Genomic DNA, 72,089 nt, shown 5'->3' with positions numbered 1-72,089 from the left:
GTGGTTTTAGCCAATTTGCAATTTATCTTGGTTTTAACCCAAGCAGGCTTGAAACCAAGACAAACATTCTTTGATGTAATCTAATTGTGACTAAGACCGTTTGCATAAAGGTTTCGGAGCTAGGATAGGAAGAGGAAAAAGACCTTGAAAGCATTCCAGTGGAAAAGTCATGTGGAGTAGGTTTTCATTGAACCAATGGCATCCAACAGCCCATTGTTTTAGTTGCAGTTTAAATTAATACCTGACAGCAGAGGAATTAAAGCCCTGCTGAAGCCATGTATTCACTTATTCTTGTTTTTTTTACAATTATGTTTGTACAGTGATAGCCTCAGGTAAAGAGCTAATAGGAAAAAACGCTCTTTTCCTGCTTCCATTCCTACTCTATTCCAAAAATATATTAATTAACTCAAAAACTAGTCTTAAATTCATTAGCCAACCTAGGCTATCCTCAGAAACTAATGAAACTGTTTATTGTTGGAGAGGTTGGAGAAAAAGTCTGGGGAGCTCCACAAGGGGTCCTGAAGTAGTGCAGTGCAGTTACAATCAGTTCCTGTTGTTTTCCCATACACATGTCTGAGGGTTTCACACTTCTGAGGCTCAACTTGCAGCAGAGTTGTGTTAAAAATAGTGGAGGTGTCTTCTCACCACTTTCCCTTGGTCCTGATGTGTGGAGAGGCCAAGCACAAGCATCAGTAAGGTGGAAGGAGGAAAAAGCAAATCTAAGAGAATCTGACTTGGACAATGCTGAAGATACAGCAAAGGTGTCTGTGTACTGATGTGATTCATGGCCTACTTCTGCATACATCACATTTTGATTCTGATTTTCCTTTTCCATGCAACCCACCATCTCTGAATTACAGGAGCATAATTCTAACAAAAATCCTACCAAACAATTTTGTGTTTGCATGTGTGTGTGTGACTGTTTGTCACAGGATCAAGAACATAGTACTGTATTTTGTTCTTCCATTCTACTTGTTACTACAACACATTTGCTACTAATAAGCCATTATGGTTTGTTTAGCAGTCTTTCAATCACAGGTTTTTTCAGATTCCCACTGAGGACCATGGATAGTATGGTACAATAAGCAATTTCTATAATAAGTACTCTAACGTGGCTTTCAAATTGGCCTGAAAATTGACCAGCCCAGGCATAAAGTCTGCTCATTTGATGTTTATGCTTAATGATAATGAAAATATCCAGTGATATTTTTCCATCCTGCCAAAATACCCTCCCCTCCTGGCCTGTATTTGAGTCATAATTTGCAAAAGAATGATTGCACGTTCTCTAGAAAAGCAGTCATATGTATCTATTACTGCATTATGCTTGCAAAACTAAAGGCTTGAAAAAATCAAAATATTAAGAGTTTAAATGCATCCACACTGTTTTGATGTAGACCATACAAGGTATTCTGTCTACAGAACAGAAATGTTTCTTAATTAGACTACTACAGCTTATTTTTTCATGTACTGCAGGAGATTTGAGTATTTGATGATGCTTAAATTACTCCTTCTCTTTTCTGATTTGTTCCATATCCTAAATAATTATCTTCTTCCTTTCTTCCTTTCTTTCCCTTTCTCTCTTTCTCTCTTTCTTTCTTTTTTCTTACCTTCTTTCTCTCTTTCTTTCTTTCTTTCTTTCTTTCTTTCTTTCTTTCTTTCTTTCTTTCTTTCTTTCTTTCTTTCTTTCTTTCTTTCTTTCTCTTTCTTTCTTTCTTTTCTTTCCTTCTTTTCTTTCTTTTCTTTTTTCTTCTTTCTTTCATTTCCTTTCTTTCTTTCTTTCTTTCTTTCTTTCTTTTTTCCTTCTTTCCTTTCTTCTTTTTTTTTTCCTTATTTTTCTTTCTTTTTTCTTTAAATTTCAGTCAAAAATTCATTCTTGCCTTCTTCACGAAGACCTACATACAGATCAATCACTTTCCATGGTAGTGGCTGCTTAACCAGATGGCAGCATGAGGAGGGTGTGTGAAAGGATATTGAGATCTCTACATTCTTAAGTCTTTGTGAAATAAGCCCATAACTGGCTCAGTGATTAGTTCAGGAGGATTTCTCTGCAGATCAGTAGATGGCTAATGTATGCACTGCATCCTTTAGGTCAACTGGAGTGACAACTGAGAGATAATATGTTAACAACACAGAAAGTTACAACCCCAGAGAAATACAACACTAGTTAAATCCAATGGATTTTCTAGGTGTTACTTTATTGTAACATTCTCAGCAACCTCTGAAAAGCTGCTAGTTTTCAGAATAATGCCTTTATAGATTAATGCTGCTGATAAATAAGAGTTGTTATTTATGGTGAAAATCACACGACTGCTGGGTCTAAAGGCTTCTTTGGGGCTGAAAGCTTTCTGTACAGAAAGTTGTTGTTGGGAAACAAGGGACTGGTGTGTTACTGTAAAGGATAGGTTGTAAAAGGGATGCTTAAATGGGGCCCAATATGGTTTGGATCGCAGCCAAGGTCTTGCATAACAGGATGCCTCATAAAAGAAAGGCTTAAAGGGGTATGGTTAAAAGACAGACGTTTCTTTTGAGCAAAGATGTGCCAATGGGAGGATCACTGACAAATCTTTGTTCACTATTATGTGTGCGTATAATTAAAAAATGTTGGTGTTTGCAGCCATTCCCAGATGATGCTGACTTGTCTAGGGAATCACAGTTTGAATAAAATAGACTAAGACACATGAAATGCAATTCACACAGGAATATTCTTCTGTGCTCAGATTTTAACATCCTTCAAGACGTAAAAGTAGGAATGTTCCCCAGTCCTTGAGATCAGAACCACAGCCTTCAAAACCAGACATGACTGCTAATCTCAGGGAACTGCCTTGCAAAGTCATAGGGAAGCATGACATCCAGCCTAGGGTAGTTTGATGGGAGTTCAAGGACAGCCATTTGCATTTAACAGGTAAGCCATGAATCTGCTGTTAGTTGAAGAGACTTCAGCTAAAGCTAGAGAAAATTATCATCCTACCCACAGTAGAGGGGGACTTTTAATTCCAGCCATACTGGCTTGCAGGTATTTGCATTTGCTTGCTTTAGATTTAAAATCCAGTAACTGTATGTTAAAGGTGTGTAAAAATAGCATTTCTGGCTCCTTTCCATTTCTAAAGGCAAAAATTGATGCTGGTCTCCAGAAACCACCTAACACAAGTGTGAGGAGTTTATTTTCCCTATTGCTAAAATACTGTGTACAAAAATACAGTCAACCACTGCCCTCTGCCAAGGTTCATTTCCCTGGGTTTTATAATGTACTGGGATTTTACTCACATCACAAATAAAACCACTGGAGATACCACTACTAAAATGATATGGCCTTTGATGAAGAAATACGATATGATATATGACACAGCTGACACAAGGATGTGCCCAAAGGAAAACCTAGGGGTTGCATTAAAGAGGTCACAGAAGAGTACCAAGTGTGCTCAACCTCTTTCTTTACCTAGGAGTCTAGCCACAAGCTCTGTGGTTAAGCTTTTCAGTGTTCAGGAATAAATATAGACACGAATATATATATCCTAGGCAGGCCTTCATGATGCTATCACAGAAACAGTGTTTTTAAACCTGGCAAAGATGTAGGGAGTTAAAATGGTCTCACATCCTGCCTTAAGCCTCTGTCTAGGATGCCTTCTAACTTCCATCTTTCAAGCTAGAGGAGGCTAATGAGCAATATAGGCAAAATACTGTTTTCCATCCCATTTCCTGCTTAATACAGATGCTGGGACAAATAACTGAGTAGCAACGGCTGCAGGCTGTGTCTTTCCTCATTCGCAGGCCAGATCTGGGCACAGGGGAAGTCTCATTAGAGCAGATGGGGAAGGACAGATGTTCATGAGCAGAGCAACTGCAGCAACAGATGTACCTATGGTTGGCTTCTAGGCAGTGCCTCCCACAGCTGCTTGCCTCCACAGCTGTGGGAAACATCCACCCCACTAACTCCATCTCTCACTCTACTGACCATGTTCTGATGTTTCTTCTGGAGAACAGAAAGTTAATAACTCAGCAGCAATTCTGTTCACTCCATCTCCCTGTGGAGAAATTAGCTGTGTGTCTAAGAAGAAAAGACTGTCATAGATATTCAGAGTTCATACTCATTACGGTTCTGTGTGTGAGTGTAGCACCAAGACAGTACAAGTTCCTCTCGGGGACAGTTTCTTCCTCACTTACAATACAGTACATCTAAAAGTAGAGTTGATCTTCATTCAGCACCCCTCTCCACATTTACAGTGTCAAGAATTAATGATATTGCCATGACCAGATTCTTCCTCAGTTCCTGATGTCTTGTCACTAAATAAAAATCTAATTACTGCTTTGTAATAGTTCACTATTTGCATATTTGTGTCACAGGGGTGTAGCAAAGGAGAAGAAAGCAAGTGTTGCATCTTTAGACTGAAGAAAGGAGTTTGCTGAGGTGTTGCAAAGAAGTAGGAAGAAATCGGGTGGGTTATTGCCCTCTGGTGCTCATTTGTTGCTGTGGTTCTGGTTCTAGAAGCAGAAAATGTTCCTCTGAGCATTGAGGTCCTTTGGTAAGTAAGCTACAGCAATATTTTACATGTAACAAAATCCTCTTCATACACTGGGCATCCAAGAATAACATGAGCCTGATATACAAAAAGCTCACCTATTTAATACAAACTTCTTGTTTAGCTTTGGAAATGCTTGTGTCTAAGCAGTTTCACCACAGAATGCAAGACACAATTTCTTTGCAGAACAGCCTTCCAAAAAACTATAGGAGATAAAGTGTTCGATGAAATAGCAACATGCAATGGACAGAAAGGATTTACCAGGTCTCTGCTGCAGGAAGGAAAAAGCACACAAACTGAGCAGTCAGATCTGGCAGAAAGACTGGGAGCCAGATAGATAGTCTTCAATAAGTATCTGCAGACCTAGCTATGAATCCTCCTTTGTTAGACATCTGAACTCAGATCTCAGCCAGGCCTGGATCCACACACTGTAATTACCCATCACTGCATGCTGCCATTACCCCACCTTTAATATATTGGACTCTGAAGCAAATTTTACAGATGACTCATTTCATTGGCTGCAATGGATTCAAATTCCAGATTAAAAAAAAAAAAAAAAAAAAAAAAAGAGGAACTCATAACAAGAGGGGAAGAGATTCATGCTGCTGTTTACGTTGGTGTAATCAGAGATTAAAATGTTATCACTCAATATATCTGCCAGTGTTTTGATGTAGGCATGCTATTGTGTACTGCTAGTTTCATTCCACCAGTGTAATTAAAATAAATAAAAAAAAATCAAGGCTTGCCTCAACACTAAATATTGCACAAATTCTGGCATTCCAGAATTCTTACTTCTTGCTTTGTATGTATATATTTGTGTATAGTTTGGAAAGTAACCATACTATATTCTAGCAGGAGTCAGACAGGTCAATCTCTGTGAATTCAAGATAAAGTCGTATGCCTTGAAAAAAACATTCAGTCTAAAGACCAGGCTTGAGATAAACAGCCATCTGAAAGATAATAGATTTGCCTGACATTCTTGTGTCCAGTAAATCATAACAAAACTTCAGAATACTGGAGAAAGGCCAGGAATTGGTGACTTACATTATTGTTTTATTATCACATTTTGGAAAGGTAAAACTAAGAGTACTGTTTACTTTAATTCATATTAACCAATTTTTAACTCATGGCTGCCCAAAATCCTCATGCTTCAAATCACAATGTCCTTACTTTTCATCTATTTTTCAAGTTAAAAATCTGCCAGTCTCACCAGGGGGAGGGGGGGGGAAGGGGAAGGGGAAACATCATTTGTAAGGGCATCCTACATCAGGAGTGAAATACAATCTCAGGTGATGCAGAAAACAGAGCCATGAACCAAACCAATGTCCATTAAAAAGGTCTCTGTCTGGTTTCTACCAATGTCCATTAAAAAGGTCTCTCTCTGGTTTCTCTCACTGCCAAACCTCTCTGTCAATTCAATCACCTTTGAGAAAGAGCACTATAAAAAGGGAACCAAGGCATCAGGCTGAGGTTTTGGACAACCCACCACAGCCAGGCACCTACCCCAAAGGAACTAGGCTGCCCATGCAGTGCAGCCTAGGGATCAGAGAACTGGGGTCTCTTTGGTGGGACCTCCGCATCCCTGAACAGGCTGCCCTCCAGAGCTAAATACACCTTTCTTCCAGCAATATCAGAGAAGAAAACTCTTCTCTTGAATCTGTTGCATAACGGGAAAGGGAAGTGACTAATTCTTGAATGCTGATATTGGTATGTCAGGGTTTGTATCTCAGCTGCTAATGTACACTGTAAATATTTGTTTAGAGCTTCTTGATCTGCAAAGCTAGACAAAACTCTTCGCAAACCACTTTGTTTTAACTACACTTTTATTCTAATGTCTTGTTTTAAAACATTTTCATCAAAGAGATACTAGAAAGGTTTGAAGGATGCTACTGTGTTATTCCACTGGGTCAAATTCAGAAGTGAGCTGTGAGTTAACCCCTAAATGCTCAGATCTCAACAGAACTAACAGCTGCTCTCTCTGCAGAAGGTGGTAACTACTACAGCATCTCTGTGAATAGGAAGAGCTGTATCCTATCTGTCATCCTCACTAATGGTTTGTGAACCAGCACGGACCCAGATCCTATTAGAGCAGGGTTCTGAGAAGACTTTTCTGCTTCTGTCCATCAAATTGACATAAAACCTTTTAGAAGTTTCCTATTTTACTTCTGTTTTGTTGGAATTCTTCTCACTTGAAGTAGTCTGTATTTCCTCTTTTGGCTTGAAGAAAGGGTACCAAAATTAAAGAAAGGAAAAAAAAAAAAAAGTTAAAAGAGAAAAGATTATTCTCACAAAATCTCAAACCGAGTGGCAGTGTTTTAGAAATGTTATAGGGAACCTTTTAAATGAGATTCCTGCCCTGAACAATTGGAAAAGATTGAGTGTAATCTATGCCAACTAAATGAATTAAGAGTGTTTGTGTCAGCTTAACTCAGATGGAAAAGAAAAAAAGCCCAACCAGAAGATGTGTTTCTTCTGATAAAGACTCAGACTGATGTTACCTGGCTTTACAGTGAGCATCGACTCAGTGTTTGTCTCCTTACTTCTTTGGAAACTTGGTCCCTTTCAAGGCAGTTCTTTCTCCTGGAGCACTTCACTACCAACCTGCTGGTTGTATGAACAGACATGATAGAGCAAGCAGAGTAGGAGAGCGGGATGTCTACCACCTGACCTCTAGCTAGATCATAAGAGTGACCATGCCACATGAGGACAGAGATATACTCTCCCATCCTCTGGTGATCTGTACCTTAGAGATTTCCAGCTGTAGAGATACACTGTGTTTTGCATTCAGGCTTCTGGTTGTGAATATATCCCCACAGGATCAAGGAGAGGACTTTCAGAAATATCTGATGGAGTCAGGAGAAACTGGGAGAGACCTGTGTTTCTAAACTATCAGACCATACTAAAAACCCAGATGCCTCTCCAGCACTAACTGAGAGCTAGAAGGTCCACACCAACTGTGTCTTTCTTTTTCTGGTGTGCAAGGGCCCACTGGGAGAGATATGTTTACAGATGACTCGGCTCCAAATGCACTGCTAGTTTTTATTAAGTTATTGAGACAGTTTTTGGTGTGAGAGTCATTACTGGAGACAGAGTTCTTTCATGTCAGGCATGCTTGTTTGTGTCAGGGCAATGCTAGACTTGAGAATCAATTAGTCACTGATCTGTCCTGAATTACAGTTATATTAAGTGACTAATCCTGTGTGCTGTGGTTATCCTTCCTTTCCGTCGAACATGCTCCCACTAATTAAGGATACCAAGAAGGTATCTTTCATCCTATTATGTGTATGCAGTTGGGAAGGGAGGTGCTTGTGGAGAAGTGAAGGGAGAGAGAGTTAAGGGAGTTTGTAGTACATCTAATTTTTACCATTTACCGTGTTTAATATGTTACCAAAGGTCATTTGTCAAACCATGGCTGCTGTTCCAAACCCTCCTCCTCTTGTTCACAGTCATGAACAGCCTGGGAAAAACCTTATCCCCTTTCCAAAGGATTGGCAAAGAGGAAGAGTTGATGATAATGGTCCTGGGAAGTGAGGCAGTTGTACATGGATCACTTCCCAGGACACAAAGGCTGTATGCACACATTGCACCCAGGAAATGAGGTTAATCAACACCTGCTCACAAGGACAGTGAAAAATGCCTCCTCACAATGATGGGGAGACTGAGGTTTCTGCTGCTTTTTTTTTTTTTTTTTTTCCTCAGACAAGTGAGTAGGCACAATATCCAAGCAATGTGTTGGGTGTCTGTCTCCATGAGACTTTCAGGTTAGTGGGAGATGCTCCTCTGAGGCATGAGGACTTGGGCTTTGCTTTGCTCAGTGCCAGACTAGCTTGTCAGTTGACCAAGATGCAGAGGTGAGGCAGATAAAGTGGCAACACTGCATAAAAGTTGCGGAGAACATTTTCATGGTAGAAAACTCAAGTCATGAAGAAAGCATTGCATGGGAGCAAGCACATGCTGTGCTCTGTCAGTGATGATAAGTGGTTTGTGGAACCTGCTGAGAAAATGAATGAACTTTTCTGCTAGAATTTTGATGGTAAAGTAAATGGTGTTATATGAGATACTTGAGGCTAAACAGACTGGCAACTTAGAGGTAACTTTGGAAAATGTTAGAAAATAGCCTAGTATATTCTGCTTGATTATCTCACTTGGGATCTAGTTTTGTCAGTCCAAGCAGGTCCATCGCTGCCTGCAGGTGAATGATGGAAGTGTCATATTAAATCTCAATAGTCAAACTGCTTATTAGAAGATCTTTCATATTCATATTCATATTAGCAGAAATTGTCACATTGTTCTTTGTATGTGACAAACAAGTGCATGTGATTAAGATTGTTTTGCAGTGACAGGCAAACAATCACGTCAGGAAAAGAAAACCGTACACATCAGCAATGTGTCACCACTAAAAAGAAATAGTCTTCAAAGAAGAAGTTGTGTCAATCTGTTAGTCAAAGGTTCAGATCTCTCATGTGGTCCCACAGGCTCCTGTAATGTTCAGTTCAATAATTAGTATCTTAAGTAACTAAGTATTATTTATTCAGTGGCTGCAATGTGCCTGGCTTCAGGATGACAAAGTGTTCTCGCAATAGCTTGCTTTTTTGTGTATATGAAATGTGGTGTATTTTTCTTAAGAAAATACAGGAGAATTGGTGATCAAAAACATAAAAGGAGACTTTATGCACACTTTACTCCAAAACTCTAGAACGGTAAATGGGACCAAGGTCACTGTACATTCTGTAGCATCAAATAATTTTGATTTCCAAGAAAGAGACATGACTAAGCCATGCTGTGTCATGCTGCTCACTGTGTCTTCTTGCCAAGGTCTTGGAGTCTCTGTTGCCATGAAACAAAAGAGGCAGGAGAAAGATGTCATTTGCACATCATCCTACCACAGAAACCATCCCAAGACCTCACTCTTTAGTGAAGGGAACTGGCAGCCCTTTTATTCCTTTTCAAGAGTTAGTTAAACTTCATCCTAAATGCACTTTGGGAATGTATTTGTTTTTCATCTATTGGAAAGGCCCTTCCTTCTCTCATTGTTTGGATCATTTGCAACCTACCTCTACTTCTCCTAATCCCCTTCATGCCCAGTTAGTATTTGTTTGTTCATGTGCCAAGATTACATTCTAGTTTAAATAACTTTTTCCCCCTCCCTTAGGTTTATGGCTTTTTGATGTGTTTACAGTCAGCACTCAACATCCCCTCTCAGTCATTTTTTTCCAAAACAAACAAATAAATAAATAAATATGAAAAAAATCCTTCTGCTTTCTTGTAAAACAAATTTTTATAAGGACATAAAATTACAGAATAACAGTCTTAGATAATTACTGGCTCTTGCAGTCAGCACTAACCACAGAGTCTTCCTGTGCTAAAAAAGGATGTACAACATGCTTCAGCTCACAACCATGGCTAGAACATTCAAACACAAAGGTCTAAGTCTTTATCTCTGATTAGAATTGTATGGAAACTGTGTCCTATACTAATGTGATGAGCACTCCAACTGTCCATCAATTTCAAAGTCTAAACACATTCCCATTGACTAAGGGCTTGAAATGATAAGCATTAACGCCAACATAGGACAATGCTGCCCTAACTGTGAGCGTTTTCATTATATCCACAGTATATGTCCAGAAGCAACCACACCTCACTGAACAGCTATAGCTCCTTACACTTCAATGTAGTAGAAAATTTCCTTTCCCTGTCCATACTTACTAACCCGAATGAAAGAGGAGATATCAGTTATCCAAGGTCAGAGGAAGTTGAAGGTAGGCATAGTAAATAACCACTTGAGGAATCAGACCCCCATCCTCTGCTGGTTATCTTGATCTATCTCATTTGAAATCAGAAAGGGAAGATTATAGGAAGTTGCTAATTAAGAGGTTTGGTGATGAGATTATGTTTAAGACTGCTTTTTTTCTTTCCTTTTGTTTCTCAGCTTTGTTCCAGATAAAACTAGTGAGCATTTTAGATATGCCTCGGAGGGTACAGTTTATATTTTCTTTGATTTTGTAAATCTGTAGACTAATGGTACAGGAAAAGTGCATCTTTCTTGTGCCATCAATCATTTTGGTTTTCAACATTTTCAGTAGTTGGCACTGGATTAGCAGTCCTCCTGGAAATAAATAACCATTGTTTAATTTTGTCTGCAAATGGCCTGCTGCAGTCCCTGTTTATGATTCATAGGTCTTCCCCTCTCTAAATAATACAAGGGTGCAATGTCCTAGCTCATCATTCTTGGCTTCTTAACTTCCTTCCTGTCAGTATCTTTCCATAATTATTTCTTCTTTTTCTTTTTCCAAATTTTAATGAGTAAGACTAGAACAGTTCTGCCCATTTCTTGTTGAAATATTCTGGTTCCAGTTACTTCAATCTACTTTTATATTTTGAATTAATCTATCACATTAATCTATCATAATTGTGAACTCTTTGAAATAGCCCATACTTATTTACTGATTTAGCTTTACTATGAATGCCCTGCATTGACTGCTACGAGCATATAGTCCATCAGTCCTAGCTTGCCCTGTTAAACAGTTCTTTATCTACTGCAGCTTTTAGCTGCTTTAGTTTCTGGCTTCTCCAGTTTCAGTGAATGCAACAAAAATCAGGCATTTCTACAGAAAGTCTGAAGTGATGGCCAGTCATTGAAACTGGATTAAAAATTTGGTAAGAATTTATTCCATGCAATTCCACAGCTTTGCAAAGATCTGGTTCTTTATTTATGTTGGCTGCTACATTTTGAGATTTAAAATGCCATAAGAGGAGAGACTGAAGGAACTGGGGCTGTTTAGTCTGGGAAAGAGGAGGCCGAGGGGAGCCTTATTGCTCTCTTCCAATATCTGAAGGGCGCTTACAGCGAGAGCGGGGTTGGTTTTTTCTCACTGGTGACAGGTGACAGGACAAGGGGAAATGGCCTTAAGTTGCACCAGGAGAAGTTTAGATGGATATCATAGAATTACTCAGGTTGGAATTGACCTCAAAGATCATCAAGTCCAACCACAGCCTAACTATAGTACCCTAACAGCCTTCTGCTAAATCATATCCCTGAGCACCACATCCAAACGGCTCTTAAACACATCCAGGGATGGTGACTCAACCACCTCCCTGGGGAGCCTATTCCAGTGTTTAACTACTCTTTCTGTAAAGAAGTTCTGTAAAGAAGAAGTTTATGCCTGATTGGGCCAGGTAACAAAAAGACTGTGTGAGGGACAAGGGATTTTCAGTTTCCAGTACTGGGATACTCGAGGTGGAAAGATAAAAGCTTTCTCTGTGGACTTCTCTAAATCAAATACCATTCAATTAATACTAACTAGAAACAAGAGAACTTTCTAATTTTTTTGCATCTGTGTCTATGTCTACATCTGTGTCTATGTCTATGTCTTCATCTTTATAACTATTTCACCTATATCATCTATATATCAGATAACAACGCAAACTGTAAACTTGGCAATTGTACCCCAACCAGATTCTATTCCTGTGGCTAAGTTTTGCCCACTTGCTGTGAGAGATTCAAGTTTAATTTTAAGAGAAGCAAGGCTCTTCAGGAAAGAGGTGTTGAAAGCCTATGTGACAGTCTTCTACATATTTGTGTATTTACAAACTTTCACAATGTTTGTTCTGCTCTAATTTTATAAATGAATCTATCACTTTAGAAATAATTATGTACAGATGAAATTAAGCCTCATTTGCTTGACAAAATAGAAATGGAAATACTGTTTTCCCAAAGAAAATATTAAGGCGCAGTAATAAGCCCTGAGGTGAGGTAGGAGAGTATCAACAAAAAGTCCCAAGGCAGAGCAGGTTTGGGAGGACTCTGTCAAAGAGCTGTTCATTTTGAGGCCAGAAACTTCACAAATTCCAGTTGTGTTGGTGTTTCATATAAACACTGTATTAGGAAACCTAAAATGAATGTTCACCCATACATTTTAATCTACTTATTTCAGATGATATCTTTACAATTAATGGAGCAATTGGAAGAACAAAAGGGAGGCTAATACATACGAAATTCGTTTCAAGAGAGCAAACAAGTGGCCCAAACATGTCTGTATTGCCTCAGTGTAGCAGGCAATTTCAGGCAATTTAGTTAGAAATATGCCTACTGTTAATTTAAAATTTAACATGCCCATCCAGAATTCTTTCCCCCAAAGCTCAAGCTCTACTTTTTGGGAACTCAGGAGTATTCTCTTATGCAGAAGAGGGAGCAGATTCACAGCTGTACACGGTTTTCAATCAAATTTTAATGTTATCTGTGTCACTCTGAAGTCTACTTTTAAAACTATTTTGTCCCCATTTGTTTGCCATTTGACCCTTGGAGAGGTTTGATTCGTGAATCCCTGCAGTGTGTTTCCTGGCAGAAGTAATGGAGCATGAGCTCTGACAGACCCAGCATTGGTCTGTTCAAATAAAACAAAAATTCAACCATGAGATACATAAGAAGCAGGTCAAGCTTTTAATTTTACCAGTGAGCGAGGGCTGAGCAGAACATCTATCAGTTATTACATCTTTAATTTTCTGCTTCTCCTTGAGGCTTGCCCTCACTCCCCTAGGGAATGCTGGGCAAATCAGACTCGATTCAAGTACTTCATATAGTTGAAGTAGAAAAAGGAACAAAACCACAGACTGAATCCTCCTCTTGAGTAGCTAGGCAAAGATTGCTGAGAGCCATAATGCTCTCTGCAAGTTGACAGGCGACCTGTCCATGTATCAGAGTGCAAAAAAATGGTTTCTTTTTGCTACAGAAAAAAGCAAAAGAAAGCCAGTACACATGCTGTTGTGGCAGCTGTTGTTCCCCTGTGTATAATGTCTTCTGCAGCAGACACTGCTTTTGCTTAGAGTGTCAGGACATTGCCTCCTCCTTCTGCCTCTATGCCCTGAGGATCATGTACCTGGTACTTCTTAGAGTCCAGGCAACGTCTTGTGTCAAGACAAGGTGTGGTGCATGGTCAGACATGTACAAGTGACTCATAGCATGCATAGATGTGATTAGAGGCTAACAAGTTCTGTAAAGCCCTGATCTTCTTCAGCAGCATCTCACAGTTTGAAGCATTACACTGCTTCTTTGGTGTCAGGTTGGGCCTCCTCTGCCTTTTTCCTGCATTGTTTTTCAGCCTGCCAGCACTGGGGTTTGATACTTGAGAGACTGCGCAAGTATGACTGCCCCTGCCAAGGAAGAGGCCCAGACAACTTCTTATCTCCTTTTTCATGTCCCACATGAGGAGGGCTGCAGTTTTTTCACTCTGGTTGGAATATATTGATAACATGTACTATTCCAAGTTTACTTTCTCAATTCATTTGCAGGCCGGTATACTTGCATGAATTGTGTTTGGGCTGTATTTTTGTTTTTGTTTGCCTGTAGTTAGTTGCAGAGCAGCAACCCAATAGTCTACTAGCAAAATCAAACCCTTTGGTATGTGGAGCATGTAAGGAGAAAGTAAGGAGAGACTGCTCTGCCTCTGTGAAGCAGATTTGGCTTGGAAACACAAAAATTTTTTACCATTTATCTCTGTGTTTCATTACAGAATAGAACAGAGTTGCCTCCTGAGCTATTTTCATTCTCTGGAATATCCTGTTTCTATTGTTGCTTTCTGGTAGGCACTATCTTTACTTCTCACTTTTGAGTTTGTTGTTAACATTGTTTTTATTCTTTTTATTTCTCTGCCTTATATACCCAGGTGATTTCAGTTACACCTTGGACTGAAGAAACAACCCTGTGTTGACCAACTTACCTCTCTTGCTCAGTTTTTCCTTTTGCATCCTACTTAGTGTTTCTCTCTTTCCCTTCACCTTCCCATCTGGCAACCAGAACAACAGGCACTGAATGCTTTCTTTTGCAGTGCTTCCCTTGCCAATCAGCCATTAACTTCAATTCATCTCCATCTGCAAACCCACTGTCAGATGTGATTTCTCTCTCTCCTCTGGTTCATCACTTTGGTTGTTACTGGAAACTGTTGGATATCTTCTTACTTTCCAGCACTTTCTTTGTTTTTCTTCCTGTGCTTACTGCTAAGTCCCTAAGTCCCTATTTCCCAGACTTCGATTAATTCTTTTTCTGCTATTTGCCACTTGTCCTGTATGCTCCAGGTCTTCACTTACTACATCATCTTCCCTTTTTAAAGTACATCTCTGCCCATATGAGTCCTGCACAGACTCTCACTGGCATCCCAAGGAAAGATCAAATCTCTTTCTTTCTCCTTGAACATCCATGCAGCTGCCATCCAGCCAGCTTCTTTGATTTTTTCTTGTCTCACTCCTTATCCCATCTGAATACCTTCAGGATATTCTACTTCCCTTCATGCACATTATAATGTGCATATATGACATACTTGACCAGCCTTAAAGATTCATTTGTTTGGATTTCTTTTTGGATTTCAGACTTGGAAGCATACATTTAGAATAAAACTCTGGCATCACCACTTATTAATGCTGTTTCAGAAGATAAACCTTTAGGAAAGAGGAATCTTTTGGAAAAACACTGGGTATGTTGAGATTTACACCGTAGATGTCAAACAGACCCTGGGTAAGCACATACTTATATTGTCATTTCACACCTCCCTTGTGCTAGTATTGACTAGTGAGAGAGACTACTCTACTTCCCTCCTTCAGCTCCAGATGCTATTACAGCCATCTGCAGTGTCCTCCCAGGAAAAGGGGCCCCATGTCCCTACAGTTAGCAGTTGCTGTTTCTAATGGTAAATATCATTCAGAAGCTTGAGGAAAAGCAATTTTAGGTTCACTTCCTAGATAAGAAAGAAAATTCCTTCCTGTTACTGATTCCATAATGAAGAATGAACTAACCTGCAGTGTCTGATAAGTCAGCCCTTCATTTCAGTACTTGCTGTGGGCTATGTTAGCGCAGAAGTCCAGCAGCTCACCAGGGATTAATACAAGACACACAAAAGAAAGAAAATGATTTGGTTCTCCCACACCCCTGAGGGAAGCCATCTTTGTTTTCCATTGCTGAGGCCACAATTATACACTGCCCTGTCTCACCCCAGGTGGCACTGCAGTGCTCCCCCTGGGATGGACATGTGGCCATGACCCTCTTTGAGCACCCATCTGGTTGCCCACTGGTCTCATGCCATGGTTTAGGCAAGCACGTGCTCTGCTCCCTTTCTGCCTGATGCTTGTGTGAATGTTTGCTTTACTTCACTTAGAGCTCACTACTGGGTAGATGCCAGCGGGCACTCAGGGGGATGTGGCCAAGCAGTGGTGCTCTGCTGTCAGGAGGGTGGCTTGCTTGAAAGGTGGTGACAAGTGGTACAGGAGCAGGAAATGTGTTTTCCAGACACCCAGCCTTAACCACTTCCTCTCCTTTCCCTTTCAGGTTTTTTCCTTATCTCTCTCATAGCTACAGCATGTCCACCAGCGCACAAGCGCACACATACTGCAAGCACCTTTGTGCATCAGCATGGATGAACTCTCCAGCCATGATGAAGGGAAAATATTCCCACATATGGATTTTGCAGGAAATGGGAAGAGGGTGACAGCGACGGGGGCCGTGACCTGGCAGACCTCTCTGTCTATTGTAACGTGATACTGTGGCGGGTGGGGGGAACGGGGAAGAGAAGTCTGGCCCTGGGACTGCAAATCACAGCCCGTGATGACAAGAGGGGGCCTAATAAAACTCAGCACTTTTCACTTCTAAATGAAATGTGTGGGGAGGGTGAGTGGGGAAAGGGTAATTTATTGCCTAAAGATATCCTGGGGTATCGCTTTCCTAGAAATGCCTTCCACTGGACTGTAGAGCTTCTGTGATGGAAAATGTGAATACAGCTTGGAGCAGTTAAGGTCTGTATTTGAATTAATTATAATAGCTATAATAACAAGATATAAGCAGTGGGGAATAGGGACGAGAAGGTCTTGCATTACCCCCTATCCTGTCTCATCACTTCATCCCTGGAGTGCTACAGTCCTGAGGGACAGCAGCGCTGCAAGCAAGGGCAGGCTGGGTTGTCTGGGTGGCCCAGGTGGCACAAATGCCCCTGCAGGGATGGTGACTGCCTACATAAACTCATTGTACTGGCATGGGTGCAAAGTGCGCTCCTGGTCTGGCACACAGGGATATGGCAGGGCTCCAGAGGAGCTTCTGACTTCCCTCTAGAGGAGTCATTTGTTCGCTTCTGTTTTCATTGCTTCATTTTGTTGGATTTGGGATTATGGTCTATACATTTCAAACAAAAACAAACCAACAAAAATAGACAAACTTTAAGAGCTCCAGAAATTCTACTAAGTCAGCACTTGCAGTGATAGGAGACTGACATCTTTCTGTAACCACAAAAGTGGGCGGTGAGCCACCTAAACAGAAGTCCCCATACGAGATTCAGTGTGAACTTCTTTCTGGTTGGGCTGGAGATGGATGTCTTTCCCAAAGGATTTTGATAGCACTCCTTCTGGACCCAGAATTTTTTCTAATTAAATTATACAGAAGGGAAGAAGGAAAGGAAAATTAATTAAGAGTGTTTTTTGTTTGTTTGATCTTATTAGATAGTTAAGCTCAATTTTTATTGAATCTTTAGGCAGAGTTTCTGGTTTGTTTAATCTATCTGTCTGATTATTATAATATTTCTAGTAGGGTGAACACCAAAGAATAAATGAAAGATAATGAAACAAACAGAGCCAAGTGCGGCTGTGCCCTAGAGCCATCCCATCTCAGTGAACGAGGCTGTGTTTCATCTCTCCCAGGCTGAGATTTCGGGACCCAGCTGGCACCAATAAAGAGTCATCACACCAGGGGGGAGAGCTGTGGCTGTGCTGCACGCAGCCTGCCCCAGTACTGTGCAGGATGAGGGAAGGGATCTGCAACTCCCTCCCAGACGTGCTCTATCTAAACCTGCTCCCCGCATCCCATTGAGCTGGAGCCGCGCAGCTGTTCGGAGCATCTTTGCACCATGCCTAAGCACATGCCAGCCTGCAGCACAGCTTTCTTTGCACAGCTGAGCCAATGCAAAGCTCTGTGGGCTTTTCCTTCAAATCCAGAGAGTGCTGTGAGGATTTATATACTTTCAAAATGCTCAGCTTAGATTAAGTTGAGGTTTTCAAAATGATGTTGCAGTGGATTTTCTTCTCCACTCTGAAGTTGTACTTAGAGTTGTCTCCAGTAATCTAACCCATACCACAACAGACATGCTAAGTGAGAGCATAGTTGATCACTGAATGAATAAAAAGAGGCTCAGGTTTTCAGAGGATAAACACCCACGGGGGATGTGTCTAGCACAACTACTGAATTATTCACACATCTCTTAAATCTATGGGTTTGTACCAGAAATCACAAGAGCCCAAGCTAGTTTACAGGATTGTTAACAAACCCTGATTTTGAGTGGGACTTAAAAAAAAGTGGCTAGAGAACAGTCTCTCACACAAGCTTCCCATCTCCTTCTAGATATTCACGCTCTGTGCTGTGAATGCCAGAGCTGTTCAGAACCACAACGCACCTGCAGATCTGTTTGTGGGCGGTATCCATGAGCTGCCAGGGTGGAGTTAACGCCTGGTTAAATGTTAACACAAGGCTTGGTTCCATCCTTTTACAATGTGTAACCTGCTGCAGGTAAATGATAAACTGTTCTGGGTGCAGCCTTGGTTGCCAAGTTCTTAATTTATGTTTCTTGTTGCTGTTCACAGAAAATACAAATAACTGTCACTTGAAAGCAGGTGAGTGGAAAGATGCTACATGCTGATTACTTACTTTCTTAAAAGAGGTAAGGAGATGAATGAAGCACTGGAAACCATGTTGTCAAAGTTCAATATTTTCTGAGTGTTTTTAAGCCAACAGCAAAAGTTGCCAAAGAGGAAACATAAGGAAACTGCCAGCCACTCTAGGACAGAGCTCACTAAGGACTGCCTCTCATTCCTTCAATCACACCAATATTTACCCTGCTCTTCCACCTCCTGCTAACCCCTCAGCTCCCAGAGCAAGGCCTTACAAACCTGCATGCAGAGCCTGGGGCTGGAGCCAGCCAACAGGATGTGCCAGGCTCACAGCCCAGCCACCGCACCATGGGTTGCCTGGCCCCTCAGTCCTTGCAGAGGGTTGTGCAGTCACCACTTGAGGTAAGAGGGGAGGGCATCCCTTTCCTCTGCAGCATCCGGCATCACCTCCGCTCAGTGGCAGGATGCTGGCTGAGATGGACACAACCGTGCCACCAGGTACACACTCTCCACAGACGAAAGACAGCAAATGCAGCCCGATGTCTTCTCCAGCTGTGCTTGCCTCTTCCCGCGTGCCACACTTTACCAGCAGCATTCAGCTGCCCCAACCTGTGAGGGGAAATCTGATCTTCAGAGATTTCTTCCTCATCTGCTTCACTGCAGACATCAGTGTGAATTTGTTGTTGTCACCTCCCGTGAGTTTCTGACACTCAGCATTCAGAGGCTGTAGGATGCAGTGTCAGGCAAGAGGATATAGCAGCTGCAAAGTTGCAAAAAATAATACACAGTTCAGCACAGCTGACAGCTGCTTGCTTTCTGGCACCAATTTGAGATGATTTCATCATTTTTCTAACCTGCAGTGGTTTTACGGACTTAATTATTAGGGTTCTTCCTTCTTTTTTATTTTATTTTTTTCTTTTTTTTTCCTGCTTGCACTTTTCAGCTGTCCTCTCCCAACCAGCCTCTCCCTCCACCTCATGCTGGCGTGCATTGCAGACTTCCTGCAGAATTTTTATAGGCTACCAGAAGGAAGGTGACCTAGTTCCGTGTCCAGCTATGTGAGCTGCCTCAGCAGTGCTTTTCCTCCATGCATCTGAAGCTATGGGCAGAACCGCAATCTTAGCGGGCTTGTGGCAGCTCGTCTATGGAGCCTGCAGTCTCCAACTTCGGACAGAAGTGGCAGGATAAGATTATACCTGTATTATTATTGTTGTTGTTATTTTAATCAGTGTGAACTACTTGCAGCAGCCCCTCTGAAAATAACTCATAAAATAACTCATCAATCATGGGAGTTGCCCGTGAGAGGAGACGCCCAGAGCCCTGATCCGGCAGCACTTACGCAGCAGGATGCCAGTGTTATCAGTGAGGAAATCCACACGCTTGGCTCTGCGTATGCAAGTGTCCTCACTAGTTCCTGAAGGCAGCAGAAAGAGAAAGTCCTGCCCAGCTTTGTACGACTCTCCTGGCAACACCCACTGCAGGGAGATGTTCCCGTCTGCTTCTGCCTGTGTGAAGGATAAGGCAGCCACATTGCCCTCCAGCAGTCCCCTTACAAGCTGTATTTTCTCCTCTTTGATCCTTCTCTTCCCTCCTCCCCCCAGCTATCTTGAGTATATAAATACTTACAAACTGTTATCCTGGATTTTTCTAGTTTCACATGAACTGCTGAATTCAGCAGCTAAGATTTTAGGATACTTCTTGCCACCACCCTAACGTCATAGATGTTAGCAAAATAAGAGCATCCTTCTTAGAAGCCTTTTATCTTGTCTCCCTTTCACAGTTAATGTTCTTCTTGTTCATTTTCATAAATCCAAACAAGATTTCCCTATTCAGTTCACCTCCACTTTCTGTATAACAGATGTCTGCTGATGACTTCCAAAAGCTTGTAGACCATCATCCATCCATTGCTAAGAAATGTCTAATTAATAAAAACTCCATGCACCTAATTCTGGTGCTCTGGATGGTTTTGATACTTACTACTAATAATTTGTCACATGTGGCAGCAGCATCAGTCCTCTACTTGAGGCTGGGTGCAGTATTTTTCACCATTAGCCTCTAGTTAGATACTTTCCTCACCAAGCTGAGTATGTGGTTCTATGAACAGTCACAAATGGCACCTAATTTAGGTGGGAAGGGATGTTTGGAGTCTCCTACCAACTTTCTGGGCCAGCAGGGTTAACCTGAAGGCTGGAACAGGCCCTCAGAGCCTTGTACAGTTGAGTTCATATTTCTCTATGGATGGAGGGCCCACAGCCTCCCAGCTGTTCTCACCAAATTCCAGGTACCATGTAGGCTGAGCATTGCTGAGGAAGGAGGCATATTTTTCTGCTCAGTAGAGCAAAACCAGAGCACAAACTAACTCTCTACAAGCAGAGACAGGTGCTGAATTCATTGAATAATCTGCTGCACATTATTTGCCCAGCTCTATTAATTAATGTTTGTGAAGCATTTGGTGGGTTAAATGCCCTTCAGCCATTGTTTGCCTAAGTTTTGCCCCCAAACTGACATCAGTGAAAAGCCTTTAATGGCGGTGGAAGCAGCAGTAGCAGCACTGAAATTTCAAACCCTCCTGAGTCAAGAAAAACACGATTTTCTCCTTCATTTTATGGTCTGTTGAATAGTCTGTTTTTCTTGTCTTATAGAAGGAATAATATCCATGGCCTTGGAGTATTCTTGTGGTTTTCCAAATACCTCAGCTTTAATTTGACATCTTCCAGTGAAAACAAAATGCATTGCCTCATATACTCCTTCACTGTGAACACTGTCCTTTTCCCCTTTCCACAGAGCAGTCCTTGCATTTAACGATGAGCCTGCAGAGCTGCTTCTCAGCAGGTGAGGAGCCCTGTATTGGCGGGCAGGGATGGCACAAGGAGACAGATCCTGATCAGGAGGAGAGGTCAGCCCAGACCTTTTGCATAGGTCTGAGTGCAACACGCCCATCTCACAAAATAAATCAGAAAACATAATAAGGTACATGCACAGGCTGCCTATTAACAAGTCCAAACCTCACCGTGTAAGAATAAGCTTAGTGAATAAGTGCTCACCCCAATGAAATGTGCTGCAGGGTGAGTGACAGGTATTGGAGTTGTTCTGACTGACGGTGCCTTCTCTTGGGCTGAACTGCAACTTCAGGGTGCTCTGTGGCTGAGGGGAAAGTCAAAGCAGGGCCACAGCAACCCATTTCCCTTGCACAGCGCTGCATGAGGGCTGTAGATCATCCAACTGCCACTGCTTTCTCTTGTACTATAGCACATAAGACCTGTAGCTGTTTGGCTCCTACAGATCACACCAGTGCTTCCAGTGCTTCATGCATGTGGGATTGAATGAGGAATAATCTATCTAAGGTACTGTCATTAGCTAGCAGCAAAGCTTCCACCTTGAAGTCCTGAGCCCTGTTTACAGCAACACCTTGCAGCTCTATAGCTTTAATGAAGCCCATGACATTCTTCTATGCATGAATTCCATGCTTCACAAACCATTTGGATGCTCCAAAGCCTGTGGGAATATTCATAGAGTCATACATCTCTGCATGTAAGGCCAGTGCCCCAGACTGCACTAACACTCTGTGGAGTAGAAAATATTCTAGTCAGCAATGTTTTCATGGCAGAGCAAAATCATGGCACTAACTAAATGGTAGCTTGGGACAAGGTTCAAATCTACAGGAAGATGAGGGAACAACTGCAAGTAGTTTTCTGCCTAATGGCACCACAGAGTGTGTTATAGGTCACTAACTTATCTCTGTCAATTCAGGTACATTCCTGAAGATATCGTATTTTTTGATAGTTTAGTTCATTTTCTTATTAAACATCTGAAATGAAGGAAGACACGTAACACTCCTGAATTATTTAACATTAAGCAATCTTGATCAGTCAGATTGCTAAAAGAAATAAATGAAATTACTCTAATTCCAGATTGGGATCAAGTCAGATAATGATCAGCTCTCTTCCTTTGCCTGACCTGTAATTCCCCACCCCACCATCATCTCTTGCAGCAGCAAACTGTGTCCTTCACATGTTGCTGATCGCTGTGAAACGACAGGGGAAAGACTTCCTGTGAGGGACTTGATCTCCGTTTCCAGGTGCAGTGCCCAGCAGCAAGGATGTTGGGTACGCCGCACCCCGCCTTTCCTACGCTCCCCCACCCACAGTTATCGCTGCCAAACTCTGTGTGCTCATCCGATACGTGAAGGGGAAGCTGGCCTCTCCCTGACCTCTAAAAACACGGACATTGAGCGCAGCCCAAGGCTATACCTGTACTGTTGGTTACTGGCTTTAAGACTGTCTGATTTTCCAGGACAAGGCAGAAGAACAATAAATTATGTGTGGGCCTGTAACTGCAGTTGCCCCATGTAACTGACAAAAGGATGGCTGAAGAGCATTGTCACGGGTTAGTTAGATTTACCTATGCCCGTGACAAGGTGGAAGCCACCCCACGCCCCCCCCCGGGGCCGGAAAGAGGGGGAAAAGGCGAGTGGATAAAACAAGCACAATCTCAGGAGGAAAAATTATTTACTAAATATGATATCGATAATACAACGATAACACAAATCAATATGAAGTTAAGGCATAACTAACTCGAACGAAACCAGAGAGAGAGAGTCTCCGGAAAACACGAAGAGCCTACTGTGAACTCTAGGCGACACGGCTGGAACGCTTTCCCACTCTCCGAGAAGTTCGAGAGATAAGGAGGAGGGCACTCCAGCTGGGAATGAGATTACTATAGAGTCCTGTACCCGTGACTATTGTTACTCCTGTTGTTCTCTGGGATATGTAGTCTTCTTCTGTGGACTGCACATTCAACAGAAGTATCCATACTTGACATGATGTTATGATGTGGAATACTGATAGCAAAATTACAAAATTACAAAACCATGACATGCCAACCCCTTATTCTACATTATTAAATCTATGGTTAATATTATACAATATATAACATATACACGTATGTAAAATTGTGATAGCTAAATAGTAAATTGCATGTTAACATAACTAAATGTACAACCTAATAATATACTAAAATACACTACACAGCAGACATATATATATATAATAGAACATAAAATTTTGACTGCACTCCCCCAGTGCATCAAAATTCACCTTGTGGCACACAATTTGAAACATCCCATCCTTCTGCATTACCACACCAACGTGCACCCAGGTCCTGGCAAGCAGTTCCACGGAGGTTAGGTGCCCTTTCCAGAAGCTGGAAGGACCCAATAACTGTTATCCCACATGCTTCTTACATGTATACTCATTGACAGGACTTATCTCCGTCTACAGTGTAGGGGGTAGATTGAGCTAGGACCATCACGATGACAGATCCTCTAGTATTGACCAAACCAAAGTGGCTTCATGCAATTCTTCTCCCCAGTGCTTAAATGTTCATCCACCATTCTTTCAACATAGATTTTCAACAACCCATTATATCGTTCAATTTACCAGAACTGGTGCATGGTAGGAATATGAGGTTAAATCCACCAATTGCCAATTGATCTTTGCCCAAGATTTATACAGAAATTTTTGAAATGTGTCCCCATTTCAATGTCAATTCCTTTCTGGGATAGCCATGTCGCCACAGGACCTTGTTTCTCTAGACCTAATAGGTGTTTCGAGCAGTTGCACTGGGGTTACTTCGTATGTTTCAAGGCCACCAGGGTTGCCTCTACCATTAGTGAGAGTACATAACACTTACCACTGCGAGATCGTTGTTAAAGGTGATATAATCAACCTGCCACCCTCCCCATATTTTATAGCTTTTGCCATCTGCCCTTCCTCCCAGAAGGTTCATCCTCTGGCTTGTTTAATGTATGGCACATGTTTCACAATCATGAATAATTCTGCGCGAATAGCGTCCATGGTTAAGTCCAACCCCTCGGTCTCTGGCTCCCACTTAATGTTGCGTCTCTTCCTTGCATGGCCTCGAGGTCTCATGAGCCCATCGAGCTAGGAAATAATTCGCACCTTATCCTGCCAATCTGCAGTGGATTTCGAGCCACCTCAATCTAGAGCTTCTAATCTACCTGATGGTTGTTTTGTTGTTCTTCAAGTAGGCCGACTTTGGGCAACATGTGACATCCCAATGACGCACCCTTACAACCATATTCTCTTGTTCGGAAGCCAAGTCCTTCCATAGTTCAGCGGCCCAAACAGATTTTCCTGTCGCGACTGGCGATGCGGCCGGTGCGGGTTGCCAGTTATTTTGTTCCCACCGCTGTAACCACCCCGCATACAGGCATTTGCCACCAAAGTTTCCATGATGTCAGATAAAGATAACAGCATTGGCTCACCGTCTTCCCGTTCAGCAACATCTAGGCCTAGCTGGACAGCTGTTTTACCTCTGCAAAGCTGACTTTGATTCTTGCCCTAACGGTTCAGTGTGGCCTCTCAACCTGTGCCGTGTGGAGGCTCACACAGCAGCATTCCATTTGCGATGCTTCCCTACAATCGCGACATGATGTCCGTCAGTGAATAGGGCATATTTCTTTCATTCCGTGGATAATCGTTGTATCGGTGGCCTCTATAGCAACGTGATACCTCTTCTGTCTGCGTGATTGTTCCAAAACTTTTTATCTTCAGGCCAGTCCGATTATTACCTCTCAGGAATTCGCTGGACGATGAGGTTTCCCAGTTCAGCGCATCCGCTGATGTAATCAGCGTCATACCACAACTCTGACTCCAACACGGATGACCTCAAAAAGAAAAATGAAAAAAAAAAAAAAGCAAATAACAGAAAGTAGCAATAAGAAAATAAAAATCGAGTGGACGGAAGGGGCGAACCTGTCCTTTAACATACCAGGGATTCGTAACACAACTGGCAGATCAGACAGTAAAAAACAAAACAAAAAAAAAAAAAAAAAGAGGGTAGAATAAAAAAAACAAAAAAAAAATAAAAAAAAACGGTGCCAAAAGGAGCATAGCAATAGATATTCACAGTCAAACCGAACATACATATACAGAAGCAAGAAAAAAAAAACGAACCACACTAACAAACTAACCCGAAGCTAAAAAGATCTCCTTCTCAGTCTAGAGAGAAAAAGATCAGTAAACACTCTATTACACAAGACAACCCTTATAAAAAATGATCGACTCCAGAATCCCAAAGAAGGGTCGGCCCAAGAAAGGTCGTCTCACAAAATGCAGGCTCCTTTAGCCACGAAACTCCAAGGGAGGCCTTTTCTCTCCAGCAAAAAACACGAAATAAATTAAGAAAGGATTTCTTTACATCCTAGTCCAGTCCGTTACTGGCCCCAGAGTACAGCAAACAGAAGCATATCATACTATCAGTAAATATTAACAATGTTCGAAAGCCTGCTTGTACTTCTCAGGGCCAACACAAATAGAACAAAATCATTCTAAATCTTCCGCAAAGAAATACCGTGACTAAACAAAGTGAAAAGACGAATAACAAATAGTAGTTGGAAACTGCCTGCAATCTCCCAAAAGCCCACTGCTGCACCAGGAAAAGATCAGGTCAAGTTCTCCTTTCTATGTCTGATTGGTTAGAGGAAGAACATGGAACAGTGATATTTGATCGATCAACAATAACATGACATAGAATGTGACGACGTCGCATACAACTGCCCTTGGAAAAAATAACACCCTAAGACTGAATTATTGGCAGAGATAACCTTATATAACCTTTGCTTCGCTTAGATAGCAAAAGCCGGCTTGTAGAAGAATCTGGATTATAACATGCTCTCACTCTTGTTGAAAACTAATACTTCTGTCGCTATCGCCCACACAACAATGTCACTCAATGAATACTGCAGCGTGATTCAGGAAAAAAGCTAATACACAACCTTGTTCCATGTTACCGTTTGGCGACCAAACCATTAGGCAATGGTTGTGGGCTGATAGTTTTCCACCCTGGGGCAAAACAAGGTTTTTCTCTGTCCAAGGTATAACTGGAATGCCCCTCCAGGGTGGAAGGCAAGAACTGTGGCTTTTTGCATTTCTCTTTGGCAGCAAAGGTAATAGGAAAAGAACTAGGCATTGGCCCTTAATGTCTATTAGTGGTGGCATCACCATTGGACTGTTTAATTGACTTCCAGCTCGGTACTGTGTGTTTTTAGTTCCATTTACTATAGTACGTGCTACATGCAGTGTCGCGTCGAAGAAGTTGGGGTTTGCGGGTGTTGTGGACCTGGCAATTTCTGGCGTCACTTGGTAGTTCTTAGGCGTGGTCAGCTCGCATGTCGTCCACTATATGGCCTTTTACGTACCGACTGGGTCCTATTTTATGGGGACTGTTTTAAAGGTGAGTGAGTGTTTACTGATCACTCCCTGATTCGCTCCAACTGGCGAATCTCAAATTCAAAAAAAGAATGAAATGAGAGAAGCCACGCAATCCATGTTGATTTCCTGAAAACAAAAGAATACTGCCGTATTCGATCGTATTAAAAACATAAGTAACTAAAAATATCTGTGCACTGTCTTCGTGGTTATAAAAAATGTAAGAACAATACGGTACACTGCTGCTCTTTTATACTCGGCTGAAGCAAGAAACCCACACAACAGACGTGAGGTCTCTTTTCTGACAACGGCCAAGGCAAAAACAGGACAGCTGCCTTAATGTTGTCCATGTCTACAAGCCAGCATATCTAAAAGGAACCTCGATACCCCTTAGGAATAAACCATATTAGAATAGACCCCCTATCTGAGGTAATCAATACCCAGTATGACAAATGGAAAGCACCTATGGCCAGATACACAACATTAGAAGAAAATGAATATTATTGCCAAGTCTTATTAGCCAGTGAGACTAAATATTTCCAGCCTCAAGCAACAAAAAGTCCACATTCTTTGAGAAGCCAAAACCAAGGGTCACCTGCCACAGAAATATGAGAATAATAGAAATAATACTGTCCCATTCACTGAAACTAAAAGAGTGAAACAATTAAAGGAAAACAACAAAAAAAAAATAAGCACTAGATGCACCACAAACAGGTATCACCAGGCCTTATTATTCCCCTGTCAGGTTCTTGAGTTGCCAGCCATCGAATCCCACACAGATCCAAAAATAAACTACCTATATAATATACAAAAAAAAACAACTAATACCCTCCACCTCCGACTGAGAGCGACACAGGGACACACCATCTATTGTTATACCTGTGAAAAACTGAACAACTGGAAAGCAAATCCACTGGGTTGGTAATATGTATCAATACAGTAAGTTCTACATATCACACCGATACTCGAATACGATGCAAGACAGATTAAAAAGGAACTAGATATACATGCCACATATCCTACGAATGTCATATCATACACGGTCAACGAAAAAACACCAAAAAAAAAAAGGATCGCGAACCACAATAGGAAAAAAACCGAGATCACAAAGAAAAGAAATAGAGAAACAAAAAAAAAAATAGCACATAAACTACCTGATTATACACCTTAGCATCAGCAAGACTAGAAGGCAACAAAGAATAAGATCAAAAAAAAAAAAAAAAAAAAAAAAACAAAAAAACAAAAAAAAAAAAAATGCCTAATAACAGCAATGAGAACTATACTAAGCCATGATGCAAACAACGAAGTCGGGAAGAGGGACTGAAAGAACTAGTAACTTGATAACAGCAATCAACAATTCATAATAGACCTGAGAAACGGCACATAACAAAAGAAAATGACCTTCATCAACAGCTTGAGTAATTCTTAGTACACTATTACAAACAAGAGATCAAGAAATACAAAACTATAGTGATGGAAACCATTATCTTGCCACATTTCCAAATAAACTACCTTCGAGACTTTCAATAGCCGTAGAAGGCATAGGCAAGAAAAACTGCGGCATCAGAAATATGGGAAGCTGAAACTGATCGGTGCGTAAATTAGAAGCAAATATAATAAATCAAGCCTACACACAAACTCGGAAGGCCATACTGATCACACCGAAATCCTAATATAGATCCTGAAGTCAACAAATGACTGTAGCAAAATTCCTCATAACACTGGTGCAATGATAACTTGTGATTTTACCTTGCCAACATATCAGATACGAGCTCAATCTCGATCAAGAAGAAAAGATCAAAGTCCTCGCTTGGAAATCAGGAGCTCGTATCAACAACATTACTAATCGCCCAATCCGGCCAAAATATCCCTACAAAGAGCGCTGCAATACAACTTTCAATAATGCGAAACGACGAGGTAGTTAACAACATAATCAACTTAGGCTTAGAAGATCCTTAAATAAGCAGCGTACACATTATATCTCTAACACGGCTTAACATAAAACAGCCGCAACCAGCAGATGGCAGCTGTCCATCCCGAACATCATGCTAATCCCGCTGTCGATACACACATAGCAATACATTTGGGCAGCTTCCTATTGGCGACGCTTCAATCTACCATCTAGAGACCAAGCTGATAGGCAACCCCGTTGTCCCAGCAGACGAAAGCAACCAAGCAAGGATACCTATCATCTTGACGCCGATAAAAAGACTCCTAATTCATATGAAGCCATTGAGATAATATACAAGTAACAGCATTCAGAAGGATCGACAGATAGATGACTAATCATCAATAAAATACATCAATACAAGATCTCTTCTTAAATACCTCTTAGTTTTTGCCGTTGCTTTATAACATTGGTACTGCTCACCAAAAAATAGCCCAATCAAGACACATAGGGTCTTAACTGCTGCCCCCCCTTGTGCTAATACTCCTTCTTTTTACGTAATACATAAGAACGCACACACAACAACGTGGAACACCCGATTTCCATTTCTTGCATCTTCCACAGGGCAAAACTGATTGCTAACTTGCATGCCTCCTAGTGGAAACTGATACAGCATCTAACTTGGCTTGAATCTCAGATCGGAAACTCTCTCTCCTCCAGAATAGTATGATACAAAGCACGGTTGATATGCAGTAACCAGACCCACATAAGGTTTAACCTCTTTAATTTTTGACCCACAATTACTCACATTAATTTCTTAGGAATCCTTATGGTTGTTCAACCAAGAGTGACAAATCCCATGACAGATCTCGCGGTTTCCCACCTGCTTACTAAGTGATTTTTCCTAAACCTTTTCATAATTCCCTGCCAAGTTCATCTTTCTCTGGTTCTGGAGTGAGACTTCCGCATAGAACGAAACTGCATACGGAACATTGATATGCATGCACCATTGCAGTAAGTGATAAAAACGCCAATGAATGCAATAAGTATGAACCCTATCTCAGTTATTGAAAAGCCGATGATTATGAAATCTAAAGAGATACAACCCTCAATAAAAGGGTTTAATTTAGCCATAGCTAACAAAATCGATTAAACATGAAGGTAAGGAAATGCGTATTTGAATAAAATAAATCAAGGCCATGTTCCATCTGGAAATGGACAAACACAACAAACACAGAATAAAATTCTGTATAACCAATTAGCACATGTGTCCAAATCAATAGAGCATAAGACAAGTCGTTAAATGTAAGAAATTCACAATATATACACTCTGAGAAAGAGTAGTAGACTGCCAAAAATTTCTGACCCATCACCACATCTTCGTAAAAAAAAGTAAAGTAAATACACCAGGCAGGTGTCTCCATCAGTGTACTCACAAAACAATTACTACGAACAACAATATATATACATAAGCACAACTAAATCCATCACCACCAAATATATAGGTGTCAATCCCAGACCTTGACCAAAATAACTTACGGGAAAGAATTCATAATGCGTTTTCAATCCCTTAAAACAGAGCAACTGGGGTATGGAAGATGATTCATAGACTGGCAGGCTCTGTAAAAAGTCACGAGCTAGCAGCTTTGCTCTAGAGGAGAAAGAAATCCCTTGTGTATAATAAAATTCTACACAAAAGTATCAGCATAGCAATAAAGCTGAGAAATGTACAGCAGCACCCTTAATGTTGACAATTTGTCTGGTATTTCTTAAGAGGTCGCACGTGTTAAATAAAATACAAATTAATAAATTTAATAAATATTTTTTCCCGCGATCAGATGAGGCAAGCTACGGAAAGTGATAACACTATCCCAACACTTTCCCAGACTAAGCGAAGCTCTTTTCCCAGAGCAAGAAGAGAGTTGTTCTAAAAGCTAAAAGAACAAAACGCAAAAATAAGCCCGCATGCAACTCCACCAAAACAAAATCTCCTGTCTCACGCGGTTAGTCACTCCGAAATATATCATACCCTTCAAAGCCCAGAGAACAGAGGAAAGGAAGCCACCCACGACCCCCCCCCGGAGAGCAAACCGGAAGAAGAGAAGAGAGACAAAGGGGAAGTGGGAATAAAAACAAAGCACGAACAAATCTTAAAGGAAGAGGAAAAACTTTTATTTTAACTAAACTGATGATATCGAAATTTCAAAGATAACACAATATTAATATAAGTTAAGGCTAACAAATGACGAAACAGAGAGAGAGAGTCTCCGAAAACGATAGAGGCCTACTGTGAACTGCCCTAAGCGACACGGCTGAGAACGTTCCCACTCTCAGAGAAAGTCGAGAGAAAAGGAGGCCACTCCAAGCCTTGGGAAATGAGATTATATAGAGTCCTTGTCCCGCTGACTTCATTGGTTTTACTCCTGTTGTTACTCTGGGATATGTAGTCTTCTTTCTGTGATCACATTCAACAGAAGATATCCATACTTGAATTAAAGGATGTTAAATAATAGAATAAAAGAGAATCTCTGATAGCAAAATTACAAAATTACAAAACCATGACAAGCATTCATCATGGCGGGCCAGGTCAACTATTACTCCTCTTCATCTCTTATCTGGGGTGAAAGCCAAGTGCATCTGAGGGTAATCCTACTAACCAAAATATAGCCTATTCTCTGGAGACAGATGATCAGCGTGGAGGTAAGAAAATACAATTTTACACAATATATATATAAGTTTTTTACTGTGATGAGGTAGCTTTTGTTTTTCCAAGGCCCTTGCAGCTGTAACACAAGCAGTATCTTCTAGGCCAGCAAACACTCAGTACACTCTGTTTTACAACTTCTGCCTTTTCAGTTTGCCAGAATGACCAATATAGACTGCAATGAAGAGGTGAAGAGTGGCAGAATCGCAGCTGGTCTGCAGGGACATGAGCTGAGGAAGGGAGCCATCTAAATAGCCTTCTGCTACTCTCATCTGCACACAAGACTAGTACGCATCTGCATGTTTGTTCAAGGGGAGGATCAATTAGTGAGGTGGTGATGGGAGCAAGGGCTCTCAAGACTCTAGGTCTGCCCCCTACCAGATTTTACTGGCATTTTCTGAATACTTCTATTAGCTCAGTGGGCGCAGCTTGTACACAAACAAATACAACAATTCTCAGTAATTGTTTGGTATGATGAGAGCTTGGGTCTCTTTTTTTTCCACAGGCATTGTTTCTGTTTGTCTCTACAGCTCACTTTCTAATGTGTCTTTGTCAGAGGTTTGTCTTTTTGACACTGTCAGTCGCATGTAGGCAGAGCTTCTCCAGCTTTTAGAGGCATTTAAGGCCAACTGTTGGGGTTTTATTTGTTGTTTTTTGGGTTTTTTGTTTTTGCATTTCTTTTCCCCTTTCTTACCAGAGAATACAATTAGAAAAGTCAGGGAAAACTGTTTGGTAAGAAAGACAAACATACTATTAGCAAAAATAAATACAGCATTATTCGATGGTTTTCATACATGCTACTCTTTCAACTGCTCATGAACTGCTTCAACCAGATTGTAAAATATTCATAATTTATATGTTACCCAGAAAGAGAGGAGATGCCCTGGAGAGGCTAATTCTTGGTTTGCAGATTGTTTACAAGCTGTCAATTGTAATTTGAATATATTTGCAATTCATAAGGTTGATAAATAACATAAATCACATGGCATATTTTCTGCACTACATCCCTGTGTAAGTAACACCAAGGTAGGCAAGCATTTGTTTCTCCATCTGCCTCTCAAATCACACATTTAATGGAGCAAGCAAACATAATACCCAAGAGTACCTCTGCAATCTCATAACAGTATTCTGCCCTGTCTGACTGTAAAGCTCTGATCCCACTACATTGTGTGTGGCCACCTTCCAGCAAGTTCCAAGTTTCAACTCACACACAAACAGGATAAGAATTCTGGATGTCTTTTCTTTATGGCACCTAATGCACTGTGGGACAGCCAGCCAGAATGGAACAAAAGGAAAACCATTCCTTCATATTTAGCACAAGAGTGGGTGGCTGAGACTTTGGGGGGTAGGGTTGGGGGGGAATGTTCATTAACCCAGATGCATGAGGATGATTCTATTCTTTGAAGGGATGATTTATGCAGTTATCAATGTAACACAAGTAAATTGCATATTGCAATAAAACTACCACATTCAGCATTTCTTTCTTTCTTTCTTTCTTTCTTTCTTTCTTTCTTTCTTTCTTTCTTTCTTTCTTTCTTTCTTTCTTTCTTTCTTTCTTTCTTTNTTTCTTTCTTTCTTTCTTTCTTTCTTTCTTTCTTTCTTTCTTTCTTTCTTTCTTTCTTTCTTTCTTTCTTTCTTTCTTTCTTTTTCTTAATATTTAAACTGAACTTTCTTAAGTACTTTCATAAAGGAAGAGTGAATCTTTGAATGTTCCTAGGTAATGAGGCTATTATTTCCAACAGTATGGTTACTTTTCATTTTGCTTCTCCTCTGTCCCAATCCTGTTTGATGGAATCAATGAGATTACTCCCAAGAATCATAGAATCATAGAACAGCCTGGGTTGAAAAGGACCATAATGATCATGTAGTTTCAGATCACCCCCTGCCATGTGCAAGGTTGCCAGCATCTTACTTCATTACACAGTGAAGTCTTTTGATTTCACCTCCTGGTGTAAACAAAATCCCATTTCCTGCTCTTTTCCGAAAATCATGGATATTCATTGCATTGTCTCTGTATCCAAATCTCTCCTACATTTCACCCTCATCCCTTATTATTCCCCACACTGTAAATGACAAATTATTATTACCATCTATGCCAACCTCCTATAGATCTGCAACTTCTCAAGTTTTCACACCTGATCTTTGCTGCCAGATGACATTATCCAAGACCTCTGAGGACTTTCCTTGTTTTATTCTAAGTGGGTTATCATGGTTCACATCCTTCTTGAAGCCCAGTCAACAAAATCTGACTCAGTGTCAAGTGTGTCCTAAAGTATCTCAGATGTGTGCTTATCTTTATCTATTCCTGATAAGAAATATGCTTTTTACATTTTTGCTTGTAATATTCTGTGTGTAGTACAGTGCCTTCTATTGTAGAGCTCTTATATAATGAATTTTATCCCAGCTTGTGTTCATGTAGGAGATATCTTTAAAACGATAACTTTTTTCCTTTGTGTTTACTGAACTGCGTCCACTTTTTTTTTCAGATTATTTAGCCAGTTTCTTAGAGTCTGACATAGGAGACTGATCAATTGCTTTTCCTGGGCAACTGTGTGAATCACAGAGCCTTTTTGTTGCTCTCATTAATCAAACCTGGTTGGATTCCCTGCTTATGCGTGGTCTTGTGCATCAATCATGTAAGATGTACTGATGGGTATTTACTGGCTAGTCTGAGCACTGTAAAAATGTCCTATAATCCAGACAGAGTATAAGAGAACAAAATATATCCAACTCATTGTAGTGCAAGCAGAGTGCAGGCAAGCTTTTGAAGTCCCATTCTTCCTTTGACTTAGCAACTCCAAGTCTACCCTCTCTTCTCCCTTTTCTTTTGAGTGATTTTGTGATTGGTGGCAGTGTGGTCCCTTGAGACTGCCTTTATTCTGGGCACTTGCATGTAGAGTGGAAGACAGGTTGCCAGAGCTTAGTGGGGTTGCAATCTAGGGCAGGCAGCTTCAGAACACCCTCTCTGGTTTTAAAGCATGGGTGCCCAACCTTTTGTCTTGAGTTGGACATATTGAGTAAAGAAGAATTAGCTTGGGCCATATTTAAAATATATTTTATATTTAATATACGTAAGTAACAGAACTTCTCTTTTTAATTTATCTTCATTTATTCATTTATTTATTTTAAAGGAAAGAGAAACAAAAGTATAAAGCATGTGGGATATTTAACTTTGTTTTTGTGAAACTAATACAATAATATCTGGTTCAGTGGAAGTGCCTGCAATTATTAGTGAGTTCTCAAGGTGTTTGATAAAGATCTTTGTTGAAATGAAGAGGGCAACTGATTTTCACTTTGGAGTACCTGCCAAATACACCAAAACTGCTAAATCTCAGAGTCATTTTTCATCTTCAAGTTCTGGCACAAATTTTCTTTTTGATTCCATAAATGACTTGATTTCATTTTGCAAATCATAAAATCTTTTTAGCATTTTACCCCAACTTAGCCACCTTACTTCAGAAAAGTAAATTATGTCCCCATAATCAGCATCCATACTTTTAAGGAATTCCTGGAACTGGCAATGATTCAATCACCTGGACTTTTTGAAATTCACAGCTTCAACGATGAATTGCACATTATCCATTTTTAAAGCTTTCACTCGTAAAACATCTTTATGTACAGTGCAGTGCAGTTGCACTGTCTTCTATTAATTTTGCAAGTCCCTCTTTTCCATCAGCCATCACTAGGGTGCCATCAGTAGCTATATTACATATGCATCGAACAAAATCACTTTAATTTAACTTTTACTACTTCATACAAATCAAGAGATTTAGTTGAGTCTCCTGATGGCACCAAAGAAGCCATTCCTCAGTGACATTATATCCATTGTCAATACCTCTAATAACAATGGCAAGTTGAACCATATCTGTAGTACATACCAGCACTTTCATCTATTGGCAAAGCAAAAATAAAACAACAACTCCTGAAATTAGCAGCTTTACTCTTCAAACTTCTTTTAATAGTTTTTCCCAGTTCTTTGGCTTGCCTGGCTATAGTCTGTTGAGACAAACTGATTTTAGAAAGGTAAGCTGAAATATTATCAGTAATAACTGCCTTTTACCAAGTGGCACAAGCACATAAAATATATAATGCATGTGGCTTTCAATTCTGCTGAGTGTGTGTGGCAGGTGTGAGAGATGGAGTTAGCACTGCACTGTGCTCTTCTCTCAGCAGCATTCTGTTGTTGCCTATGCAGTCCACACTCAAGCTACATGCAATCAACTCATGAAAAATATCACTAAAAATCACACAATAATTTTAAAAGTTTACAATCTTGTGGGGCTGCATTATTAGCTGTCCCAGGCTGCATGCAGCCCATGGGTTGGATGTGCCTAATCTAAAGGGTGGGACAGCACACAGTGAAAACTATAGAATCATTAAGGCATTAGGCATTAAAAATGAGGGTGCCTAAGTAACAGAAATGGGGCTTCCCAAATACTCAAGCTGAGAAACTCTCTGAAACCAAGGATATTGGTATATCCTCCCTGTAAAGGGGAGAGAATCACTCATTGCAATTTGTGATGCCAAATTACTTGCTTTAATAATTGTTCTGTGTGGAAACAGAATATTTCAAAGAAAATTAACCAGTTTGATAAAATATCTCCATATAGGCCATCCATAAGTCTTTCCCACTCTCATTATGTGATGTTCTTTGAACTGTGTTAACCCACTATTAGCATTTGCCATGTGTACAGAGTCAATTGTTACCCTGAGGAATGGGATGGATGATGACATGCTTAGATAGTAATGCTTTAAATTAAGATTCTTGAATATGCCTCTGATGTACAGAGGTTAATTAAGAAGCTATTGTGAGCTGAATTAATACCATTTGCTTATTGAAAACATAAGACATGAGAATTAACAACAAAGTCATAAATATATTTCCCTAAGGGCCAGATTCTTCAGCTCTTACTCATTTGAACAATTCTTACTTGTATGAGTAGTCCCAGTGAATTAATTGGGACTACATGTATGAGTTCATTTATCTGTATGACTGAGAATTTGTATGGTTGAGCCCCACCAACTTAGTGTTAATCTAAAGTGAATATGTTTTTAATGATAAATTAGTATTTAGATGGACTAAAATGATTGTTTATATCCAAATCTTGTTTTAATAAGGCTAGGTTAGCCTGCCAAGTAAGTAAATGCCACTCATCATTATTAATCAAGTGACAGAGAACCAACAATTACCAATTAGAAGCAGAATTCTGACACACACAAAAAGTTGTAAGTTTTATTAGATCCCTTGAAAATATATATACATTTTCTGTTATACCTGAATGAAAAGCTGGTACGTCTTCAGCACTGAACTTAGTGCTGTGATCCTCAAGTTAGTTCTCAGTGAGTTTCCTCCAGAGCCAAATGCTGGAAGGCTGCCTGGGTGAGAGGGAGGGATGCTTAGCCAGAAGGCCAACAACCCAGCCCATCCTGTGGTTACAAGCCAAGTTACTATGTGGTATTACCCTGTGCTATGTAAAAATATCTGCTCCCACCATGCTTGGTCAGGGATCTCCTCCTGCTCTGCTGCAACACTCATCTATTGCTTAAGAGGCATGTTTAAGAGTCTGAACTCCTCCATAGCACCATGGCTGTCATCTGGCCAACACCGAGTGTGCAGGAGAGGTCTCCATCTTCTGAAAGATGCCCTTGAATCATGCTCCACTGACATAAAGCCTCTGTGGGGACACTTTGGTGTTGATGGAGAACAAATGGTGCAAAAATGATATGTCCTGTGTGAGATACAATCACCTCTCATGACTCAAAAGGCCTAGTGACTCAAAAGCAGAAGAGTAGTTATGGCAGAATCTGATTCTTAAAAATACTGTGACTGGCCTCTGTGGCTCAAGTCAGGCACAGCACTGCTGCCTTTCTACCTCCACTTGCACCATATGGTGACTTCAGTGAAGACTTTTAGTCAGAATAAGTAGTGGTAATTTCATTTTCCAGAGTTTGAGATCTGTCAGAAAAGTGAAACAAGGGCAATCAATCATCCACTTGAACAGTGTCTGTTGCCAACCAGGAGGTTTTTCTTTTTTATTTTCTTCTCTCTCTCTGACTATATCCCTTTTCAGCCGTAAGAGCTGCCCAAAGATGTGGGGAGAAGGGTTGCCTTTATGCTATTTCCTCCAGACTACAAGGAAGCATCACAAAGATTTTTTCCAGAGACTTGCCCTCCTTCAGGACTTACAGCCTGGGGTGGAGTTTTTTGGAAGATAAAGGATCAAAACAAGGCATCATTTAAAAACTGAAAGACACCAAGGCAAACTGAACTCAAAGCAAACCTTTAGTAGTTATCCATTGGAAACTGACACTATTGCCTGTTTTGATATAGTTGTTGGGAAAAACATTTATCATCACACTTTTTCATTCTCCTATTTCCTATAGATTCCTGAGAGCCATCTCAGCCACCTAAGAGATACCAATTGAATAATGAAAACTCCTTATTACTGGGCTTTTGTGACATTCATTTTCTCATTCCCACTACTTACGTTGTAAATACTGTGTCTCCCCATCCTACATCAGAGGTAAGTAACAAAAGTAACAATTTAATGCAGCGAGTTTAATAAGAATACTAAAACATACTAACTGGCACTGGAATCACCATTATCCTCCAGGATTTTGTATTCAGCTTCAAAAGTTCTTACACATTTATTTATTTCCTTTTTTTACTGCAGTCAGCTGTCACCCATGAAAACCAAGAGCTACAAAGCGTGCATTCTGCCTGGTGCCAACCTGGCCTCTCCTTGGTCTCCATGGCCACTGTTGGGGGGGGCAGAAGGAGAAGTAGGGATGCAGACCTCGCTCTGTATGTGTGTGGTCTGGGGCTGTGCCTGCCAATGAGGCCTTGCAGCCCACAGCATTGGGGAGGGGGTGCCAGGGCCTCACATGCTTTTGACAAGGCAAAGGAATAGATGAGGGGCAACAATATCAGGAGGAGGAGGAAAAAAACAGGGGTAGAATAACAAAGCAAAGAGGCTGCAGAGTCTATGTTTATGGGAAAAACTGTCCTGCAACAAGGCAAGATGGACCATAAATGCTGGCATTTGCATTCATCAAAGTGTTAAGTGCTAAGCCAAGGGTCTACCAGAGAAACTGTCTTGTTGGGAAATACTGAGGGAGCTGGTGTGTTCCTCTGGTAACTCTGGACCCTTCTAGTGCTGAGAAGGTGGATGCTAACAACAACAGTTAACACATCAGATCACCAGGTCAAGCTGCCTTTCCTCCCCCTTCAAGCCCCTTCATAGCAAGTAAACACACAGGAGCATAGATTAGAAATGTGTTCTCTGGTACTTCCACAACACAAACAGTGCAGTAATGGAAAAACAGTCTGTTTGGCCACAGAGCATTAGCAGATGGCAGCTTCCCTCTCCCTCTTGCTGCTGCAAGCTGCAATGGTTCCTGAGGCCATTGCTGGAGATGGGCTTTCTCCAGAGCTCAGTGACATGGCATGCAGAAGGCACGAAGGTAAACCTCACATGGCCTTCTCAGGGACTTGTGTGGGAGCACTGACTGCAAGAGAAGGGGTGCACTGAGATAGCCTCTAGATACACATATTCCAGCTGGAGTATTGTGTATACATAGCAAGTTCCGACAAAAAGAATGACTCTGGCCTTACTCTACACTTAAGCAGCACCCAGAGTGACCTTATCCTGATACAAGTGCCTCAAAACCAAAGGACAAATGGAAGGGCTCATCAAAGGAGGAGTGAACATCAGGCCAAGGGAGGTGATTCCTTCCATTGACTCTGCTCTTGTGAGGCTCCATCTGCAGTACTACATTCAGCTCTGGGGCCCCCAACACAGGAAAGATGTAAAGCTGTTGAAGCAGGTCCAGAGGAGGGCCAAAAAGATTAGAGGGCTAAAGCAGCTCTATTAAGAAGAAAGGCTGAAAGATCTGGGCTTGTTCAGCCTGGACATAAAGGCATTTCTGATTTCATTTCTGGATTAACAGCCTTCTGTGTTTTGAAGGAGGGAGGTGTGCATTACATAAGCTGAGCCCTCCCAGTAAGGTAAACTTAGGAGAACAATCACATCAGGGAAGCTGATTGCTGCCCTGTTGACAGCAATGACACCCAAATATCCATGGGGGTCACTGACTGTTTCTTGTTCTCTGACAGAGACCTGAACAGCTGCAGTCTGTGAGTGCAGAGCACCATGCTGTGCTGTCACAAGTGGGATTCACGTCACCTCACTACATGCATCCCACCTTCCTCCATGAGTAGTCACTCTTTTTACAGTCAAAGGAGAGGAACATGCATTTCCAAGGAATGACTCATCTGGCATACTTTAGAAACCTCCTCCAGGCAAAGGTAAGTTGCAAAGCAGCTCCAGTAGTATCTGAGGTAGAAAGTAGATGCCTTTTTGTGTTGCAGACAGTACAGTTCTGCACACTTTACCAGGTGAATCCTAGCTGTCCTAAATTGTAATAAAAAAATATTGGATACTTTAGAAAGGTTGGTCTGGGGTTTTTGTACTCCTCATCTCCTCAGCTGTGCTGCTGTGCAGAGAAGGTCATCAGTATTTGTGAGTGCACGAGTTTGCAACGGCCATGCCTAGAACTGAGTTAATTGCTCTGTTTTTTGATAAATGTTTGGAGATATTATCAGCTAAACAAAACCTGGAATTCTATGATGATGTCTTAGTTTCAGCTGAGGCAGAATTGCTTTTCTTCAGTGTCTGTGTTTTGGTTTTAGGAGAAAAATAATTTGGTAATACACCGGTGTTTTTAGCTGTTGCTAAGCAATGTTGCAGAGAGCAATTCCGGATTTCTCAATTGCCAGCAAGGGGTTGGGGAGACCCAAGGATCTGGGAAGGAACAGAATCATGACAGCTGGCTGAAGGGATATTCCATACCATATGACATCATGTGGAGACAGAGTTTTGAAGGGGATGGGAGTTCATCTCTGTCTTCTGCTTCTTGGGAGCTAGCTGGGCATCAGTCAGTGGGTGGTGAACAATTGTTCATGAATCACCTGTCATATGTATTTATATAGATACAGTTAAATCTATTATCTTTTTTCTCTTAGTAAATAGTTTCATCTCAACCCACAAGTTCTGCTTTGGTGTTTTTTTAACTGATTCTCCTCCTTGTCCCACTGGAAAAGGGTGGACTGAGAGAACAACTGTGTGGTGCTTAGCCACCTGCTGGGTTAAACCACAACAGGTGAGCACTGAACACAGGAAGGAATACTAGCTAGCCTACATTTGCTGTCATGTCCTGAGGGCCAGACACAGAGCAGCAAACATGGGATTAGATGGGGAACTGGAGCTGCAGCCACTAGATCATGTATTCTCTGCAGGGATAGCAAGGATGGGTGTAATTTCCTTACATTTTCTAGTAAGTCCACATTTGGTATCAGCAGTATCAGACCTGACTGGGATTCATAGGAACCTCTGCATCTTTGGAGCAATATGATCTTATGTCAGTGCATTCTCAGGCAGCCTGGAGACACAGGGATGCCTGTTTTCTTATAGCATCTCTTTTCTCCTCTCACCTTGTAACCCACTGCTGCTACCAAAACCACTCACAGGCAGCTTGCTACCTGAGGCAAAGAATCAATACTGCTGCTCATCACCACCACCTGCAAGAGGAGAAAAAAGGTTGTGTCACAGGCAACACAGAAAAGAAGGGATAGGGTGTAAGTAGATACATGGCTTCATCCTCTCCTACTGTCAGCCATTTGGCTTTCACTATGCGTCCTTTTCAACTCTCTCTTCTTGCATCCAAGATGGGCACAGCCTTCAGTTTTCTTACATGGCCTTAGGGCAGCCCCTTAGAGATACTGTGTTTTAATGAGTATGGTGGTGATGATTGGACTAAATGATCTTAGTAGTCTTTTCCAGCCTTGATTCTATAATTCTGTGATTCTATAGGAGTTAATGAAACGAATGTCATGCCCACCTATGCTGTTTATCTAATCCTGGCATGCCACAACATAATTTGGGGACTGCATCTTACTCAAGAGGAAGTGATAGTTCCTAAGAACCACGTATATTTCTTCAGAGAGGTTATTTGCTTTTCACGGTCAAGGTCACAGTTACTCATTCAAACTACCACAGCAATGCATCATCCCTCAGCAATGCAGATACACAACTTCCTCTTTGCTGTTCATAGAGGTATGCTGCCCTGCTCTTGCCTCCCTGCAATGAATTTGACTTAGCCAAAAAGAGCCTTTGGCTGTTCTCTGTCTCACCAACCTGTCACAGCTAAACAATCTAAGATCCCTTGTAGGCATATTTTAGATGCATAATACTGATAGGCTTCACAAGACACATCAGTACATTTAAAAGTCATTTCCAAAAGTCTACAATTTAAATAATATGAGGGAATGGAAAGGTTCACACATGCCAAAGCAGAACCAGAACACATCTGAAAGCCACTGGAGGAAATGAGCAGCAGCCAGTGACACAGCACAAACTGTTTTTTCCCTGTCCTATCTTTCATTCCAGTGCATGTGATACCACTAGTACCAGCAGGAAACATGGAGGTGAATTCATGTCATGACATGGAATGTGGAGGGTGGCACTCAGATTCGCTCTGAGTTGTCTATGGAGCTCTGATACCTGCATGACTAACAAACTGCAGTACTGCTGAAAAAAGAAAAGGCCCTTCTTCTGCACAGTCTAACTGTGTTTTTGTATTCCTCCTAGGTCATATACCTCTGTTTTTACCTTGTGTATGCTCCCTTGTTGCAACTGAGTTTTGTCAAGAGCTCTTCAGTTATGTATGCATACAGTCCTCCTGCCGCATTTGCTTTATTTCCTGCATGTGGTTATGAACCATTCCAGGGCTTGGAAGGGATAATCATTGAAAATGAACCATCTCTCCTGGAACCCCTTACCTCCAGGGCTGTCTCCCATAGGTTTCTTTGATGCAGACTTCTGAAGAAGCCAAAATCTGCTCTGCTAAAGACCAGGTGGATGATCCTTTTTTCCTTCCATTACCCTCCACTCAGGATCTACCGCTTCACAATTCCTGCAGCCAAAGCTGTACTGAAATTGTATATTCGTATCCAGTTCTTCCTTGTTTTTAGGGATGAAGACCAACTAACTGCCCCTGTTAGCTCCTCAATCACTTCTGTCAGAAACTTGTCAGCAATGCACTCCAGAAGCCTCCTAAACTACTGGTGCCCTGCTGTTTTGTCACCCCAGCAGCTTTAGGGTAGATAATTATCAATTCAACTGTGGAGAATAATAGTTCTAAGAACACCTGGAAAAAATTAGATTGGTCAGCTAAGATGAAATGCTTCAAAAGATTCAAGGAAACCCAATGAACTGATACTGAATCATGGCATGGGTAATTATTTCAAGGAAATCTTGAAATGCAAATAGAATTTGAAATGCAGGTCAGGATTATTTTTTTAGAAAAAGTAAAGTAGTGAAGATGGTGGTAATCTTCAAACACCATTTCTTTTAGTTGTCACTAAAATGCTATGGATTGCATATGGAGAATGCTACAAGGACTGGTATCTGAAGCCTTCAGCACTATTGGAGACTAGAATTCACGCATGAGTGCATTTACTAGATTAAAGGCCTTGACCCTATCAGAAGCTGGGGAAGTAAAATAAGTGTTGCATGTTTCTTAAGTCTTAATCAATCTTCAGCACTTCTGAGAATCAAGTGAACACAGTAATTCTCATGTTACAGTTTAATTCTTCTTTCTTCACATGTAGGGAACGGGAGGTAAGGAAGTTAAGTGACTTGCCAGAACAGGTATTAGTATGTAAGAAATGCTGGCATTTCATCCAAGGCCCATCACAGATCACTCTCCTCTCTGAGTAGGTTTCCAGAAATCCAATTATACCTGGCAGAACTGATAGGTTTAAAATCTAATTACAGTAGGAGGAATGCAGTGTAGTGGATGTATTTTTGTTAAGTCATTTGATGCCTTGCCTCATAAAATTAGCCTGGAAAACTGAAATTCAAATTAATTCTAGCCTATATAAAAATACCCAAAGCTAGGAATTGGGTGGACAATGCAAACAGCAAGTACTAAAATACGACAATGTTGTGAGCTGGGGGTGGGTCCAGCAAAGATTAGATCAACACTGCATTATGCCTGCAGATTATATTCAGTGGGGGGGCAGTGAGGGGAAGGTTAAGTGGGGAAGTTTAAAATAACAGAAATGGATTCAAACTGTGTTGAACTGAGTAGAGACACAAAAAGTAGAAAGATCTCTAGGATGTAGTGAGATAGTTAAGTTAGTAAGCTTGGTAATACAAGAGAATGACAAAACCAAATGCGTAGGGTTCTGTATGCAGGAGATCCATGTTAGGCAAAGAGGAAGATAGGAATCTGTTCCAGTCCAGCATGTTTGAAACATGCATCATCATGTTGTGAATTCAAAGAAGAGAGGAATAATCCATGCTGGTACAGGAGTCACTGAAGAATAATGTTGCAAAATGGAGTGAAATAAAACATTTGTGAGGGAAATCAAATGAAACATCTTAATATCGGATCTTGTGGCAGTGCTAAAATTTGACATGGACCTGGTGAAAATGTTAAATAAGTCAGGGAAAGTGTGCTTACTCTTGTGTGGGAGGGACCGAGAGAGATGGTGTTTTTATCTGGTTTAGATATGCCTTACATATTTCTGTGCTGTTGACTGGATTGGGAAAGAAACTCAGTCATCACTATAAAGGAGAAGATGGATGCTCCACAAAGCAAAGGGTTTTATGATCGTCTAGATAGCATCCAGCAGGATGAATTACTGCTGGAAAATGAAGAGCATGCTCTGCAGACTTTCAAGAGGAACAGGCTGCCGTGACAGCTATGAATTGCAGCCACCTCTGTGGAAGCCATCATCCCCCAAGGAGGGAGGCAAAAGAGCAGCCCCGTAGGTCAGTTAGGTTCTCTTTTCTCAGGCACCCCCAGCCTGAGCTTGTGGGCTGGCAGAGCTCAACATCCATGTGTTGTCTTCACTCAAAGAGGGTGGCAAGGCTGGGGAGAGCTGCAGGGGTGTCCCCCCCACCATGGGTAGCAATGTGAGATCCCAGTGCTGGCTGGAGAAGGCATTTCGAGGAGGGGAGGGAAGCACATTCACATCAAAGCCTCTGCTTCCAGTGCATAGCAAGTACTGGAGCCAAAATGTAGAGGAGTGGGAGAAGGTACTGGGACAAGTTAGTCATAAATCTAGCCTTAGAGATAGCCAGCAAAGTAATATTGAGAGTATATGTTAAAAGAAGTTGTAAAACAGCCTTACATCTACTGTGATCCTGTAGCGTATATCTTTTTTCCCCACCCACCTTTCTGAACAGCTTTTTTCTTTCCATTGCCCTTCTGAAATGAACAGTGATAGTTATGTTGTCTACATTTACCTGGGAAATTAAATCACCGTCTGATTTCCTTTTCCCAGTTCTTTCTCCACAACAAAGCACAGCAAAATCAGTGGTTGATACATCTGAGATAAGCATATTTGCAGCCTGGTGCCTTTCATCAGGCAAACAATCAAACATGAAGCTCATTAACCCAAGGTGCCTACAAAAACCATTTTCTTCATAGAAGTTTATAATTAACAGAAATACAGTGAGTAGATTTCATATACTTCACAGTAGCTGAAACGTGGCTATGAGTATACTCTTTTTTACTTCAGTATAACTTGTTTTAATTGGCAAAAGAGTGAAAAAGGGAACTGCCTGCAGCAGCAAATCAAACCACAGGACATAGTAAAGGAATTTTAAAGAACAGATGAGTAAATCTGAGGAGCTATAGTAAAGGAATTTTAAAGAACAGATGAGTAAATCTGAGGAGCTGCAGAGGTGTTTTATCTAGCAATAATAAACCTGTGAAGGAAGGAGTTTTGTTCTAAGTCACTCCTCAGAGGATCTGCAGAACCTACTCTGCCACAGTCTTACTTTGATGACACCTAATCATGGTGTTCACTGATCCACTCCAGAAACCCAGTCTTACAGGGTAAGTATCAGATCAGCTTTTGAGCATGATTGTACCAGGAAAAAATATGACCAAGTGGTCAGAAAGTGGCAGAAAGCAGGACTCAAGATTTCACATTGGCATGTTGTACACCCCTATCAGATGAGGGATCTGGCATGAACAATACAAGATTTTGGTCCAAAGGGCTCATACTGGAGTAGTTAACCATCTCTAATACTTGCTTGAACACTAATTCGCTGATTCTTTAACTACATACTTCTTCCCCACCAAACATTCAAAATGCTGAACTCCTCCTTTCTTTTGTATGCAACCTGGCTGGAACTCTTTTAAAACTCTCTCCACCCTCCCTCTCAGCCTTGCTTGAACTTTTCTAAAGCAAAAACATATTTGTCTGAGGGCTTAATTTGGCAACAAAGGATTTTGCTGTTAATTTTACATTGGGAATTTGTCCCAGACAGCACTGTGAAAAATGTGCTTGGATATTCATTTTGAAGAGTTTTGACTTGTGGGTATTGTGTTTTGCTTTGAATTGTTGAGACAAAACTATTCCAGTGAGGGGTTGTGCTCATTTCAGCCAGCCATGCAACAGAGGGAGAAGAGAACTCAAGGTGTTTCCCTTTTTTGCCAGCTCTGTGATGGAGCTGCCTGAAGGAAGCTGAACTGTAGGCAGTAGTAGTCCTTCACATAGCAGCCCACCTGAACACAAGCAGAAGGGACCAGCCTTTGTTTCTTGGATTGGTCTTACCAGTAACAAGAAGGGTGAATCAATCAATCCTGTCTTTGCAAGGCAACATTAAACAATATAACCATCGATTAAGCCTCATTTCTCAGTGTAGATTTTAGCCTACAGTCATAGTCTTGTAACAAAAAACTTACCACAAAGCAGGGAGGAAAAATGCTTTTTCTTTTGTGTTGTCCTAAGACTTCACTAAATCAGACATCTGAAATTAAAATCATGAATGTAACTATGTATTTAAGACTTTACCCATTAAAGCATGGTTTTATGCTAGCCCCCATTTTTTGCTTCTGTATCTCCATTAAGAAAATGAGAAACTTCTGGAAAGAGACATGGATGGGTATGTAACAGTCCATGTAGGAGAAGCAGTACATTTTATCACAGATGCCCAGTGAGCAGTGCCATCGAACCAGAGTCCTGAAGCAAGTCAACAAACTCCTTAGGTCTTGTGGGGCTATTCACTGTTTAAACATGGACTTTATCCAAACCAACTCAAAGTTCTGAAGTAGCACAGAAGAGGCATCCAGCCCACAGGCAACTGTGCCAAACTGCATTCCTGATTTAGAGGTGCAGAGAAACCAGAGGATTTCAAGAGAAGGGAGAGTTCATACCTGTGAGGCAGAGCTGGGGAGAGATGTGGTCTATTTTGATGGTAGGATCAAGGCTACTCTAATAGATCCATGTCTGTCAAAGAGAATGAAGGTGAGCAGAGTTCCCCCAAAATAGGCAGAAACCCACTGGATTTTTTAGTGAGAGTATAGCTGGAACACAAAGATGCCTGGGCTAAGGGAAGCAACAAGATAGGAAATAAAATGTAGTTTTTTGAGTACCTATAATAGTTTATCCTGAAGCTGAGCTTTTTCCGATTTTGTTTTGTATTGTTTTTCCCCTGAGGACTCTTCCCCACCATAGCCTCTACACATACTTAAAATTATGGTGTCTAAAGGTACATTTATTTCTTATGCTCACCATGAACTAAGTGCTAGCGATATTTGAAATGGGCGACAAGAGGCAGGGGCATTTATTAAAGTCTGAGCTTATGTATTATTTCTGTATTCTGTGGTTGGTCATATCTTTGCAAGAACTACAGTTTTAATGTAGTATTGGGAAACCAAGATTCAGCCTTTAAGAAGAAAGGATCCACTCCAGAATCCAGCAACAAATTTATTTTGCATGGATCAGGAAAACCAGTGGTATTTGCTATGACATTTGCTGAACTTTGTGTAGAATTTGACAAATGTGTGAGGTGGACTATCAAGCAGAAAGCCCAGATAACATTTATAATATGATTTCTAAGAGCAAAGCCCTCAAAAATTATTAGGTCCTAAGAAAGTAGAAATAAGCAAAAATGTAGGGAGAAGCTGCAAAATCAGAAGATATCAGTTCTGGCTTAAGCGTGTCTTTTCTACAGACATCTGATTATGACAGGAAATTAAATATTCTTGCTTTCCAAGATTAATCCACATTTAAATTACACATCTTGGCAGAAATAGATCTTTGTATCTCACCAACAATATATTAATTCCTCTCTCATTGAGAAAACAATTACAGATTTGGTTACAAGAGTGCATTTTTTCCCTCTGTGGTTATTGTTGTTTCATATGAAGGTTATTTGATATTTGTTATACACAGCTGAAAGGCACACGGTCCTCTAGTTCCTTGGTTATTGTCTCAACAGAATAATTTGGCTTATAAATATTTTAAAATAGAAAACAAACAGGTCGTACTTTGACAGTGCATCATTTTGCATCAATATCTCTAGATGAGAAGTTGATGGTGACATCAAGGTATACATTGCATTAATGGAAACAGTGATGGATTTTTTTCCTTACAGCTCATTACTCAGCTTGTAGCTGATAGAATACAACAAAGTTTGCAAAAGATAAAGCATCACTTCAGTTTTATTGTCATTGACAATTATTTCAGTTTCCTCCGCTAGCAAAAAATCACTATTAGAGGTGACATTTCACTTTGTCCATTTTGAATTCACTTTAATTCTAGGTCCTCCTAGGAAAGGTCTCCTGGAATAACCTGTTGCCATCTGGCTAGAATGTGAGGGAACATGTCCTAGAAGGTGAATACAGGTAGAGCTTCCTCTCCTCACAAACCCTTCTCTGTAGAAGCAATTAAACTACTTTATTTTTGGCAGTATGTCACAATTGCAAGCTCTGACTCCACCAAAGGATGCATTTTGGAAGAGCAAATGATGATGAATGTTTTATTCTCCTTGTGATCTTAGACAGACGAGGGACCCCACTGCAGCAGTCTTGGATTCTTTGTACTTCAGAATGGTGTAACCTATGTCATTCATGGTCTGTATCTACTTCTAATACCTAATTTTCTCTCAGCAATAGGTTGCTCAGGATCTCCTTCTGGTCAAGTATGTTCAACAGTTCTCCAGCTAGATGTGTTTAACTGGACTTCTTTCACTGTATGGCTGGTCCTCACTAGCCAGCAGATGTTGCTACTGAGCAGCAGAAAGACCAGTACATGTCCTGCTCCAAGGCTGAACATAACTCATAAATCAGTTTGTATCTACATGAAGAAAAAAAAACAACCCACCCCAAATGTCAAGTTTGAGTCATCTGTGATTACAGTTACACAAAAAGAGTGAGGTTTCCTGAACCTATGAAAGTATGGAGAAGTATGTTGAACAGCAAGGTAAATCTTGAAGCAGAAAACTCTCTCCACTATCAGAAACATTCTAACAGTCTGCAGCTTTAAAATGTATAGCATCATATTAGCACTAGACCACTGACTTCACCCAACATACCTCATCTTTACATCAGTGCTCAATTCACAACTTGAAGTTCATCAGACATTTAAAGACAAATGTTCTTCTAAAGCATTCTGGGCACCATTCTAGGCACCATTTTAATACTCCAAAGCAGTCAACGGACCAGCTATCTGTAAGCTGTGCCACTCAGACAAAGAACTTCATCAAGATACTGCACTTATTCTGGAGATCATCCTTTCTCATAAAGTATGCTGTAAGGGACACTCAAGGAAGTAAATTCAGAGGGACTTTTATGGCTTTCCACTCTTACGGACTCTCTGCATTGTTCTTTTTAGCAACGAGAATGCTGAATTGCATAACAAATTTAACTTGTTTCCAGTTGGCAGAGTTGCAGTGAAGGGGTTGTTCAGGTAACTGCGTGGAGGGGATTTCCATCTTGCTGTGTAAGGGGTCAATACCATAAGAGGGCATTTCCATAAAGGAAAGTGATCGTGCAAACTCGGTGGCTTCAATGCAAAGATTGCCTTGTTTTTCAGATATTGTCAGCAGGGGGGAGGAGAAAAGAGGTTAAATTGCCAAGGAGTTTTTATTATTATTTTTTCCTACTGCTCATTTCTACTAAAAAGCCAGTGATCTGGCATCTTTTGGGTAGAGACAGGAAACTGACATTGCAATGTGAAAGTATTCCTGGAAAACTGAAATTTCAAAGTGTAGTTCTACCTTTTTTTTTTTTTTTAACATATTAATTCATTCAAAATTTCCCCTGAGACTCCCTCAGGGGACTGAAAACACCTGAGAAAAAAAAAAAAAGGGAAAAGGTCTCATTATCTAACTCCACTGCTACAGTTGTCAGCTCTCAGGATAATGTTCACTGCTCCTTATTAATCCTGTCACTAGCATATGGATGCAGATGGGAAAGTACTCAAATTAATAAAGTGCTTTGAGTAACTTAGGACAGGGAAGCCCATCTGCCTATCAGAACAATGGGGAACTTCCTCAGTATTGGTTCTATTTCCCAGCTAAAGTCCTATTTTGAAAAAAACTGTGTTCCAAATCTGCAGTAGAAACTCACTTGAAAATCTGACTCTTCCCCATGAAGCACCTACCTGAAGCTTGCTGGGAAAGTTTTGGCAGAATTGATTTGGGGTTCTCTTCTTGCATCAGGAAATGACAAAACATAATTTTCCTGAAGAAATCAGTGTTTCCTCACCCTGCTGAAATAGCCTGTCCTCTACAGGACTGCCAGTCCACATGATGGAAGAGGTATGTGACTGGTAATACAGTGCATACAGTGGTAGATGCAGCAAGTCTTAAGAGTATCATTTCCAGGCACAGGCAAAACAGAGAGATTTCTTTGTCCTTTAAAATTAAAACAGGCCTTGATTATTATACTGCTAAATGTTATGGCATGTTCTACTGAGAGACAAAACAAGAAAAACAATTTTATAGGACATGTACCTTCTAAATGGTTCATCTGTTTTCTTCATTGTTTAGACAAATATGGATTACTAGCTCTCTAACAAGCTTATTTACTAAATGTGTTGATACCCTGCTTAAATTGTGGGATAAACTAAAACCCAACAGATGCATGGATTCAGAGAGGAACTAAGACGTACAGCATCATAAAATATTAGAGTATTTATAACACCATTACCAACAAAGTTAGGAGTATAACATCTATATTCAATATCTCATTATTTTTCTAATTCAGTCAAGGCTTGAGACAAGGGCCTAGTGAAACCCTACAGAAAAAGAAAAAGGATTGCTGATGCCATGTCTCCATGGCAGCACAGCTAATTTGGCAGGACAACCAAGTGCACAGAAAGAAAAAGAGGTTATTTACAAAGATATCTTTGATAAAAGGGCTTTGGAGACAAGAAAATGGTCCAGGAAAAAACAAATCACAGAAACGCTCCAAACCTTTAAAACAAATTCTTCAAATGAGTGAGAGAAAATAAATTGGGGGGAAAAAAAATCCTTGAGTCACAAAGCACAGTGAGTTTCATCTTTGTTTGTTGTTGTACAATGCTATAAACCAGCCTGAATGGCCCAGAATAACATTAGTGGTTCTGTGTATTGTAACCACTTCAATCAAGGCCTTTTGTTTTGAATCACCTGCCCTGCCTGCATTGGAGCCCCTTTTATAGCCCAGTCACAGCACAGAGATCTAATTTAGCGCAGCACAGAAAAAGGAGGAGAGAAATAAGACAGACTCATCTCTTGCTGCTCTCATTGCTTGGGACAACGCATAGAATGAACCGCTTAAGAGAGCATTTTAAAATTCCTCAGCCTACAACCCCTAAACAATTTATAAATGGTACTGTTACGTTATTCCTGAATTATGCCAGCTGGCTACAGGTGAATTGGTGGCTGAGGGTGGTGGGCATATGTGCTGTCATCCACCAAGGGGAAGAGAGAGAAAAGGTTCTATGAGGAGAGCTCACTCCAAAACACATGCAGCAAGGGCATGGGGCTCGTGTTAACTTCAAGTGCCTCATGGTGGTTCATTTTGCTTGCAGAGGGCTTGCTTGAAGATGCAGTCAACAGAACGAGACATTGCCCCATCTCACGTTACATGGTCACAAAACAGCTGCAGATGGGAATCTCAGCCCCAAAGCTGATCGAGACTCTTTTCAATACTATGAACCAGAGTCCTGCCCAAAATGAGCCAGGTATCATGGGTGCAACTCATGCTCTATGGTGTTCTTTCATGGAACACTATGTAAGCAGCATTCCCCTGACTAAACATCTTGCAGGGAGAAAATTTTCTTCCATCTCAAAGCAAAAGGAAAAGAAGCATTTTCCAAGTCACTTATCTGGATCTCCTAATTAATGTCAAGTGTGTTGTTGCAGGTTCTTAGAGAAAAAAAGTCCACTGATTTTCAGTCTATTCACTATTTTCTACAACAAACAATAAATACATTAGAAAATCAACTTGCAGATGAAAGTAAAGAGCAATCTGCGAAAGCTGAATAATGACCTTATTCCAAGAATCTCCCTTGAGTAACCCCCCACCGTGACCTCTTACACAAAGGGAGGAAAAATTATACATGCAACATCTTTAATGTCTTATTTGAATGCTGATTAAATGATCTGTGTTTTGGGGAAGACTGTGCAGATGAAACGAGAGCAGCAGGAGTAACAGCCAGTGATACTGTGGTCTGGAAGATGCTGTTCTGCAGTTCAGAACCAGAAAAATTAACAAGCTAGATTCCAGTTAATAAACTAGAAGCAAATTAATATATTATGGAGTGGGCTTTATAAGCAAATGAGCTTAGCAAATGTTGAAAATTTTGTATTCTCCCAAAGCTGCAAATGGCCACTGCAGTTTGGTACCTTACTTGGTTATCCAGCAGATGGGTGAGAATGTCTGTTATCTAGATGCTGAGGGGACCAAACAGGTCTTATCGCTGCATTTCACAAGGGGGAGCCTGTTTGCTTTAGTAAATTAATTCTCCAGGTTCTCTGTTCCTCCTCTGACACCAGGTTGTCCTGTTGTTGCACTTGGAGTTTCCTGCATAATTTTCAATGCTGTCTGTGTGTGCCTACAAGTGCCTCCTCTGCTGACACAGAAAGCCAGTAGAAGATGATTATTTCTCCGAAGGACATGGCTGCTGGCCAGGGTGTTGGACAACCCTGCTTCAAGAACCAATTTCACACACGTTCTTAGAGAAGTCTCATGATTTACTTTGTTCTTCATCACTGCATCCTGTCCTGCTATGTCAAACTCAAATATACACTGCATAAACTAAATTAAGTGTAATGCAGTGCAACCAGTAGTAGTATCCAATGTTTTTAGTTCAGTTTCTTGAACAGAACGCAGATTTGTTGTAGAAGAATGCCTGAAAAGTCATCTAGCTATTAATGCCCCATCATCTGTGAATGGGCACATCACTATTATCCTTCCAGGGAACTGTGTCCAGTAGTCCTTGCTCACACATATAACAAGGAGAGGAACAAGGATCCTTTTCTGCTCCTTTTCACAGCCAGTCCACAGAAAAGAGTCACGTCTCCCTCCAAATGCAAGGATTCCTGGTATGCTCTGCATAATAGAGCACCTGCTGAGGATGTTGGTTCCTGGACTAGGTTGCCCTGAACTTCTGAATTACTGTGACCTATCCTCAGGAAGGGCAAATAACTGCACACTTGAGCATGGCCTGTGGCATATTTCCCAAAAGGAAAGGAGTTTGGATGTTGTTTTTCAACAAGAACGTAAATCCTCCTTTAATATCTACAAATAAAAATTGGAGGCTGGAGTCTTGACTTTGTAACTAGCTTTCCTTCTGCCTCACTCTTTGACATTCAGCAATTTAGCCTTTCCGTGTCATTTTTTTTCCTTTAAGATTTGATACAGGTACCTGGACTAGTGCCCTGGAATTACTGATTATTTCAGCATTTATGTGGTTGCTTGACTTCCATTCACTCCTGAGAGCATTATCTTACTTTCTTTCCAATACACTGACTGATCAAGCTCCTGGCTATAACTGGTCAAATTATTCAAACCAGAGTGTGGGCCAGTGAATCCAGCCATGGGGGTCTCTATGTCTCTGACAAGTATATGCAATGACAACATCTCTTCCAAAGCTACAGCATATCATGATTGTGGAGTCTACTTCGTGTGATAACCCCTGTTTCTTTTAGGAACTGCATAAGATGACCAGGTCATCAGCAGCCTGGTTAAATAGAAACTGCAGCCACACAGCTGATGGTACAGAAACTCTAAACAAGAATCCAGAAAGTCGTGTTCAGACACAATTTCCTGGAAGGTTACAGGCTGTAGGGTGACTGCACCAACATACATCACAGATTGTGTGTTAGGGGATTTTTTTAATCACTGAAAGGGTTTTTATGCTGCTAGCACTGGTAGTCCACAAAAACATGGTTAGAAGGCATAGCCTTCAACAGTAGTAGCATTCCACAGAAGAGCTTGAGGGGGAAAAGAACTATCTACCTGTTGGTTACCACAACACCAGTTATCTACAGCTTACTGTAGAATTCACATTTACCTACAGTGATCTAAAATTTATATTTTATATCTGACTGCAATGACAACATGAAGACTAGAAAAGTGTTTTAACTGATTAGTTGTGCCAGTGAAGTTAGCCATTTAAAGGACTATCCTTATTTATTATGTGAATTCTTAGCAATTCTTACCAAGAACTTCCAAGATGCTAAAACAGTTTTTGGCAGTGTGCGATTCCTGTGTTCATGATTCAGAAGATTTTTACATGACTGAATAGTTAAACTGAAGGTTGAACTGCCAGCTTCTTCACTATTCTCTTTGCCACAGATGGAGAAACGTCAATGGGGCTTGCAGATACCACAGGCTAAAGTAATCCTTAATTGTTATTTCTACACTGATTTGTCTTTATCTTTTTAGTTTTCTTTTTCTTTTTCCTGTCCATTTCCTGAATGCCCTGATTCCATTTACAACAATTAATTTTATGAAACATGACAGCTGTGGTAAAACATTCTCACTGCTTTTTACTCAGTAAACTTCCCTCTTTCTTGTATCTTTTCCTTGGGAAGTGTGTATGTATGCTCACTGTGTTTATTTGGGAGGCAACACTAAAGAAAAAACAAACCAACAATGTGATCTCAGCTTCAGTTTTTAGTTTTCAGGCAAATAATTCCAAACTGGATTTTTAAACTGTAGCTCCAGATGGTCTGGATACAAGATGAGCAATTACATCCAAGCTGAGAGCTAAGGAGAGGATTTATGAATGACTGAAATCACATTTCAGTGAACATATTCCCTTGATACGGTCTCTTACTCCACAAAGGTATCATTCCTTTAACAAAAAATGGTAAAATCAGTTGCCAAATTAAACAACTCACTGGTCCTATAACCTGTCTCTTGTGGGGTACTGCTTTCCAAAGTACTGACAACATCAGACTAACAACCTCAGCAGGACTTGATTCTAGACACTAAAGCAACACAGAAAGAATATGAAAAGCTAATGAATGAGAGGAAAGGGATGATGTATGAGACACCAGAAGAAGACTTAGCAGATATAGGTTGCATTTCAGGCTTTGTCATGGGTTTCCCACAAAATCTTGGGCAACTGTTGGTCCATGGAAATGGTAATTAAAACAAGGCCAGTGCAAGGACTCAAATACTGGCACACAATTGTCTACGCTGTTTAATTGTTAACACACTCTCTCACATGGCTATGGCCCATGCTGACTTGATTTCCCCAGACAATGTCAATGCACAGTTCAGAGGACAACATGTGCCAGGGACTGCCCAGCGGGCAGCCTGGATGGAGTTCCCCCTTCCCCAATCACTGCAGGGGAGTGTTTAGCCATGTGGACACAAACCACACTGTGACTGGCCTGAAGGGCCACAAAATAGACCCTCTACTATTTATCTGCTTCTATAGATGCAGTTTTCTTTCCTTCATTGCTTTGTCTGCCCTGTTTACTTAGACAGTAAATTCTTTGGAATGAAGCAAACTTTTAATATGTGTTTGAATGATGCCTGAAACAATAAGATGCCAGCCTTTGCTGGAGGTTGCCTTTGCTACTGAAAGGCTTATTAAAGAAAGAAAAAAAAAAGTCAAAGAAGGAAGACCATTCAGCTCTAGAAACAGCTCTCAGTGTTTCTTCTTTCTAATCCATCCATGTCAACAGCACATCTTCAAACTATAGCGGGGCTTTACAGCTGTCAGAATTTGCAGTCTCAGGACTGCAGCACCTATTTACTCACATGATCATGCATTTTTACTGACTGGGCAGTGAGAGGGACTGAGAAGAGAAATAAATTGTCCCTGACAATCTTCCTCCCACTGACAGGAGCATCCTCGTGCCTCCATCCCTCACCATCTTATTCTCTATAGCTCTCAAAAGGTCTTGGTGGTGGCCTCTCACCACCAGCAGCCCTAAGGAATCCCAGGCAGAAAAAAGCCTAAAAGCCGTTGTTTGGGACCAGCCTGTTCCTGTTGCTCACCCTGGTTCAGGACAGCAGCATGCCTAGTGACTTTTTAGAAAGGTACTGTTGAAAAAAAGGCATTTGCTACTTACTTTAAGTTGCTTCACTTATTGCTTCCTTAGCCTATTTCAGAAATTGCTCATCAAGACATCTACCTGGAGGGATGAAGACATTAAAACATAGAGAAAAGGGTTCCAGCACTAATGAAAATACAAACAGTATCTCAGGCTTGGCATTTTCTGATTCCATCATTCTAGATATAGCCATCCTGACTGCAAAATGGGGGCTATTTATCCAGGTGCCCTTCTACTCCTTTGGTCCACATGTGGTAGTGGATGTTGGCAGCAGGTAAGAACAGCCCCAAGGTAGAGTGGGACCGCAAGCTAGCTGAAGGGCTGAAAAGGGCTACAAAGCCTTGCTGGAGAGCAGGAATTGTTAGCCACACATTATGCATGGAAGAACCCTACTCATTGCAAGCATTGTCATGGTGGTGCTTTTCCACTGTGCTTCCAGACAAGTATGGTCATGGTTTCTCCACCCTTTCTAGGACTTCTGCCGTACCTTCTGAAGTGGGGCAGTGAAGACTTGGCTTTAGAGAATCTGAAAGATGTGTTTGTGTTTCTAGCCAGAACTGTCAAACCACATGGATATCACTCGTCAACCTCAGAGAATCTATCAACTTTGGATAAGAATCTTCTTTGGCACTACCTATTACACTGCTCTTTCATTTTCATTGATCATATTAAAACGTCAGACTTGCACCATTTGCATGCTGTCTGCTGCACAAATCAGTTTATCTGTGCAGGATCTCCTTGCTGACACATACCGGCAAACCGTATGCAAACAGCCTGTACGTTTTACCTCAAACACTGTTCTTCCATGCTTGTACTTTGCTGAATAAATCATGAGTTGCCCTAGAGCTTTTGGAAGGGGTTTGAAGAGTTGTGTATAACTCCTGATGTTTGAATTGGTTTGGTATGTTTTCCAAATGGAATAATAGTGTCGGAGTAGGTTAGTCTTGCCGAATGGATGACAGCAACTTTTAAGCAACACAGCACTATTACTTTCTATAGACTGTGATATATCTGATGCTCTCCAGATGAGCTCTGGGGGCCAATCATGCAAAACGCCCATCCTTCCAAATTCCCATGAGAAGCTCCAAGCCCTGCAATAGCAGATCCTAAGAACAGTCTTTGAATGCTAAATTGTTCTTTGACAAAATCTAGTATCTAATTCCAACACAGCAGCAATACAGCATCAGCCAGTGTTCATGAAAGGGCTACATTTTCTTGCTGAGCAATGCTATGTTGAATCACACTGGGAGACCAATGAATTGTGGCACTGAGCCATGTTAACCTCTAAATCTAAACATTTTGCAGAAGGGAAAACCCTGTTTGCAAACTCCAGCCTGTTTCAACATCTCAAAACCTATCACAGCATTAAAAGAAAATCAAGGGCACCTGTCATTATAGAAGGGATTTAAATTAAAATTTCTGGCACCTGGGAATTAGCAGTTATTAGAGAAGTACCCACTGCTCTTCCTCATACCAAGGTGTTCAGGTCTTTTTCTCCTCTTCTTCCTCTGTGCTATGGCCTCTTTTCTCCACAGCATTTTCCTATTTCTCATTGCCATTACTTTGAAAGATCTGGTAAGCTCAAACTTCCCCAATATTTTTTTAAATGTTGGTCCCAATATCTTAATAATATATCGTTTACCTGGTTTTGTCCTTAGGCTTCTCTCTATGCATACTGCTCCATCCTGGCCTATACCTCACATCTTTGTTATTGCACCAATTATTAGTAATCTAATGGACTCATCCTGGGAAAGAGCTTTGTAAGTAAAATGACAAAGCAGTCACAAAAGTGATGAGTAGGGAAACTCTTTGACTTCTGAAGTATGTTAAATGATAGATGCTACGTCCAAAGACATTTCCAAAGACATTTCAGGGGTTGTGTGTAGTGGGGACCTGAGACAACTCAGGCAAATAGATAAAAATTGGACCTGGGGGAGTATAAACTGGGAAAAGTACAGTAGAAAATAGGTGAGAATACTTAGAATGATAAAAAGAGTGTGTTGGAACCAGCTGCGCTAAGGAGCCATGGCCAGGTAAGAGATGAGCACTGCAGAAGGGAAATTAAATCTTCATTCTTCATCAGCAGTCTATCAGGTATATTTACTACCTGCCCCCAGTCTCTACTCGGGCTGTTCAGAGTTTCTAGACCAGTGCATACTCATAAGAAATTCTTCCCTTCCATGCTGAGATCTCTCCCTCCAGGGGTTGATCAGTGCTGCCAGAGCAGAAGCTGATGAACTAGAGCAGCAATCAGGAGTTAGTGATCTCTAATGTGTCAGCATTCCTATGATGTGGAAGCTGTTCCTTATGACAGCCATGAACCATTTGAAAATCTCTGTGCTTGGAAGACTTCTAATCTCTATCATTTTCATGTCTCCAAGTGAATTACAAGATTCTGTCTTCACTTCACTTCTGCTCTTCATAAGCCATTTTCTTACAGGTTTGTTTGACCAAAAAAAGATACTCTAGCCAATTAACAAGTTAAATATGCATATTATTTAAGTATACATTATAATGACGTAATTTCTCCTTGAATCTAATGTTCATTCAACAACGGGCCTTTCTGATAGTCAGGCTTTTCATTGTGCTCTCCCAGTATGAGAATACACAATACTTTGGTTTCAGAGCAGCTAGCAGAAAAGGACAAGATCTATTTGTGCTTCTGCTGTTCTTCAGAACAAGACAGACTTAAGGCAATAATTGCTTTAAAGCTATGAAGTAGTGACTATAGACATGACAGCTGTTATCTTAGATAAACTTCCTTGATATTTGCTGATTCCAGATCAAAATATGCAACAGTAAGATTTCCTGGGTGAGTCATAAGGATGTAAAGGATGTCAGTCTGATCTCAAAGTTTTATGGTTAAAAACTGTGATTCACTACTCTATAAACCGCACAAAAAGGGAAAACTTCAGAGCCTTCCTTCAGTAAAATGGTGTTTAAGTATACAGCAATTATGTTGAACCTCTTAAAAACATCTTTTATCTTCTCCGGTAAGTCTGACACCTGTTCTCCTGTAATTGGGAAATGTTTCCCACAAACACTGGATTTTATAGCTATATGAGACCTTAGTTAAAACTGACATGGATGCTCTAATGCCAGACAGTGTCACTTCCCTGAGAGTGGCCAAGATGGGAAGGGATCTCCAGAGACCATCTAATTCAATGCCTGTGCTCAAGCCAGGTTAACCAGAGCAGACTGTCCAGGACTGCATCCAATAGTTTTTTAACTATGGTATAGATTCCTTTCCAGTCTTAAATAAAATCTCTGAGAAACTTGATCCACAGCTCAGTCACTCTCACTGTGTAAAGTGTTTCCTGATGTTTAGACTGAATCTCTTGTACTTCAGTTTGTGCCCACTGTGCCTCCTATCCTATTGCTTGGCTTTACTGAAAGGATCCTGCATCTGTCCTCTTAAGACCCAACCATTATATATTAATATACATTGATGAGTTCTCTGAGCTTTTTAATCTCTAGGCTGAACAATCTCAGCTCTCTCAGCCTTTTCTTATGAGACAGATCCTTCACATCCATAGTGGCCCTTTGCTGGACTCACTCCTGTATGTCCATGTCTCTCTTGTACTGAAGAACTTATATCTGAATCCAACACACCAGTGCTGAGCAAAGGGCAGGATCACCTCACTCTGCCTGCTGGTGATGCTCTTCCTCTTCCATTGTCATAAAAGACAATGATTGGCAACTGCCACTATGACTGAAACTGATTATATGTTAGCATGATATACAGTGCTAAAGGTTGGCAGTCTACAGTTTGGTCTCTGGGATGTTACACCCCCAAGGAAAATGTTTTTAATGGGTATTGTGGAGTAGTATCCATTTAGGTCTGCTTATCAAATATACCACACCAGGAATACATAATGTTTTTGGCAGAGTTCTTGAATTCAACCCTTGCTTTTAACAAGACAAAAGAAATCCAACTAGCTTTTTGGTTGGTTCGTTGGTTGGTTGGTTGGCGTTTTTTTTATCCCAGTGATGTCTCTGCCAGCCTGACAGGTAATGACTTTCCTCTCTTCATTTTCCCTCTTTGGATGACCCAAGTGAGGAATGTTGTCAGCAGAAGCTAACAGGCTGAAGCTGATGGGAGTAAGACAGAAAGAAGTTATCAGGACAGAAAAGCTTTCTGAGTATACAGAAGTTTCCCTTATGGAGGAAAACATGCCTTTTCCATGTGCATAAATGCAAAGGATGTTTTGTATTGACTGCTTATGTGACAAACAGCACATACTCTTAAGTCAATCAGAAAGCACAAATGGACAACATGCTTCAGAAATACAAAATGTTCTTTCTGAAACCAGAAGGTGCAGCATTTTGAAAGGGAGGACTCACCATGATTTTCATCAGCAGATATTTTACATTCTTCTAGGTGCCCAGCAGCTCTGGACTTTGGGAAGGACTGAAAGGAAGACTGGTAGAGTGAGTGCTAACACCAGTGCTTAGTGGTGGGATATACTCTGCAGTAGCACAAAACAAGCAGCAAGAAGGAAGAACTCAGGATTTTGACAAAACAGGACTCTCCCAAGTAAGGTTCCCACCAGCTGTTTGTACCCTGGCATCACCTGAACCTAGGCAGATGTTTCCCCATCTTGTTTGGTATGGTGACATCTATCAGAAACTGAGAAATGAGTTTGGTCATCCAGCCATGCAAGGTGAGACTGCTAATAATGATTTTTGTAACCACAGAAGTTGTCTGTCACTGGAATCTGAGCTCAGATTATCATCCCACTGCCCCCCTTTCTTTTCTAGGACAATCTGTTGCAAAGTGTGCTGTGAATTTCTGAACTGCTTTCAAATCTGAGCTTTGAACCTTGGAGCTGATAGCACCCATTCCCCTAGTGTCCACATCTGAGCAAGCTGGGAAGCACAGCAGATCTCACAGCCTGTCTTGATCACTCAACATCATACTCTGGGGACTAAGCTAAGGGACCCCTGGCTCTCTGGCATGATTAATTCAAAGACATCTGGAAATTCAAAGACATCAGGAAATCCAAGGGGCTGGGGTGTTCATATAACTCCCAGGTGGAGTTTTGTTTCTAAAGTTTATTAGAAGACTACCCAAATCTCTCTCTTTTTCCTTTTTCCTCCCCTAGGGGAATTCCCCACTGACATGAGATTTCAGTGCTTTTACTCCCAGTTCTGAAATGGGACAAGCTACTTCTCCAGAAAAAAACCTCTGTCTCTTGACTGCATGCTGCTCACACACAGGCATCCATGACCTAGTTGCAGCAGTGCTTTCAATACAGGTAACCTTGCATGCAGGGCACTAAAGGCTCACATCTGGGTGCTGCTTACATTTTCACGTTTCCCAATCAGTTTGTAGTGTGCATGAACATTAATTAGCCTATTTTTTTCATTTTTAATTTCAAAAACTGCTGCTCTTCTTTGCTCATTTTCCCAGATCTTTTTCCTTTTTATCTCCTCACTTCTTCACTACCAGAAAATATCTAAAGCAAACAAGCACAGAGCTCAGACTTGGGAACTAAATCTTATATATTTTATTAGCATGCCGATCTGCTTCCACAACACACAGATAGAGAAGCTGTTCCAGGAAAGCATTCTCCAGGCACCAATTTGCTGGAAAAGCAGCTTTATTTATGACCCTGTCATTATGAGGTCCCTATTCAGTACCACTGTCAGGGAAATGATTTAGTATTTTCCAGCTTGCCTTCCCATTAGCTTGATAACAGCAAATTGTTTACCAATTTAAAATGGAAATCTTTTCTGCTTGAAGCATTTGTATTCTGCACTTTGTATAATAATATACAGAGGCATAAGCTGCATTTGGGAGCATGGCAATCTTGTCTTTGTAGCATCTTACACTTGTCTAGTGCTGAGGTTAATCAGTGCTACAGGGAGAACTTGGGTGAGGAAAGGCTGACTCTGAAAAGGACCTGATGTACTTCCACATTTTCAGTCCTGGTTCTCTCTGCTCTAGTGGTGTGCTTTTGAGAAGTAAAATCACATTCTTTTCTAGTTTCTGGACCTCACTGCACCAAGACAGGACTTCTGCTTGTGTCTGCTGCCACCAGTTCAGCACTGCTGATGTACTTGGAAAAAGCAAGGTCAGAGGCTGCTGATAGCTTGGCTATGGTGCACAGGAACAGAGGGTGGCGTGACCAGGTTTCCTGTGTGTTCTACTGTAAGGAATGGTCTTAGCAGAGGGTTGGACTCAATGGTCTCCAACACTTAAATCAGTGATTCTGTGGTATACAGAAATATTCTGCACTGGGCATTAATCTTCATGAGAAGATTCTCTGTTTTCTAATACATTAGGAGTTATCACATGGCATCTTACCTTCTGAGAGTAAAACAAAGGTTGACCTGGAAAAAGCAAACCTGGCTCTCCAGGTCATCCATGCAGTAGGCTCCTGTTGCTTGGTATACTGTGCAGGCTGTGAAGCCAAGGTCTAGCACTGGAAAGACACAAATCCAGAGTGTCTGATCACAACTCTTACCCTTGGTAGCATGAAGACCTGTCAAACACCTGCATCTTTGGCAAGCCCTCCATCCAGCTGGCACCACATAAGCCGTAATCACTCTTCCTCCCTCCAGCCCCTGGCCACTGCCATGTTTTCCAGCTCTGGTCTGGAAGCAGCAGCCATGAAAAGGAGGAGATGAGTCCAGGATTATCCATGGTATTCCAGTGGTGTATGTCACTGCTTTGTGGTGGAGCTGGGAATGCAAGTATGGTAGAAGAGCTGTGTTTTATATCATTTAAAAATAGTTAGATAGTAACACTAGAGAATGTGCGAAGACTGAGCCTGTGTGAGAAGGAAGCTGGATTAGATAAGACACCTGGTCCATCTCTGATTTTCATGTTTTCCTAAGCACTTTTAAAAGATAATTTCTATACTAGGTTTTCCTCCAAATGCTTATATATCCGCCTCTTTATTCATTCTCCTGAAGTGGAACTTAACAGTTCATAGAAAGCGGCTATTGCTTTAGAAGAGTGGACAATGGTCATAATTTATGCTGTGGTTCAAGATCTCCCCATCTTTGGTACGCTCTAATGAATGTACAAGCTAGAGGAGGGTGAGAGAGAAAATAGCTCTAAAAATCGGACTTGTAAGCAACAGATCCTCTGTTGTAAAGAATGAAACTGAATTTAGCTGGGTGACTGAAGGCAGCAGTGCTCTAGGGTGTATTTCAGATAAGCTGTGCCTTTGAAAGCAGCTAGACAGATAGAAGAGAATGACTTAAAAAACCAAACACCAGTCATGTCACTCCTTGCTGAGCTCCTGGAGCAGAAGTAAATTTCAGCAGCTGTGGAAAGACTGGCAGTCAAGAAAAGAAGAGAGACATCATCACTCTCTGCCATGGAAGTGAGTAGATTCTGAATCCGCAAGGATGAAGTGCATACACAAGTGAGTGCTCCAATAACTAAGGTGTGACATAGTTAGATACACTAGTGGCTCTATCCATCTTAGCTGTAGAGTTGGTTGAAGCCATCTAGAATAAGGAAATGTTTATTGTAGAACATTCTGTGGTTTATTATATTAATAAATATGAAACTAATTAATATTAATAACTGTAACTGTGATCCACCATAGAGAATTCTGATACACATTTTGTCTACATAAGCCAGAATGGCATCATCCTGTTTTTCTGCAGTTATTTCAGTTGATAGACTGATAGTGGTTGGAGAATTTATTCATAAAATTCACTGATAGCTTACTGTTGTTGTTTCTTTTCCCTTCACACTGTCTGCTTGTACTTCTGCAGTCTTAGACAGCAAAGCTGTCAGCTCTTGCCATGGAGGCAACTCACCCGCTGAGCAGATTTCACCCTCCTGTCTGGGCAGTCCAAAGCAGCCCCTTAAACAAAGAGGTTTCCTTCTGCCTGCAGGCCAGTTCTGACTTCACTGTCACAGTAAGTGAGCTCTTGTCCTCTTCTACCCCTTTTGTAAATGCTCTCAGAGGGAGATAAGTGTGGTATATACACATATATGAATATATATAAGTATATGTATATGAATATATATATATACCTGCGCTTATTATGCTTTCTTCATAGAACTGATTCTAGTCTCTTGTCCACATAGTATTTATTAGCATTTCCTGCAGTGACCAGAAAAAGCAGAGACTGCTGGGTCTAGCCACTTTGTTTAACACATTTGATATGGAGCACCTTGGTATCTCTGCATTTGCTTTCCCTAAAACAAGGCTAGGCATCCCTAATCCACACCATAAGCAGCGGAAGTGTGGAGTGCATTCTGCATACCTTCCTTGCTGACCAAGAGAGACAACACTGAGTACTGGGAGGAGGTCTCTTCTCTGTACGTGGTTAGTAGAGAAATTTCTGGGATTTCTGAGCCCTACCTCTGATGGAAATTACCTGAAGTGCTGAATGATGTGTGATGGCCGCAAAACTTGTCCCCTACCACCAAACAAACAAAATGACTCACGACCTGGGTGTTAAAGATCTGGCTTCTCGGAGGGATGGCTTAGTGCACAAGTCACATTATAAGACTGTGAGATCATGGGATGAAACCATGAGTTCTATCACATGAAATCTCGTAGACTAAACCATGAGGTTGTGTAAGTCGGGGCACTCCAATGACTGGAATGAAATCTCACTGTCTTGTGCTGTCTGAAGAACTGAGGTGAAAGCTCTGTAGCAGTCAACACATTAGAGTCCAGGGGAGGGTGTATGACATGATAATAATGCATCTGGCTATGAAACCCACAGCCATTTTGCTGCTTGGTTGCTTCTTGTAAATTGCCCACTAACAGCACTGGTAGCCCCTGAACTGGGCTGGGCACTCCTGAAGACAGATGGGTTCAGTGACTATCAGCCAGTCATGCTTTCCCTCTGCTCCAAGAAGCAAAGCACGGCACAGCAGAAGCCCAGCTGGGTGTGGGCAGGTCTCCTGGATGCTCCCTGTAAGACAGAAATGTGGCATTTCCCATCCAGTGCCTTCAGGACCTCAGATGTGTGGCATATGCTGAACACACCGACCTTCCAGCCTGCTGGTCCCAAAGAGCACTTCTCCATATGCTGTTCCTTGGGCTCAGAGACCTCCTCTGGTCCCCACACTATTCCAGTGGATTTAAACAGCTGGTATGGGTATCCTAAGTCCAAAACAAGAATGCAGTTGGTGTCCATCTACGCAGAGATTACCCTGATGTCATCTAATGATCCGCAGGGGCAGAGGCTGGAAGCTTCACCCAGTTGGAGAAACACACAGGGGACGAGAGACTGCACAAGGAGTGGCTGAGCCTCTGGAGAGCTCTTCATGACGGCTTGGCCTGTTCAAACACTGCAGGGCTCTGCTGTGACTGCCCCTGATGCTGCAGTCTTTCACAGGTTGTTTTATCCCTGATGTATTTCTATGAAAGAATGAATAAGAAACCTCAGACAAACTGCTGGATTGCTGTGTATCTCATCCTCTGTTCCAACATCCAAAACTCCTGAGAAACATTCTCTGGGAGTCTAAAGAAAAAAATATATATATATATGCATAGAAGATTATAAACCTTTAAATCTGAGTTTTGACTCTAAGGAGGCCAAAGCCCAGCCGGATTGGAGCAGTTATGAAGCCCTCCAGCCCTCGCAGGAAACAGCACAAAGCTCACATTCCCTCTACTGTACTGGAGCTGCCTTTTGACACTGTTTTCGGGAACTTGCCAGCTCATTTTCAAACTTGTTTGTGAGACATCAACAGCCTCAAATTACAGCAGTCTGAACAGCCCAGTAAATATTTACACAAACCTGCTGGTGATGGTTTGAGCTGACATGCGTTACCTTTTGTGTTGGGGGGAGGCTATATTTACAGCCAACCAGCTAATGAACATGATCCCAGCCATGCTTTAATACAGATGGCTCTTTCAGCCTTTGCGGCTTTCAAGTTACAGGGAGCACAAACTTCAATAGCCTTCGTTAGAAGGCTGGGTCTCAGCTCACTCCGTTTTGTTTACAACGGGTCTCTCTTTGTGCAGTAAATGGTTGACTAACATTCAGCTGTTTGCATCCAGCAACGTGTTTGTGTAGGACGGGGGTTGTTTCTTGTCTTCTTTTTTTTAACACTGATGGTTTTTATTTTGAGTTTACAATGCAGGCAGTTTTTGCAATGCAGCTTTATTTTCATTTGAGTGACATTTCTCCAGGCTGTCTCCCAGAAAGCCACCAGGGCTGGAGCTTGGCACAGAGTGAGTGTAGGCAGAGGCGTGCAGCCGGGAAGCAGAAGGAAGCAGCACTTGTCCACAGGGCTCAGTGGAGGGCTCAAAGGCTGGTCACCCACTCCTCCTGTAGCCACTGCTCACAGAGATGCATTATATTGGCATCTACATCTCACCAGCTCTGGCTGGGTTCCAGGCTGCCCAAAGGAAGACAACTAAGGAGCTCAAAGTTTATGCTGTCAGCAGCTATTATAACTCCACACTTATAGATTTTTAATTATACGTCAGGTAAACCACTGGCTGAAGATCCCTCATTTTTTTGTAGTTCAACAAAAAAAGGACAGATTTCAGATAAATGAGACAGAAAGTTAGGAGGGAGAGGAAATGAACGATGGAAATTCAGACTCTTATTCTGACAAGTTCCAGTTGCTGCCTATGATGGAAACACAGAAAACTTTTTTCTTCCCAGACTATGAAATCCCAGGCTGCAAGAAGCTCATTGGATTAAGACTACCTGTAGTCTCCAATTATCAGTAGCAGGCACTTTGACAGTTTCCTTGTGGTTGAGATAAATTAATTTTAGATGAGACCTCACAGTGCCATGAGAGAAAACCTCCAGTGGATGGAAGAACACATAAAATGATGCCCCTAAAATAAAAATGCCGATCAGAAATTCTGACCAATGTGATCTAACTGGTCTTACAAAACTCTCTTGTGTTCTGTGGGTTTGTTATCATAGAATCATAGAATTGCTCAGGTTGGAAAAGACCTTCAAGATCATCAAGTCCAACTGTAACCTAACTGTACTACCCTAACTCTAACCACCCTCCGCTAAATTGTGTCCCTGAGCAGTTCTTTTCTGTGTCACTGGAATCCAGTGTGACAGGCAAAATCCCACCAAACCAAAGACAAAAGTCATTTTAAATTTTAGATCTCTCTAGGCAACAAGTCCAATGAAGCTTTGAAAATCTCTACTTGAAATATCTCTCCCGGGGCTGAACATCCACCCCAAAGTTACAGTATCTACTTTTTGCAAGATTGGGCATGGAAGTCCCCTCACAGTTCTGCTGAAAATACAATAAAATACAAGAAAAACACATACCTGATGTAGGGTCATGAATGGAACAGATAGTCTTCACTGCAGGAGAAGTGCCCAGCTCTCAAACGAGTGGCTGCTCCTTACCTCCACACCACAAAGATCTTCTCATTGAAATAAGGACCATTTTCCTGCTATCGCGACATGCCCCATGGCTTTGGCAAATGCTTTACTCTTCTGGAAGGAAAATGGAAAACCTGGTAACACAGAGGTTGAGAGAGGGACTGAATTTGAACGTGCTCTTTCTGATAAAAGTCAAATCTTTTTAAGCTCTTGTATTCTACTATTCTCCAATATCAATCCAATATCTACCAGTCTGCATGGAACTTTTCTTCATCAAATCCCTTTCCCAGAATGTTTAAGCAACATGATTTAGTTCATGATTACAGGGAAGAAAAGCCTTGGAAACAACAGAGCTGCTTCATAACCATTTGACAAAACATTTGTTTGTCAAGTGCATTGTTTGTCAAGAGCTGTTTGCAGAATAACAGGTTCTGGCAAATATCCTAAAAGAAATTATTTGAGGGGAAAAAAAATATGAAATTAATATATTCTAAATGAGAACTTAAGAGTGTAAGGTTCCAGTAAATGTACAGAGGGGGATAAAGCTGATTAAAATAAAATATTACCAAATGTTGCAAGAAAACAATTGTTCACAAATGGAGTAGGTTATTTTTTTTCTCAACTTTTTTTTCCTCGCAAATGTTCGGCTTCATGTTTTTATTTACCTTCTTTAGAAAACATCATATCTTGAGATCTCTCATGGGATGAGATGTGTGTCTTTGGGCCAGGCCTCCTACAGCTTCCTGCCTTAGTGTTTGAGACTGCCTGCCTCCCTTTTCCTTCTGCCCTTTGTGTAATTTTTATCTGCTTCGATAATAAATACTACAGGGTAGACAATTTACCACTGTGTACATCTGCATGACACCTGCCATATTTTTCTCTGGACTCTGGCTGTTCTCCCAAAACATTTCAATAATACATAAGAAAGAGGTCTTTGAAAGTGAGTGTCCTGGGAGACGACATCGTCTATGTTCATTTTTGTTTGCCAGAATGAATGAATTCCCGGTTTTGGATGGGAAATGGTGATTGCTGTGACTCTTTTCAGTTTATGATGGATGTAGGGATATCCTGAAAGAAGATTGCAAAAAAGGTTTTCAAAAGATTTAACCTTGATGAGGAGGGCTGCTACAGCGGGAGTGCAGTGAGGAGGCAGTACTTCACTAGAACATGCCCTGTCAGTGCTTTTGTCACTGCTGCTGTTTTTCCCCTTTGGTTGATGGTCTGACTGGATAAGAATGTCCTGCTGTGTTTGGTTTTTTCAGGTTTTTCTTTTCCGAAGAAATGCTCCATTCTGTGAAGTTTCAAAATGGCTATTCCCACCTCAGGGGCTGTCATAGAGGTCTCCAAAAACTCCATGTGACAATACTGTTCCTGAATTCTCCCTGCCATGTTGTCAGACAGGCTAGAGCAAGCATGGGAGATGTGAACCTCAGTGTTCGCTATACTGTACCCGGACATGTCATTCAGAGATAGATATTGTTTGTAGAATTACTAAATAAATTACTCGGAACGAAGGAAATCCCCTGCTAATCTTTGTGAAGTGCTCTGAGTTACTAGGCAAACTCTTCCTGGCATAGGACTCTAGAAATTTCCAGGTTTAGGACCGTTCTAGGACCTCAAGTCCTTAATTCGTGTTATCCGTAAGTAGAACAGCATCTCTTAAAATTCAAAGATATTTTGACATTTGTTTTCATTCATTTACATAACGTCCTTCTACAGAATTTGGACAGGACCATTCCAAATTTCTTACCACCTCTTCAATTCATCTTCATTTCTATGTACAAAACAAACCACTGAAGAGGGAACATACTGAACCACAGTGATGACAGTTCTGCTTTGGCTGAGGTGGAATGGACAACATGCCTGTCCCAGATGGCTTCAAAAAGAAGAATACGTTCTGATTAAGGAGCAGTGGGAACATTTTCCAAGGACATTTGGGTGCCTTTTATAGATTTATAAGACAGATGCTACTCCTTAGAAGCATCTGCCTCCCAGACCCATTTTTTTCCTTTGCTCAGTCATTGAGTAGGGATTAAACTTGTGTGAAATGGTAACTCCCTTATGGTTTCATGTACACGCTAAGCCCACTTTTACCACCCTCACAATGAACAATACTGTTGCTGAAGAGATTAAAGAGAACGGGAACAGCTCCTCACTCTACAGAATGTCTGGAAAACGAGGGATGTCAGAGACAAGCAAGTGCAGTCACAAACAGTACCTGGGGTCAATCTGTGACAGGAGAGGGACAGCTCTGATTCCCCTACCATGTTAGCAGGATTGCTATTCCTCATATTATGAGATCCATTATCTTTTGTATCTGACAGGACTGGATCTTTAAATTGAGAATTAAACTGGAGTACACTAGTTTAGAAACAGAGCCAAGTAAACAGCAGGAGACACCATGTGACAAAGTTCATTTCTTAGACACGGAAGGTTACATGGGAACAGACTGCACCAGCTTGACAAGGTTTCTCAGTTACACATTGTAGACCTAGACTGGACTCCAAATGTTTCTGGATCTCAGTGCTTTCAGGTGTCAAGTGATGACCATGCTCTGACAGGTACTAGCTGTGGGACAAAGTAGAAAGAAAATGAGCAGAAAGGGCACTCCAAACTTGGGCCAGGTTTGTAGGACTGTTTACGGCCACCTCTACGAGTTTAATTCCATGAAGATATAAAAGGGCTGCTCCGGATGTAATGCCTCATGTTTCATTATGTTGACCCATGACATCAGAGGCAGATGTTGGTGGTTTGGCAGAACAGACTGAATCTTCCAGCCAATAGTCTGTTACTTTTTTTTTTTTTTGCTGCGTGACAGATGGCAGCAGAGGGGCAGTCTGACAAAACAGCATCTGACATGGAAGCGTGCATGATGTAAAGGTGCGGCACTGAATTCCTCCATGCAGAAAAAATGGTTCCCACTGACATTCATCCACACTTGCTGAACACTTATGGAGACCAAACAGTGGATGTGAGCACAGTGGGGTGCTGAGTGGTGACAGTGGCAGTGAATAGCCTCCGCTGGTGCAGATTTTTACAAGTGCAACATGCAGGCTCTTGTTCATCACTGGTGAAAATACATAACTACTGATGATGGCTGTACTGAAAAATACTGTTTTGTAGCTGAGAATTTGCTCTATCAAAGTCTTATTGTGCTCTTTGTACCTGTTGTTTCTATAGAAATAAAGAAGAGGTATTACTTTCAGACTGCCCTACATTTCTTTGGTGGAGAGATCTCTGCACATATTGTTATGGCAAAGTCCTCCAGCCAGGCAACTATCAGTCTAGCCAGGTAACAGTTGAAATGTGTGGGTAGTAAACTGCACTGCAGAGTGTCTGGAGAAAGGTCTGATAAGCAGGAGCAGGTACCCTGCCACACAACCACTGAGATCACTGCAAGCACTGCAAGATGCTGGAGTTGTTGGTACACTGGCTTGGAAAGAACCTCTAAGCAATGATATAAAGCCAGATAAGTATTCTTATGATAATACTTAACTCCTGGATAGCACAGTACATTTATAGCTGCTCAAAGCATACAACTATTGATGTTTGTTTCCCTTGGAGACATTAACTTTTCATTGGCTGGGTCTTTATGTTGCAGTCCAAAGCAGAATGAGTCAGCCATGGGTCCAGGAGAGAAGTAATGCCTTGTGTGCACCTGGAGAACAAGATGTAATGCAGGATATCAGAGGGAGACAGCTTGTAGCAAGACCCACAAGATAATCTGGGCTGCAGTTTCCCCCCTTACGGCTCAAAGCAGCTCATCCAGCTGCTACCAGTGATGAAAGAGTGAGGTTTGGGTTCTCCTTGGTTCCAAAGCAGAGCTTAGGACAGAACATGCTGTAAGAAACTGTGCCCCCTCCTTATTCCTGAGGATTCCTCAAATCTCTGTCATGACTGTGGAACTGGTAAGCAGCATGAGAGCATCACAGGACCCTGGACATGCTGATTAAGGTGGTAGGAACTGGAGCACAAAGAAGATGTGCACAAGGTCACAGAGCAGATAATTCTGGATGCTGGAGGATTTCCAAGCTTGCCTACCAAAGAACATTACCTTCCTGTTTGTGTGTTTTGGCTGGGGAAAACATCATTCACAGAGATCATCATTTGCAAGGCAGCATGCACTGGCCTTTCTTCTCCAAAACATGGCTGCGTGAGTGACTGAATAGTGTCTGTCTGTCAGTCCCAACTTCTGCTGGGCTTCAGCAACTTAGCAATCTCTGCCCTTCTGAGCACCAGACACACTCACAGCCAGCCTCGTACCCTTGGATGCCATGTAGACTGGGAGTACCAACTCTTAAAAGAGGAAAGTGCTGTAAATATAATAGTCTTTCTGCTCTAAGAGTTGCACAGAAAACCATGCAAGCATCTGTATTCAATCTGCACATCAGTTTGACAGGCTGATTAAAACAACAACAACAAAAAGTAAAACAAATACCACTGCTTTGCCTGAAGAATATTCGTATGATCAAAGAATGAATGTCTAAGTCAAGTGTAGGGATCAAACAGTACCAAACTGCAGAGTATAATTGGCAGCTTGGGATGATCCAGTTTTACTTTTCCAGGAAAATCTTTTGTTCCCTTCCCAGTCCCCGCTACCCAAAGCAACACAAAAAGATGTGCAGCAATTCTTGGTGGTTCTTTACTCAGCAAGGGAGAAAACTCAGCTGTTTGATCCAGCCTCAGAGCCACCAGGCCCATTCTCTTCTGCAGAGACCTCCCTTATGAGTTTACATCTTCAAGATGGGCTCTGCAGCTGTCAGGGAGGGTGTCCCACCACGGTGCAGTGAAGCACTACAGAGAGGCTGCAGGCAATTTGGGAGCAGCAGGGATGGTTATGATGCACATGTGCCTTGTACCCTGTGGTACTGACTTGCTGCAGGGTGACTTTGGTTTCTCTGTGCTGTAGACACACTCAGTCCCATGATACTAGTTAAGGAGACGTTCCTTAGAATAAAGCAGAGCTTCACTAATAAGCAAACTGATGACCTTGCTCTGAATACCACTCTTTTTTACCTCTGAAAAACAGATTTATTAATACTTCCACATATCAGTTTTTCCTTGATAGCTGGTGGCTGAATTTGACTTGTGTGAAGCAATAAAGCCAATTTAATTCCAAGTTTCACCTTTCATAACCAAATCCCCACCTCCCCTCTCATGCACTATTCCAGTTAGGCTCAGACAAGCTCTAAGGAATTAATCTCAAAGCATGACGGCAAGAAGGTCATTGCTTTTCTCTGCTCCTTCCAGTCTCATCTCTCCATAAAACATAACCCCTGATGTTTTTATCATCAAGTCTTGGGGCGGGAATGAATTCCACATCTTTGCCCAACACTGGGCAACACAGGGCCAGGACAATGCAGGACAGCTTTTTTGCAACATGACAGACATAACGGAGTTTCACTGCTGGGGCAGTGGCTCTGAATACTCAAGAGTTTTGGCTCTGGTGTTGCA

At 41.3% G+C, this 72,089-nt stretch overlaps 1 long non-coding RNA gene across 1 annotated transcript; it reads left to right on the top strand.

Annotated features, from left to right (window-relative positions):
• Positions 1-37,364: 37,364 nt before the first annotated feature.
• Positions 37,365-43,461, top strand: LOC107311433. Its single transcript, XR_004306470.1, has 3 exons — positions 37,365-37,499; positions 39,092-39,283; positions 41,625-43,461. It is a non-coding gene; the product is annotated as an uncharacterized LOC107311433 (long non-coding RNA).
• Positions 43,462-72,089: the final 28,628 nt, after the last annotated feature.

This window comes from Coturnix japonica, chromosome 3 (assembly GCF_001577835.2).
Source record: "Coturnix japonica isolate 7356 chromosome 3, Coturnix japonica 2.1, whole genome shotgun sequence".
Taxonomy (NCBI): Eukaryota; Metazoa; Chordata; class Aves; order Galliformes; family Phasianidae; genus Coturnix; species Coturnix japonica.
This window is presented reverse-complemented; position numbering and strand designations above follow the sequence as displayed.